The sequence below is a fragment of the Salvia hispanica genome, chromosome 2 (assembly GCF_023119035.1).
Source record: "Salvia hispanica cultivar TCC Black 2014 chromosome 2, UniMelb_Shisp_WGS_1.0, whole genome shotgun sequence".
NCBI classification, from domain to species: Eukaryota; Viridiplantae; Streptophyta; class Magnoliopsida; order Lamiales; family Lamiaceae; genus Salvia; species Salvia hispanica.
The window spans coordinates 14374479-14445457 of NC_062966.1; the positions used below are offsets into that span (position 1 = coordinate 14374479).

The 70979-nt window shown below is 35.4% G+C and overlaps 9 protein-coding genes across 10 annotated transcripts in view; 5 read left to right on the top strand and 4 right to left on the bottom strand.

The window, feature by feature from the left end:
* Nucleotides 1-1909: 1909 nt before the first annotated feature.
* On the top strand, nucleotides 1910-2635 carry LOC125208003. The gene has a single exon (XM_048107542.1). The coding sequence runs from the start codon at nucleotides 1964-1966 to the stop codon at nucleotides 2438-2440; it is 477 nt and encodes a 158-aa protein (XP_047963499.1). The 5' UTR covers nucleotides 1910-1963; the 3' UTR covers nucleotides 2441-2635.
* Nucleotides 2636-12895: 10260 nt separating this feature from the next.
* Nucleotides 12896-14208, top strand: LOC125204213. Its single transcript, XM_048102806.1, has one exon. It carries the CDS (start codon nucleotides 13028-13030, stop codon nucleotides 14069-14071), a length of 1044 nt encoding a protein of 347 aa, XP_047958763.1. The 5' UTR covers nucleotides 12896-13027; the 3' UTR covers nucleotides 14072-14208.
* Nucleotides 14209-22464: 8256 nt separating this feature from the next.
* Nucleotides 22465-23953, bottom strand: LOC125204758 (myb-related protein P-like). Its single transcript, XM_048103486.1, has 4 exons — nucleotides 23798-23953; nucleotides 23583-23729; nucleotides 23381-23510; nucleotides 22465-23073 (listed from the first exon to the last, which is right to left on the bottom strand). Exons 2-4 carry the CDS (start codon nucleotides 23713-23715, stop codon nucleotides 22644-22646), a joined length of 693 nt encoding a protein of 230 aa, XP_047959443.1. The 5' UTR covers nucleotides 23716-23729; nucleotides 23798-23953; the 3' UTR covers nucleotides 22465-22643.
* A 3675-nt stretch (nucleotides 23954-27628) lies between these two features.
* LOC125205924 (lon protease homolog 1, mitochondrial-like) lies at nucleotides 27629-36790 on the bottom strand. The gene is made up of 20 exons (XM_048105136.1): nucleotides 36398-36790; nucleotides 36243-36308; nucleotides 35557-35733; nucleotides 35403-35468; nucleotides 35134-35175; nucleotides 34933-35055; nucleotides 34240-34338; nucleotides 33799-33864; nucleotides 33621-33707; nucleotides 33439-33478; nucleotides 33105-33276; nucleotides 32726-32850; nucleotides 31922-32052; nucleotides 31730-31834; nucleotides 31466-31579; nucleotides 29833-30000; nucleotides 29065-29166; nucleotides 28734-28910; nucleotides 28083-28604; nucleotides 27629-28005 (listed from the first exon to the last, which is right to left on the bottom strand). Exons 1-20 carry the CDS (start codon nucleotides 36686-36688, stop codon nucleotides 27832-27834), a joined length of 2847 nt encoding a protein of 948 aa, XP_047961093.1. The 5' UTR covers nucleotides 36689-36790; the 3' UTR covers nucleotides 27629-27831.
* A 1625-nt stretch (nucleotides 36791-38415) lies between these two features.
* LOC125203312 (pollen receptor-like kinase 4) lies at nucleotides 38416-40748 on the top strand. Its single transcript, XM_048101628.1, has 2 exons — nucleotides 38416-39185; nucleotides 39487-40748. The coding sequence occupies exons 1-2, from the start codon at nucleotides 38504-38506 to the stop codon at nucleotides 40710-40712; spliced, it is 1908 nt and encodes a 635-aa protein (XP_047957585.1). The 5' UTR covers nucleotides 38416-38503; the 3' UTR covers nucleotides 40713-40748.
* A 3847-nt stretch (nucleotides 40749-44595) lies between these two features.
* On the top strand, nucleotides 44596-45219 carry LOC125206333. The gene has a single exon (XM_048105602.1). It carries the CDS (start codon nucleotides 44596-44598, stop codon nucleotides 45217-45219), a length of 624 nt encoding a protein of 207 aa, XP_047961559.1.
* Nucleotides 45220-48087: 2868 nt separating this feature from the next.
* On the top strand, nucleotides 48088-51228 carry LOC125203248 (phospholipase A1 PLIP2, chloroplastic-like). The gene is made up of 5 exons (XM_048101558.1): nucleotides 48088-48684; nucleotides 48978-49499; nucleotides 49604-49663; nucleotides 49839-50255; nucleotides 50337-51228. The coding sequence occupies exons 1-5, from the start codon at nucleotides 48172-48174 to the stop codon at nucleotides 50889-50891; spliced, it is 2067 nt and encodes a 688-aa protein (XP_047957515.1). The 5' UTR covers nucleotides 48088-48171; the 3' UTR covers nucleotides 50892-51228.
* Nucleotides 51229-56514: 5286 nt separating this feature from the next.
* On the bottom strand, nucleotides 56515-58954 carry LOC125207123. Its single transcript, XM_048106343.1, has 3 exons — nucleotides 58607-58954; nucleotides 58136-58539; nucleotides 56515-57919 (listed from the first exon to the last, which is right to left on the bottom strand). Exons 1-3 carry the CDS (start codon nucleotides 58676-58678, stop codon nucleotides 56797-56799), a joined length of 1599 nt encoding a protein of 532 aa, XP_047962300.1. The 5' UTR covers nucleotides 58679-58954; the 3' UTR covers nucleotides 56515-56796.
* Nucleotides 58955-69962: 11008 nt separating this feature from the next.
* LOC125203485 (probable beta-D-xylosidase 2) overlaps nucleotides 69963-70979 on the bottom strand; it is a 3991-nt gene continuing 2974 nt past the window's right edge. For both annotated transcript variants that reach the window (XM_048101836.1, XM_048101837.1), the window contains exons 5-6: nucleotides 70823-70979; nucleotides 69963-70753 (exon numbers count right to left, since the gene is read on the bottom strand). The exon at nucleotides 70823-70979 is cut by the window's right edge and continues 257 nt beyond it. In XM_048101836.1, coding sequence (XP_047957793.1) covers nucleotides 70170-70753; nucleotides 70823-70979 — 741 coding nt within the window. In that variant the 3' untranslated portion in view covers nucleotides 69963-70169. The remainder of the gene's footprint in view (nucleotides 70754-70822) is intronic.

Genomic DNA, 70979 nt, shown 5'->3' on the forward strand with positions numbered 1-70979 from the left:
TTGTGGATGGCCTTATAAAATAAACTAATCAAACCATAACTTATAACTAAAATTTTGATTAAATTTCTCAATCTCATAACTTATATATTATGGTGGTGTATATCAAGATGATTAGAAGTGTTATGCAATGTGTGAAGATATGATGATGAAAACTATAAAAATCACAATAAAGCTCATCAAAACTTTAATTAAATTGAGAAATATAAAAAAATATAATTTAATTGACTGATTTTATATGTTACGAGATTTATGAAAGTTATGATTTAAAAGATAATTTTTCTTTATTAGTATTTCATTCTAGCAAATAAATGATGATCTGATTTGAGTTCATGATTTTAATATGCAAATAATTTTATAAAAAGCGAAATGGTGCGCAGCATTTTCTGCAGAAGATCCAAGCCATTCATTTAATCAGGGACATTTTATTAAATTCTACTAGTATATAAAGTGTACAAATATTGGCAGTTGTTAGGTTTAAATTTAAATAGTTGACTGTTGTCAGGCAGGCAATGTTTCAACTTTCTACAATATTTTTATATGAACATAATAACTTGAGTTCTTATTTTTCGGGTTTATTCGCGGCGATAATTATTAATAATTCTTAAATACCGTGTGAAACCCTGCTATTTTCAAATCTAGGATGCAATTATATGATTCCATAATTCTGTTTCTGTGTGGAAGTTTTCAAACACATTATTAATGATAAGAGAGAAAATTGACATTACTCCTACTTATTCATCCCCAACAGTCCTACAATTACATCACAACTCATCCAATAATAAATATTTCTTCCTTATTAATTTTTCGGTTGTTGCAATTCGAGAGTAAGTGGTGATTTGATTGGAGTGCAGTAATACGAGTACATAAAATATCTTAATTAAACAATCGAATGTGATTCAAACCTCCGATCATCTCATATAATGTCATATATTTTGATTATTAATAAATGTTTAATGTTATTTATTTTGCTCAATATATTGAATAATGAAGCGGTCGTGCTAGAACTATAGTTTATAGCAGTTACTATTAATCTATTAAAACCAAATTAAATGCTCTATAATATTTTTGTCTCTTCAAAATGCAGTCAGTGAGCGCTCATGGCATTCATGTATCAGAATTGTAAAATTCAGTTTTGGATCATTTGTTCCACATTTATAAGTATATAAGTATTCTGCGTCAAATTTAATTTTAATTTTAATTTTTCAGTTGATGATTTTTAAACCATAGTGTATACGTGATAGGAACCAATGTAGAATACAGGTAAGCCTTACAAATTATGCTTAGCTGGATTATTGCATTTTTCCTCTTCTTACCTGGATTAGCCACTGATTTTTACCTGCATCCAAAGCTGCCCTTCTATAAAATTAATTAATCGGTTTTCTGTTCATAATTCTCTAATTTATTAATTATTTTTATCGTTGTAAGAAAGTAGATATAGTATTATTAATTTTGTTGTTCAAGCAAACTAATTAGCCATAGCATAATACCTAAAATTGCAACGAATTCAAAGTTTGGCACTATATATTGAGTAAATTTAAAATATTTGTGAGTACAGGTGCAATTAAATTCGACTTTTCGAATACTATATAACTATTTTATTATATTTTATAGTCAATTGTTGCTTAATTTCCATAATAAGCTACTGAAGCCAGGGGCAATTTAGGGAGAAGATAACATGGTATGGCCGCGTATAGACGCGTCGACAACCAGATTTCGCGCCGCCCATTTTACTTAATCACACTATTTTCCACACAACACATCACAATTCACAACCACCCTTAAATTTCAAATATATAAAACAAAATATAAATAAAATTCCAACGCTGAGACCGCGTAACGTTAACTAAATCCCAATCACATCTTCTCTATAAATAACACCACATTTTGCCATCACATGACATCTATCACAAAACAATCACTAGCTCTTAATTTTCACACACACACAAATCTACTAAAAAGAGGAATGTCAAGAAAGAATTCAATGAGAAGCCGGAGGGCATGGGACGTGCTCCGGCTAGCTCTGCTGTGGGCCCGGAGGGGCGGCGCATTCAGAAACCGGATGGCGATAAACATGCGGCTGCTGCAGAAGGGGATCAGGAAGCTCCGCCACTCTCACCACCACGGGACGCCGCCGGGGGCGCTCGTGTACGGCGAGCGTGAGCTGTCGTTCGACGACACTCCGGTGATACACGTGAAGATGCACCGCCCTGCCTCGCTCCGATTCATGATTCCATGCATCAAGCCCCAAGTGGACTTCGACTACGATTTCGACTTTGACGATGACCAGATTTATGCCGAGGAGGAAGAGAAGGTGATCGAAGAATGTGACGACGAAGTTGATTTGAAGGCGGAGGAATTTATAGCTAATTTTTATAAGCAGATGAAGCTTCAGAGGCAGATATCGTATTTGCAGTATCATGAAAAAAGATCCACGAATTGATCTATTGACCATTGGAGTTGTGCTGGATTTTGTTTTGCCAATTTTTTGGATTCTTTTGTGGTATTTTTGTAGATAGATATACGTTTTGCAGGAAATTGAGTACTGGAAACCTTTTGTTGTTTTTCTCATAAGCTTTCTGTATAGCAGCAGCCAGCAAATCAGCATATATTATGAAATTCAATATTTGTAATAGTATATGTTTTGAAATAAAATATTTGTGCTCATTTTGTTACATATAATTAAGTTATCACGTGGCTAAATTAATCTCGCTTATGATTTGTTATTTCAAATATTACTATACATCTAGGACTTTATATGACATGACTACCATATTATTGGTGGTAAAATAAAACCAGTTTCTAAGACCATCCACAATGTTAGTCTCATAAGAGATAGTATCTTGCGACTAGAGGTCACCACGATTCATGAACCGCCTGTTCAGGTTCGTAAAAAATCTGAACCTGAACCGGCCCGCCTAGGTTCCGGTTCATGAACCGGTTCATCTACGGTTCAAAGCCGGTTCAAGACCGGCGGTTTCCAGACGGTTCCGGGCCGGTTCCGATTTGGACCGCCGGTTCCAAGTCATTTTTTTTTTTTTTTAAAAAAATTATTGAAATTACACTTTGTAGAGTTGTAGTTGTAGTTGTACTATCGAATAAATAAATAAAACGAGAATGACAATTGACAAATGGAGTAGAAGTCGACATTGGAGTTGGAACAATTGGAATTTTATTGATACAATTATACAAATTTGAACGATATGTGAATGTCAATATTACAAATACAAATGTTGAAAATTGAAATTACAAAAGAGTCTTTTGACTTAATACATAATAACATAATATATGCTTGTTAGCTTGTATAACAATTTAAATAAAAAAACTTGAAGTAAAAAACAATAAATTATAAATGTAAATAGATAGTATATATATATACTCTTAGTCGGCGAAGGAGATGTTTCTAGATAACTAAATTGAGGATACCTTTAGCAATTCAACATTAATTGTTGAGTTTAATTTAACCATCAACAATCATGGTAGAATTGTCAAAAGTCTCCCGGATTTAGTCTTATAGAGAAGTCTTCTTCACCGATTAGAGTATATACAAATACAATTATATAATTGTATTTGTATATTTTAAAGTTGAAACAATTGAAAAAAAAAAGAAATAAAGGAAAAGGACTTGAGCCCAACTTAAATTTAAAATTTAAGTTGGGTTGCCTACGTATCCTTAATGCTCAATTACATTAAGGAATCAAAGTCCACGTAGTTCTCTTACCTTACTTACCTATTTGGCAATCGGCGGTAGCCGGTAGACCTCCCACTCCACCTCATTGTTGTTGTTCTTCTTCGTCGGGGTAGTAGTCTTGGTCGGTTTGTACTTGGGTGTTCCAATCTAGCTCTTGGTCTCTAATGTCAGCCGAACACCAATCGTCAAGTAACATGGTGGCTTCCATATTTTGGCCGGATAGTCTACTTCTTCTATCGTCCAAGACGTTGCCTCCAACACTAAAAGCGGACTCGACGGCGACAGTGGAAGCCGGAATTGAAAAAATCTCCTTGGCCATTGATGCAATTATGGGAAAATCTTTCTCATGTGTTCCCCACCAATTGAGGACGTCGATTTGGTTGGGAACGGGACCTTCATCTTCATTCAAAGAAAAACGTGAGTCAAAATATAAATCTAACTCACTTACCGTATTCCTTGCCGACGAACTGCCGCTGGTGGTGTAACCGTATAGGTCGGCCAATTGGGATTGTGCGTCGAGGTCATCAACTTGAAAGAACCCAAAATTGTATTGTTGATGAGGAGTGGGTCGTTGTCTCACTTGGTGAGTACTGTTATACTTGGCTTCGTATTCGACAAATAGAGTTTGCAACTCAAACTCAAATACATGTTTGATGACGGAGAGATTGGGGAGGTTTATCTGGAATGTTTCGGACAAACGTATGTTGTTGTCCTCATTGTTGTCCGATTGCAAACGCCGAAGTGGTTCAAGATCAATAGAACTCAAATTGTTGTAATAAAATTCTAAAATCTTCAAGGTACCGACTAATTTCCATTTCGGATCCAAAACCTGTGCAATCAAAAACACCGTTGGAATCTCACTGAAATACTTAAGCCATTTGTCAATCATATAATATAAAACACACATCAACTCAGGATTTGAGACGGAATTTTTCATAGCCGTCTTAAAACCAAGTGATATATACATGCAATGCTCTAAAACACGAACAAATGTGCAATAATAAACACCCGATAACTCAACAGTCGCATTTTTGAAACCTTTGAACAATTTAAACAAACTCATGCTTTGCTCCCAACATGCATGCGATAGATATAAATCAGGAACGGGATAAGTCCTAAAAAAATCAATCAAATAATCTATATGCTCCAAAGTAGAGTTCAAACAATCATATGTGGAGTTCTATCTAGTAGACACATCAATTGTAAAATTTGTGTACCTGATCTTCTTTTGATGACAATATTTCTTCCAAGCCTTACCAATGTGAGGCTTCCAATGGATCAAATTTACGGCAGTTCTAATAGGATCAACATGTTTTTGCCACAAAGAAAGAGCATCTTGTACACATAAATTTAAAATATGACAAATGCATCTTTGATGAAAGTACTTACCATTTATAACCGGGGCACAAGCCGCAATTAAGTCGGCAATACTTGCAGTGTTAGCGGTTGCATTATCAAAACCAACAGAAAAGACCTTATTGCACAATCTATATTCATTCAAAACTTGAATAATTAAAGCAGCAATTGCGGGTGCGGTGTGTGGTGTAGGAAATTGTCTAAAACCAAGCAAACGCTTGTGCAACGTCCAACTATTGTCCAAAAAATGACATGTAATGCCCATATAAAAATTTCTTTGAAAAGTATCAGTCCACACATCAGAGCAAATGTTTACTTTGTGACCCAAGGTGGACAAAAAACGTGTTACTTCATTTTGCTTCTCAAAAAATTGTCTGTTGTTAGATCTTTGATGTGAAGTTGCGGGTATTCTTTTAGCACCGACATTAAAAGCGGTTTGCATAGTAACTTCATATTTTTTGTCATCAAAAAAATTGAAAGACAAATGCTTCATTGCAGCCCATCTAACCATAGCATCTTGAGCGACTTTATGATCATATTTAAAAAGAGGCGTACCTGTTGTTTCAAACGCATCAGACGAGAAGTTTAGTTGGGTTTGGGATTTGGCGGTCTCATATTCGATCGGATGCTTTGCCTTTAAATGACGATGGAGAGTACCATAGCCCCCACCGGCAAAAAAGGGGTAGGATTTATCGCAATAGTTACAATATGCGACAAATTCATTGGTCTCTTTTTGAGTGGTTGCATCTAGTACCGGGACTTTTTTATAATGTTTAACAAAAATATCCGATTTCAAGGCCTTCTTATTAGCCTTACCCCGCTCGGTTTGAGTTTCAGGAGGAGGAACCGCTTCATCATTTTCAACAACTTGTCCGGCGCTCGTCGGAGGATATTGTGCAGATCCTCCACCATTACCATCATCGTCGTCGGATGATAAATTCACGTTGCCATAAGAGTGATAAGACTCGTAACCTTCGCTGCTGCTCATGTTGCTAAGTACCATGGCAGCCCTATGATCTTCTTCGGCCTACAAATATTATATATAAAGATAAACGGTATAAATAATGTATAGTACCAAAAACAAGAATTTGTAAAATTAATATTCGAACAACTTACTTGCAAACGCATAGCGGTTTGTCGGGAAACCTCATCCATAACCTCATGACGACTAGGGCGCCTTGATTTCCGACGACCACTTTGATCTTGGTCTTGGGCAATTCCCTTTTGGTGACCTCTACTTGCGACCCTCTATCCCTTGTTCATCTCATCATTTCACTACATGGTCCCACTATTATTTTGATACTAAAATTGATAATATTATTAAAAAAAAAAAACACAAAAATAACATAATTGAAAAATACGAAAAATAAATAATTGAGATCCTAATATTACAATTTCTTAAAATTCTAGAATATTGAAATCCTAATATAACAAGTTATTAAAATTCTAGAATCACAATTTATTGAAATTCGAAAAGTAAAGGGCTCGTAGAGAAATAGCTTAACTAGGAGTATCTCTTTTATCTTGCCGGCCCAATTAAAACTAACGTACACAGAAAAAGTTGGGCTTCGTATCAAGTTTCAAGCTATTTAGTGGGCTTCTAGTGAAGTGTAAAGCTATTTACTTTCTCATAATGGTGAACTATGAGATGTATTTGAGGATTGCTTCTGTACCCCCATTGTGGCACTCTCAATTAGTGATCTCGTTAATACTTCCTCTGTCCCGCTTAAGATGATACGTTTTCCTTTTTAATTTGTCCCAACTAAGATGACACATTTTCTTTTATGGTAACTTTCTCTCCAATTAATACACTCAACCACTTTTTCTCACTCCTATTAAAATATCCATCTTTCTTTATCTCTCTACTTTAATACTTACATCCACCTTCTCTCTCTCTAATTAAATACTTTAACCAATAACTCCTAAAATCTCGTGCCGGCTAAGTAATGTGTCATCTTAGCCGGGACGGAGGGAGTATAAATTTTAGTTAAACGCCTTGGTTATTCCATTGATTTTAGATGTTGGATTTTAGTCTATTTTCTTTGTTTAAAATAATTTTTTGAAATAAAATATTTAAATAACCTTACATATCACAATTTCGGAAAAATATGATTTTTAAAGAAAAAATTGCAAAACAATGAAAGGTAGATTGAGAAGCGAGAAGTGCGGATGGGCCTTGAAAATTGTGTGTGTTGCAGTCTGTGTTGCGAATAAAATCACGTGCTCTTTACCTATCGTGGGATCCACAACCTTGTCTAATGAAAACGATTCTCATTTTATTAATTTTCGTCTTAACTGAATTTTCATTTTTTTCCAATATTATACTCCCTCCGTCCCATAAAATTATACATTCATTCATTTTTAATCCGTCCCATAAGAATATGCACTTTCTAATTTTGGTAACTATTTTCTTTCTAATCAGGTGAGACTCATTTTCCAATAACAATACTTTAATTACATTTTCTTTCTATCGCACTCTTACTTTACCAATTTTGCATTAAAATTCGTGCTAAACCCAAAGTGCATATTATTTGGGGACGGAAGAAGTATTATACTACACTTTCTGTTCATAAAAAAATAATCTTATTTGTAGACAGCGCGAGTTTTAATAAAAAAAAATTGATAATGTAAGAAGGAGAGAAAAAAATACCTAAAATATGAAAGAAAAGGAGAAAAAAGTAAAAGAGAAAGAGAAAAAAAAAATGCATAAAATACAAGAGAAAGCTTCCATTTTAGAAAAGAAACTTTTTTTTCTAGACGAATGGAGTATTTACGGTACACAACATTGTATCTTCTTCATATTCCACAATTGTAGTCTATCTTTCCTAAATAGGTAAAGCATATACCCAAATCCATTTGTTCTATTATAAGTAATAGTACGATTTTTTAACCATGAAATTCAAGAAAATAATATTTAGAATGTTAAATTAAAAATGAATAAAATATGATAAAAGATAAAGTAAAGAAACAAAAAGAGATCAATGAAATAACAAAATAAAAAAAAGTAAATGTGTTATGTTTAGTTAGGTCGAAAAATACTCGATACTAGAAACCCAAATGGACAACCATACACATACTTACATTGTGTACACACACGACACATGACACACAATTTAAACTTAAATACAAATTGTACGCACATGCAATACACGCATTGAGCATAATACGCACACAGCACACAATGCATACACACATAAGGGCATCCACAATGGGACAGAGGATAGCCCATCTTAAGTCCCGCCCTGTGTTCCGCCACATCAGCATTCTATCCTCCGTCCCTTACACCTGCAGTGGGGCGCACTATAGCCCACCTTATAGTTCACCATTAGCATTTTATTTATTATTTGAATATTTAAACACTATAAAATTTGGAAAAAACAACTTCATTTCATTAAAAATTCAAATTACATTACGAAATAAAAAAAACTACAAATTCTCAATGGCCATTACGCTTCCAAACTTCTTCAATCACGTCGTTCATGAGCTGAGCATGGTCTTGTTGGCTGCACATTGAGGTCTGTCTCTCTAGAACCTCACTGAAGCCCATCGGTAATCCTCGAGCGACGGGCGGGGTCGTCGTGCTGGAGCTAGATCCACCTTCATCATCGGCCCAATCGATGACATGTCCAGCTTCTTGTTCGACTATCATGTTATGCAAGATGATGCACGCATGCATGACATCGGCGATGACTTTCTTGAGGACGTTGATGTCGTTGTTAGACCCAGCAACACCAAAGTATGCATGCCAGATCCAGAGCCGATGGCCAGCGACGGCTTCGAGGATCATCGTCGGGTGGCTGCCCTTGTATCCACTGGTAAATTGGCCTCTTCACGCCGCTGGGCAGTTCTTTCACTGCCAGTACATACAGTCGATGCTCCGTAGCAGTCCAGGGAAGCCGTGCACCGTCTCGTGCATCCTCATCAGGCTCTGGCAATCCTCAGCAGTCGGCCTTCGCAAATATGTACTCGCTATAAGCCTCCACAATTCCCCTACAAAAATTCTTCAGGCAATCGCGGCCAGTTGTCTCCCCGACGTGAAGGTACTCGTCGATATCTGTCGTGGTGCCGTAGGCCAACTGCTGCTGGGGTTTGGAACCCCTTGCACAGCGGAAGACTTGTACAAAACAAATAAATCAAATACGGATCTATTTGACCGATTATGCGATTAATCAATTCACATGTTAAACAGATAATTGCATGCTAGAACGCAAATAATTCATGCTTAAAGAATATAAATCCTAAAACATTATTTCTACGGTTTAGAGTTACCGATTTTGATTCTCCAAAGAATCGTCGATTGCTCGCGCCTTCTCCATGACGATCTTCAATACTAGACCACAAATCTTCTGACTGGTTTCTGAACTGTATCTCGATATCAGGGTGGGCTGATCTTATCAAAATATTATGACTCGAATAAAGAAGACAGAAAATTCCTCACGGAGGGGGAACTGAAATTCTCACGGAAGAGAAAATAAAAAAAAAATTGTTTCCTTATGTAGAGAGAATGAAACGAAGATTTCATAATGAATTAATTAAATATTCTGTCTCCTTTATTCTCCTATTTATATTAAGTTCTTTTTGGGCCCAGACAGAGATCTATGGAAGGTTTTGGATATGAGCTCCCCAATTAGCTTTTTACTAATTAAATTGAACCCATAATTTAATACAAGCTTGTATTGGAATATTACGAGCAACCACTACAGAAGTAATATTGACATTCTCATCCAAATCCGAAATTACAAGTAATCCGGGTTTCCGTTGTTTATATTATTTATTCCTGCGCTTAAGATATAAATGTCCATTAATTAATTAATGTCTGCTATGGACTTAATTAATTAATATCTTATTAATTCCAAGAGTGGACTTAGCAAGAAACACTTATTTATTATTCATAGAGTAATAAAACTCTAACTGGCCAGTTTTCCGAATAATAAAACATTGTTCGAGCTCCTCTTGAGGACATTATCAAACGAGACTCACCTCGCGCACGATTCAACATAATAGCAATTCTAGCACCGCTAGATATTAATCACCACAACCCATACAATATATCGGGATTATTGGGTTGCGAAAAAAGCGCACCATTTGATAAGTCGAGTAGTGCATAATCAATACTTGTATGCTCAATGCTAACATATGTAGTTTAAGAAATAGTATTTTATCAAGACCTAGTCTTTCAGTGGATAGCATAAAGACCCGTCTTGCTGATAGATCCGTTCAGTGCTATACCACCCCAATGCCATCTTATTTCAAGTAAGGCTTAGAAATATGCGGATGACATTGCAACCTTCCACGATAGATAGCCAAAGCCTATCTTGGTTGTGAAATTCTTCTTTTTTCTTTTGCAAAGCATTACATAGATCTGACTGTATTACCTTAAAGTGGACGACGCCCACAACCGGTCTACTAAGCAAAAGACTAAGACTTTGTTTGCTTCTTATACATTTAAATATTTATAAAACATCTTATAAATGCACAAGCAAACACAATGTAATAATATAATGATTCTATTCATACGAAACTGTTCGAATAATACTGAATCGGGTTAAAAGTGGATTGTAGAGTTTTTGCATTCAAAAGCAAGATTCTATTCTGTCGAACTTGCTTGAAACATGCTTTTCAATATACCAACCATAACAACTGCCGGATCGCAACCGTGCACTTCTGCAACGGCGGACACCGGGTCTGCCGATGCCGTCTTCCTGATACTGAAAGTATTCATCACGTCCCTCCAACGTCCGGACAGTGCGGAGAAAAAGATCTCGCCGCATTCTAAATCGGCGGTGAAAAACCTTCGGGCCCCACCGTGGTTGCTCGCAAAATAGTTTGCAAACAGACGTTGGTGAGCTACATCGTGCTTGCGGGGGACAAACGTCCGACGTCGAATTGGCCGAGGGATCTGCGTCGCCGCCTGCTCCGCCGCTTCATGCTCGCGCTCCATTTCTGTCAAGCATTCTGCCGCAGCATCATTAACGCAATCGAATAAGGCCCGAGTAATACCTTCCGATGTACTCCATTCGTCGCCGCCGGGATTTATTTTTTTAGTGAGAAAGTTGGAAAGTAAGAGGTGAGAGAGATGAGAGAGAAAAATTGAGAGATGGGAATTGGGTGTTTAAATAGAAAAACAAAACCGCGTTCTATCGTCCGCGAGCCCAGAGTGGCGGACGAAGGGGCGAAGGATGCATCGTCCGTCACATCCTCCACCCCATTGTGGATGGCCTAATGAAGGCGCCATGGTATTGACGAGGAGGGCTCAGAGCATGAGCAGCGCAGCTCGTCGCCGTCCCTATCTCGTCCCGCTGAGACGAGACCGCGTTGCAAACACCATCTCGTCCCGAAGGGACGAGCTAGCTCGTCGCGTGTTTCGCGCGGAAGGGCATCGGCACGCGACGTGGCGTGCTCCGGTTCGTGCGTGACACCCACTCGCCGGCCCGCGAGTGGGCATCGTTTATATTCATTTAAAATATTTTTTTTGTTTTTTTTAAAAAAAATCAGGAAAATTCAAAAATAACATAAATAAAAATATTGTAATTTTTAAATTTTTGTATTTTTCAATATTGTAATAAAAATTAAAAAATTAAAATTAAAATTAAAATTAAAAATACTCCATAGGATTTCAATTATGTATTTTTCGTGTTTTTGGATGTTGTAATTTTTGTGGTTTTTAATGATTTAATGAATTATTAGTATTAATTTAATATTTCAATGAAATATTAATTGAATTTGTTGGAAATAAAAATAAAAAATGAAATTTAATAAATAGTTAAGAGATGAGATGATTAAGAGATGAAGGGATGCAGATGTTGTTTCTTAGTTAAAAGATGGACTGAAAAATACAGTGGGATCATGAATAATTAAGGGATAAGATAGTTAAGGGATGAATAAGAGATAACGTCGTGGATGACTCAAACTGTGTTTGTAGTTCTGACAATATCGAAATAACGATTGCGTGTCGTTATAACTGTTGTTAGTACTCGTCCTTGACAATTAAGTATAGTAACAATGGATCCATTATTTAATCATCATCCTTCTTTTTCTATTTATCCATGATCCTTCTTACTATTTTTCGAAATATTACAAATTTATTTTAATAATTTATGTACGTATCTTTAGTTATAAAACTTCACAATAAAATTTAATATAGAGATAAAGAATGAGTAAAACTAGATTACTTTTTATTCTTCAAAGAATATGAATAATTTTTTTCAGTGATCCTTGAAAAATATGAATATTCTAATTTTGAAAGCTATTTTTTTCTAATATGATGAAATCCATTATATATTAATAATATTTTAATTACTCCTCCTATTAACTTTTACTTTACCAAGTATTTACCAAGTATGTATTGAAATCCCGAATCGTATAACACAGTGCATGTATATACATTTCGTACACACAATCCAGAACATTTGCATCACACCATACATCACACATGTATTGCACATATTGCATACTGCATACCTTGCATAAACACACATAACAATTTGCAGCACAAAATACACACTGCATTGACAGTATTATTGAATACTTACACAATTACATAAATAAAAAGTTACTAAAATTAATGTCAAATTTTGATTGAATTTTGACATTAAAAATACTCCTAAAAATTGAATACGAGTATATATGTATATCAGTTGCATAATTTATAAATCTGTATCAATGTTGTTTGAACAGTAATTTTCGTTATAAAATGTAGTCGTACTAGTACACTAGTAAAATTTATCCGATAATAATGACCGCAGTTTGTCTTTCATGTTTGTTTGTTTTAGTTATGGGAAGGTAAATTAAAAAAAAAGTAAAAAAACAATGGGTGGTGATTGATTTTTATAAATGAAAGGAAAAGAACAGAAACACAGCAGCATCGTCAGGGCTCACACTGCATCTCCCTCGTTCTTCTGACCGCACTCTGCTTTTCTGCTTCACAATAATTACGTCTCCAACAAGATTCCGTTCAATACTCTCTCTCTCTCTGCAACAACAATGCCTCCGCCGCCCATTCCCGCCGCCGACCCGCCGCGCTACAGCGAAGACATCGACAGCACCTGCTCCACCCCCTTCGTCAGCGCCCCCTCCAGCCCCGGCCACGGCCCCTCCGGCTACTTCTACAGCGCCCCTGCCAGCCCCATGCATTTCATTCTCACCAACACCAGATCCAAATCTCCCTCCTCGCCTGATTACGACACGCTCTTCCTTCCCTCTGATTCCGGATCCTTCGAGTTCGAGTTCTCCTCCAGGTTTTCCCCCAACGGATACGGCGGACTCACCTCCATGACCTCGGCCGATGAGCTCTTCTTCAACGGTCAGATCCGGCCGATGAAACTGTCCTCGCACCTAGCCACGCCACAGGATGGTTTTCCTCCGCCGTCGTTGGATCTCGCCGGTGCATCGAGCCCTAGAGGCAGAGATCCGAGGCTCCGCAGCGCGAAGCTCGCGAATCGCCGAGCCAGATCCATGTCGCCGCTCCGTTTCGATCAGTGGCGCGGCGGAGGAGGATTTGATTCGCAATGTGCCTCCAGCGCCGCCGCCGCCGTGGAGGAGAGAGGAAATGAAGATGTAGAAGGTGTATCCGGCGAGACGACGCCGTCGTGCTCGGCGTCGTCGTCGCGGTCGTCTTCCTCGGGTAGGAACTCGAAGAAGTGGATATTCCTGAAGGATCTTCTGAATCGGAGCAAAAGCGAGGGACGAGCGCACAGCAAGGAGAGGTTCTGGTCGGCGATTTCGTTCTCGGCGGCGAAGGAGAAGAAGACGACGCCGCCGTCGTCCTCGCGCGACGAGAAGGCCGGAGCTGAGAGGAAAAAAACACCGGCGTCTCGGAAACCGGCGAACGGCGTGTGGAGGAGGCGGGCGGCGCCGTCGGCTCACGAGCTGCACTACACGGCGAGCCGAGCGCAGGCGGCGGAAATGAAGAGAAAGACGTTTTTGCCGTACCGGCCGGGGCTCCTTGGGTGCTTGGGTTTCAGCTCAAAGAGTTACGGCGCTTTCAGCGGATTTACTAGAAATCTCAACCCCATTTCATCTCGCTGAAATCGCACAGCACTAGTAAATTTATGTATAGTTTGGTGCAGTGATGATTTATTTTAGCGATTTCGATCTCCAGCTAGTTCGTGTTCATGTTGATGTTCGTCTCTTTTTCTTCTGTTAATTAATTTTGATTTTAGAAAGCTTCTGTTTTGATGGAGTAGGTTTTCTGGCAGATCACCTGTTTGGTGCTTTGATTGTGGATAGATTTTCAACCTGCTTGCTTCATCTTAGAGCATCCGAGGAGTAATATAGTACTGTCTTCAATCCCATTAAACATGAAATATTTTTCATTTTAAGTTATTTCATTAAAAAAAAAATATTTTATAAAATAGAAATAATTTTATTTTTACTTTTTCTTCTATCTTGCTTTACTCTTTTTTTTTTAACTCACAAAATAATACTATGTCCGTCCATCAAAATTTGTCCCATTTTTTCATTTCCGTTCGTCACCCAAAATTTGTCTCATTTCATTTTTATCATTTTTGGCAGTGGACCCATATTCGACTAACTCATTCCTACTCACATTTTATTATAAAACTAATATATAAAAGTAGGACACACAATCCACTAACTTTTTTAATTCACTTTCCATTATATTTTTTAAAACCCGTGCCGGGTTGATAAGGCTAATTTTTTGTATCGATTATGTGATGAAAAGTCACCATTTACTGGGTCTAACACAAATTTTAAGCCAGGTGTGTGAAGGAATTCGCTAGGTTCAGGAAGTACTGAAGGCAGCGAACCAGCGAAGGAGAGAGACGGAAAGTGAGCAGAATCAAGGAAGAAAATGGCTAGACGAAGGAAGTCCAAAGCGGAGGGCAAAGAAGACTATTCACGCGAAAGAGCCCCTGCTGGACCCACTTCCACGCCTATATAAAGAGGAGCATGCAACACACGAGATATAGATGATTTAGCTCTCAGCTCACACACACACTCACACACTTGGGAGAATGAGGATTCTGGGGTAGTTCAGTGGTTCATCTTTGGAAAATTCTGTTGCAACACCGTCCTCAAGGAGGGCGAAGATACAATTATTACCTTTCAGTTTTTGTTGCGTTTTGATTTCCGTTGAACTTCACCGTTTTGGAAGTCGACTTCTCGTTGCTACTTATCGTATTTCTATGAAGTTGATTTTATGTCATGATTGGTGTTGATTTACGTTGATTTTATGTTCTGAGGAGTTTTATTTCGGAGGTTGATGTTATTTTCTGTTTTGGATGTTTCTGTGCTTGATCTGGGAAATTTGTTGTTGATCTGTGGCTGTTGTTGTTGATCTGTGGTGATTCGGCAAATCTGTAGTTATGGAGATGGTTTTTATCGGACTTTGGTTCGGATGCTTGGATCCGGAGTGGATTTAGCATCCGAAGTGTGGATCTGAACAGGGGAAACTGAGCTGTGCATGGATTTTGATTTTATGCTTTAGTTTTCATGTTGCTTCGTCTAGTAGCGTAGATCTGCCTTAGTTTTAACTGTTCTTCGTTTTTATTGCTTTTAATTCAGTCTGCTTCGTTTCAATTTACGTTCTCACTCTGTTTTTACTGGTTGTTTCATGTCAAAATGTTGGAGAAAATGATGTCGCTGTTAGTTAGTCCCTTAGTTAGTTATTTTGCAGCTTTTTAACCATACTCTACCTTTTTCAGAAAATGGTCCCCACCTTCAGTTGTTTTCCTAGGTCTATGTAGTTTAGGGAATAGTTTTCTTAGATCTAGTAATTATCTCGCTTGTTCCAGTTTATATGCATGTTTCCTGTTTCTGCCTAGGTCTAGTTGTTAGCATAGCAAATTTCAATTACCAAGTCTAGTTTAAATTCCTTAACCCCAAGTTGCGTGGCAGCAGCCATACCACCCAAAACCCCTTTAAATGCGTACTTTCGCATCTGTCCTCGTGGGATCGATCCCTACTTCCCTATACTAATTTAGTATACGTGGTTGAGGGTTTTGAAGAGATATTCTGTGTGTCCAACGACCGATATTTTTCAGCGTTCCGTGAGTTCCTAGACCCTGTGATCTAGTGGATTCTCTGGACCCAGGAAGCTTGACATTCCTTATTGTGCACGCAATTTAAAAATATCCGAGTATCATGGGTCAAGTGAGATAAATTTTGGTGGACGAAGGTAGTATGTTATTAGGATGGAGGGAGTATTGATTAGAGTGATGATAAACAACCAAATTTTGTACAACCAAAATAAGGTAATACTATTAATAATTTGATGTATTATTTTATATATTAAAATCATAAATATAGTAAGTGGATAAGTTAAAAAGACTTATTAGCCTTTAACCTCATTTTTTATTTTTATATTTAATTTTTTTTCCTATTATTTTTAAAATTTAAATTAAAGCATGCACTAAATAAAATTAGTGGTTTCAAAAATTAAAAAATTATACATATATCATAAATATATGACCACAATATTACACACTTTCCATGTACTAGACATGTATTCATATATTTTAATTAAATGTATAAATAAACTTATTTTTTTTTAAAATAAATTAATTTTTAGTTATATGATCACAAGATTCGTTGTATTGATTATCATGCAAAAAGTACTCCTAGTAAGAAAGAAAAACAATATTTCGAATTTGGAGTATATATTGATTTGATGGTTCTTGACTTTGGGGTGTGAAATGAGAATTGGATTTGGGTTGTTTTGGTGTGGGGATGGGTTGATGGATGTTAATGTTTCATCACTTATAGTTTATGATATGACTAATACGAGCTGTGTGCATTGATTTTATAATCTACCCCCATGTGGCTGTGATGTCATTCTATACCGCAGTAGAATGTGAAAATGTACGAATACATAATTATGAATTACTAGTAGTACTACTGCGAGTTTTCTTTATAAATTATTTTACATTGTTGAAAAAATTATGAATTTTAATTACGTCATACTTTATACTCTATTCCACAATTTTAAAGTTAAGTCAGAAAATCATGAAGTTAGGACTTCTCGCATTTATCCACAATGAAAAAAAAATGTTGGCATGTTTAAGTATAGAATTATTGATGTTTTTCAAATTAAATAATTTTTGTATATTTTAGATTATAAATGTGAGTTCGGCCACAAACTAATATTAATAAATTAAGCTAAAATACATAAGCTAAGTTACGTGTTTTGGACGTCAACGACTCACACTCGAGGGGCAAGTGATTTGTCAATGCATTCTACTCGATTGAGTAGAATGTTCTAGAGTGGTTGCAATGGATTACTTCACTGTATAACTCGTCAGTGTTGAGTGACATGTTCTGAAAAAGTTTCATATATCATGTGAACCGCGTGATGTGTGATATCAATAACCAATTTATCAACCACTCAATCAAGTAGCTTGTTTTGGCTTTTTTTTTCTTTCAACTTCGTTATTGTCATTTTTCTTAGAGCCTCCTAAGCCTACGAGAATGAACGAACACCCAATTTCATTTTACATAAATTATGTATTTTTAAGAATAAATTATATCGTTTATTTCATTAGCAGTAACATTCATATATGATTTAATGATTGCTATATCTAATAACTTTTTACTAATTTTTTTTGTTTAGAAGTAATTTTGTAATTTTTATAGTTACGAAATTGACTGTAATTTGACTAAATTTTATAAGTTTTTTTAATAGTGGCGTATAAATTATTAGAGGAAAACAAAATATCATTTGTATATGCAATGATTTGAGTGGTTTGTATGTTACAGGGATATAAAAAGAGTATATATCTACTCTATGTGGAGATGAGTTATTATATGATTGATTATTGATAGCGAGACAAGGAGTTGCAGAATCACATGGGTAAAGATTAGATTTGCATTTGATACTGAAAACTCAACTATTAAAAAGGAAAAGCAATGAATGAATGTCCTTTTTGGATCTTCTCTCTTTAACCTTTTCTTTTCTCTCTATAAAATCTCCATTCTATGGTGTATCTTTCATTTTGCTGCTACTTCAATCGATTTGATCTCTTTATTTCTAAAGTTACCATGTATACTTCAACCACCAATTCCTTTTCCATTTCCATCGAACATTTGCGAAGTACTCCATGTGCTTAGCTTAATTCCTAAATTCATAAAAAAATTTATTACTATTATTTTGTATGAGTATATAATCATCACCTTTTCGATCGCAAACCATTTCGTCACCGTGTGTTTGGTGGCACTATTATTTATTGCCTACATGACATCCAAGTCATCGCCAATGGTACATCTGATTCATCAACTAAAATAATAAAAAGAGTGAACTACAAAAATGGTCCTTGGACTATGGGCGAGATAAACCCATAGTCCAGGGACTACTGACGATATTTTTAAAAAGTCCAAGGACTATGAGCGAAATAAACCTATAGTCCATGGACCATTTTTGTAGTTCACTCTAATAAAAAAAAATGAGATAATTACGCAATTCATACAAAAATTTCACTATTATTTCATGTTTGTACAGAACCATTCAATTTGATAATAGAACCATTCAATTTGATATCGATACAACATGTTTCACCGGATTTCATTGCTACCCGTCACCAGCATTCGAGAATGTCAAATTTTTGTCTATGTGACATCCGAGTTATCAGTTTAATTAGCCAAAAAAAATTTGCCTATGTGATTTTTGTTTTCAATTCCATACTTTTATTTTATTTCAATTATGTAATTTACTTTTCTTGCAATTGTGCAATCTTTTTAGGTAAGTAATTATGATTTGAATTATGTAATTTTTTTATAAAATAGATTTTAATTAATCCTGATTGGTTCAGTCACAAAATTTAATTACAAATATATTTACATACGACGAAGAGGATAAAAGTTTAAGAAATAGGCAAAAAATGAAACGCAATTGCTGGGAAGATCACCTAAAAATTAAAATCGTGTTAATTTGGAGGTAAAATCTCTAACTCTTAAATCGGAAGTCAAGAGAATAAAGTTATGATAACACATTTTTGTCATTTAAGTTTATTTTTGGATTTCACATATGCAAAAATTAATACTGTAGAATATCTGGTGACATAATCTGAACATGATTTTTGTAAGGAGTCCTAAATATTTTAGGCCCGAAATATAATGTACTACCCTTATTTTTCCAAAATGGTTTGATTAATATATGTGCTGAGCCTGTTGCGTAGAAAAACCTTGTGACCAGCCCAGCCCAGCCCAATGTCTGGTGCTAATTTTTGGATGGAAACATGAGCAAAATTTCACATGATAATGTGACGTGGTATATCCCACTAATAATACTTTGACAAATTAATTTGTAGATGTCTAACTAAATATTTTCATCATTTTCTAAAAATGGACATTATTATAAAATTTGAAAGGTCCAAAAATTAATACTACCTATATAATGAATACATGTATAACACATTTATATATTTTGTGACCAAATTAGTTGTCAATAAGAATGCAGACGAGTATTTAATATACAAAATTAAGGTCGTTTGCCACCTTTATGTTTAATAGTATAATTATTTATATACGTGCAAATAATATAAAAATAAAATTATATAATTATTTCTAATTAGGTATAGTTAATGTAATGCTACTGAATTTTATTTATAATTTAATTTATAGTTACATTTTTTATTTGTGATTTTATATGTATGCAAAAAAATTACAAATGATTACCATAACCTTAAACTAAATCATAAACAAAATTTGTTAGCATTATATTAAACGTATGTAAATTTGATTGATTATATAGTTTCATTTTTATACTTATTTTACCATTGTTAAAGACTATATGAATAATTATATTAAATAGTATATAAGTAGCTAATAATGAGAAAATGACATAAAAATTAATTTATTATATTAAATTATCATATTAAATTATCATTGACATACCATAAAAAACTCTAAAAATCAAAATATAATAAGATAATTACTACATATATTTTGTTTATTAAATTATTCTTAGAATTAGAAATATAAAAGGATGAAACAATTTTTACTAGTTCATAGTGGAAGTATTTTGGTCAAATATAAATGCATTCATTGTATTAAATATAAGTACTCTTAATTTTTGGATAGTTTCCAAATTCTATAATAATGCCCATTTTTAGAAAAGGATGAAAGTATTTAGTTGGATTTCTATAAATTCATTTGTCAAAGTATTATTCGTGGGACATACCACATCACATTGCCATGTGGTATGCCTTGACCACTAAAATTTTGCTCTGGAAACATGATATTTCGAATTTCGATGGTTAAGAAATTCATTTCAAATAGGGATGATAGCCATTTAAATCATTGGTTTGGTCATATGTTTCATGAACTTTGAAATACAAAATAGAAATATTAAATTACAAAGTTTAAATTTTTTTCAATTAATATCTTTTTTATAATGTTAAAAATAATAATATTTGTATAAAATAAGAAAGAGAAGTGAGAAAATAAAAGATTATTATAGAGAAAAATAATGAAACATGTCGTTTTGAATATCATTAAAAAACAACATTTTGTGCATTTGAGAAAAATTAAAATTTTATAATTTAATATTTCAAAGTTAAAGAATACTATGATTTGATTAAATTTTGCTACCTCCATCCATAATAAGTGTCACATTTTGCCATTTTGATCCATTCCACAATAAGAATCACGTTTCACTTTTACCATAAGTGGTAAGTAGACCCTACATTCCATCAATCAATTCTACTCACATTTTATTATAAAACTAATATAATTAAGTGAGACTCATAATTCAATAATTAATTCAATGCACTTTTCTTAATAAAATTCATGTTCATACTAAATGTGGTACTACTTAATATGGAGCGGAGGTAGTATAGTTTAAATAGCCATTGACCATTTCAAAAAGAGTGATTTATATTATTAGTAGTGAAGTTCAATTTTTAAAATAAAAAAATCATACTAAACGTAAAAAAGAAAATAATATATACTCCCTCCGTCCCAGATAATTCGGGTCACTTTGACTGGGCATGGGTTTTAAGAATTGTAATGAAAAGTGTGTTGAAAAAGTTAGTAGAATGTGAGTCCTACCTTTATATATTAGTTTTATAATAAAATGTGAATAGGAATATATTAGTGGAATATGCAGTCCACTATAAAAAATAGTAAAAATGAAGTGGGACAAATTATATGGAACGGACTGAAATGGAAAATTGGGACGAATTATCTTGGGATGGAGGGAGTAATTTTCAGTGTAACATCTGGACAACTATATATCATCATACCTATTTCAGTGGACCCCAAATTTTGTACCTCAACCGTCCCGTTTTGAAAAAACGCCAACTGTCATAACTTATAACTAAACTTCAATAGATCTGCCCCACTTTTAAATATGCAGTAAATCACAATATTGCGACATGCCCTGTTTTCTCTTTCAAACTATTCAATATTGTACATAATGAGATAGTCTCTGCTATATTAAAAAATCACACTTTTATACTCTCTCCGTTCTAGAAAGATTGTCCCAGTTCATTTTTTTACATTCGTTTTATAAAAATAATAATAAATAGATAAAGTTGAAAGATAGTAAAATAAGAGAAAGAATAATGTATGTAAGATTATTCTCTACATTATTCTCTCTTTTACTTTACTCTCTCTCTACTTTAACTATTTATTAGGAGTATTATTTTTGCAAAACAAGTGTGAAAAAGGAAACGGGACAATCTTTCTGGGACGGAGGGAGTATTGGTGTTCCGTTTCGTTTAAGGGATTAAAAAATACACACACTTTCTTATGGTTTTAGTCATTAAGACAAACATATAAATTTTCTTGTTTATAAATGTAATGTAACCTATTATTATTATTATTATTATTATTATTTTTTATGTTTTTTCAAGCAATCAGATAAAAGAGATCGATAAACAGATATAATTTTACACACATGCTCTAATAATTTGAAAAATGCACTAGGAAAATTTAACTAACCATATTGGGGCGGAGATTAATCGTCGTAATAATGCTTGAATTCAATTTGAAGCTTTTCAACATCGACGCAATATGACAAATGTATTTTGATCAAATAATCTAAAGGGGAAGTTGCATAATGTGCTCATTTGACAATTTCATTGGAGGTGACTTATTTTCTTTTTAAAATATGTGACTTATTTTCTTTTTAAAATATGGAACACACTCACAGTGTCTCAATAACTAGTGTAGGCTGCCAAACTAAGAAATGTTAAAGTTTGGGGCCAACACAGGCTTACACTAAGGGTAAAGTTAACAACATTAATATTGATAGTACAATATTAAAATTATTCCTTTTGCTCTTATCGAAACGAATTGATAGCATCCCTTATTAAACATTTAACTTTTGTAGACAATATGTTAAATGCATTTATATATGTTGAATAAATTATATTAGCATGGCAACTTGTTATGTTGTAGTATAGCGCAAAAGGGCCCTCAAAAAAACAAAAATTAATTACTTGCAGACAAATTCTTCTTCAATCTAGATTGCAATATGAACTTTGAAATATCATTTCCAATACTCTCGAGCGACATTTCTACACAAAGTTACCACTTCATTCACCCATCAAACATATATACATTATAAATCCATGGCATTCATTTCATCATTTAAAAATCAAAATTAATGAAAAACTATCCATAAAGTTAAGTACAAGTACAACTACATCAACCATGAAAGCATCGCATCCTCCAACTCTATGTCGTTGTAATCATCCCATATCCACGAAAATGTAGTTTCATAAATTTCGGAGCCCCCGAGGCCCGACTCATGGAATTCTGATGAGTTACTCTGTGGACCCGAACCCTGTGTTCCGGGCTCAAATTCATCGGCCCGTGATATTTCCTTATCCACGGTTTCCGGGCCGCTGAAATCCTCCGCAGTGGATCTGCCGCTGGTGGGCGTATTCGGCATGAGAACGTGTTTTCGGGCGCCTCTTGGGTTAATGGTGTTGGTCTTGGGTGGTGGTGGTGGGATGAAGTTGGGATTGGGGCGGCGGAAACCGTGGAATTTTCTGCTTAAATGGGAGTTCCAATAGTTTTTAATTTCGTTGTCTGTTCTACCCGGCAAGTGCGCGGCTATTACAGACCACCTGCAATTGCAAATTCTTTTCATTTTCAAATTTGCTTCTTTGCTTCTCATATCCAATTTAGTTATTTCACAATATAATTATAACCCCACGTGTCACCTTTATCAATGTGGTCGTAATCTTTGTGAGCAATAAATATAGACGGATGGACTGTAGGTTGTATTTATTGAATGGAGTATATAATAGACTAGTGAATAGCTGAAGCCCACTTTTAATTTTGTGTTGGAGATTTGTGGATAGAGTTTACAGAAATGGTTTTTCTTTTTGAGATACAAAAATGACGATTAAAAAGAAAGGAATAGAGAAAAACCTGTTGCCCTTAGATGCATGGAGATTGAAGATGATTTCTTCTTCTTGAGCAGATATATTTCCTCTCTTCACATCAGACCTTAAATAATTGATCCATCTCAGTCTGCAACTCTTCCCACATCTAAGTAAGCCTGCAAAAAGTAAAATAGGAAGATTGTAAAAAAGGTATACTCCTGTTATAGTATTTACGTGAATAAATTTACCTGCATTCTTTGGCAATGATCTCCATGAGCCTTCACCATTCTCCTCAATATATTTTGCAAGTTTTTCATCTTCTTCTGCAGTCCATCTCCCTCTCTTCAACCCAACTTTCGCACAGCACGGCGCTCTTACCATGTCTCTCACACTAGCTAGACAACAAATTAAAAGAAGTTATAATTTATATTGAGACAAACAAGTACTCCTACGTGTTTGCCACCTTAAATAGGAGTAGTACTAATATAGTAAATCATTCCCGAGTGTGTAAAAAATATGAGTGCATTATTCTCGTGCTTTCATTAGTTGTTTGCGTTTAACTATTATTGCGCGCGCGCACACACACTTTTGGTTAAAACTGAAGTAGTAGAAGAGAGAGGCAACGGCAACAAAAGGGGTGCGAGTTTATATACAGAGATAGAGGCATAGAGCAGTGAGTGTTGAAATTTAGAGATTTTGCGGTGAGTGAAATGGCCACGTAGGCTAGTGAGGAGTAGACGTTGTCGTGGCGACTTCACCGTCAATCGCCTCCATCCCCCCACGTTGCCACCCTCCCTCCATCATCCCAACATTTTCTAACCACATTAACTCTTTAATAACAATAATTGAACCTTAAATTGGGATTTCAAATTGTCCAATCATGTTGACACCCAGTGATACAAATCCATACATATCTTCCTTAAAATCAATTGGTGTGAAAATTATTAGACTTATTCAACGACAATAAATCTATGTGACCAAATTTTGTACAATCAAATTCTTATTTATTTGACAAAAAAATAGGTTTATTTATGAATTTAATTAAAATATTAGATACACATATAGTACATGGAAAGTACATAATATTGTGGTTATATATTTATGATTTTTTATTTTTTTTTTATTTTTTTAGAATTATATATGTAATTAGTGCCTACTTTAATTCAAATTTTAAAAATAATAGAAAGAAAATTCAAATATAAATATAAAAAATGAGGTTAAAGGCTAATAAGTCTTTTTAACTTATCCACTTACTATATTTATAATTTTAATATATAATTAATACATCAAATTATTAATATAACTTTATTTTGGTTGTACAAAATTTGGTTGTTTATCATTACTTACTATTAACAATGGTTTTTGCACTGTTTTAAATTCCTAATTTCAATTGATCAGTTGTCACCTAGAATTGGACACTTACTAAACCAGACATGCGTCTCACTCACACAAACTTATAAGACCTGATATGACTCTCCATCATTTTTATTTAATTTGCCAAAGTCTCAAACCATCGTATTTTTACTGTTTTCAATACACAGTATTATTTATCGAATATCACCATTATTATGTACTTTAATTAGCGGAATGAGACTCTAAATATAACAGTTAAATATTAATTAGAAACTGGAGACAAACACATAATCACAATCACCATTTGAAATACCATGTTGGGCGTGTCATGTCTAATAGCGACACCCTAATAATTCAGTTGTTTTATGCTTTTTTGAAAATATTAACTTAGACTCGATCACACCTTGATTACATATATCCGTAATTTGCAGCTAAAATAATCAAATACTCGGTAGAAAATGATTTATTGCACAACTTTTGTTAAGTAGTTAAAGTCAAAACACAGAATTATATTATTTCGCAAATATATTTATATCAGTTGACATAACAAAATATTAAATCCTAACTGATATGTTTTGTGACGCCGACTGATATCAATATTGTTATAATTTTCAGTTCTCGATGTTTCCATTAAGAAAAATAGTACAATCGCCCCTCCCCTAATCGAATATAGTATCTGTAATCAAATAGCTATCAAATAGCTATTTATACGAATGGCAGCAAAATTAAATAATGAATGCGGTAATAATAATACCCAAAATGAAAAGGTTTTCAAATAGAGGTGTCAATGTTTTAATCTAATAGAATCAATCCAAAATAACACACAGTGAAACATTAGTTCATAACGCCAGACAAAACAGTGCAATTTCTGTAAAAGAATAAATGCAATATAATATTGTATTAAATCATAGGCCATGAATGCTCATCTACCTCTCTTACGTCGAATTTAAAGTGGCGGTGTAGTAGTGGTCTCTATTTTGCTCAGAGACAGCTAATTAGCTCAACTCTCTCTCATAAAATATAGACAATCTTCACAATATAAATGGTTTTAATTTTAATCACATTTTGTGTAAGTACAGTTTGTTCTAGAAGATATTATTAGGGATTATATTGTCATTTTCAGTCTCACTTTCGAGTTTGAAACATTGTCATTGCGGTCCTCTTCATAGTAGTTACTGCATTGTTTGCGTGGAGGGTTCAAGATCATTTATTTATGAGTATGTCAGGACTTCATACAACTTATATATAGTTATAAAAATAGAAACTATTTCCATTTTGAGCAGTCACTTAAATATAGAAATTTTTAAAAATTTTCACTTTAGGATATCGTTGACTCAAAATTCACGAATACTACTTCCACTATTTTTCTCTTCATCTCTATTGCTTTATATATTTTTCTTTTCATCTCTCTTACTTTACTAATTGTGCATTAAAACTCGTATTGTTTAAAAAATTCCTATTTTTCAAGGACGTAGGTAGTATTATTAAAGGGTTAATCACTAGAAAATCCATGGGCCTTGTTTGTTTGACAGGGGATTGTACTCTGGAAAAATAATATGATTCCCAATAGGTAGTATTATTAAAGGGTTAATCACTAGAAAATCCATGGGCCTTGTTTGTTTGACAGGGGATTGTACTCTGGAAAAATAATATGATTCCCAATTGTTAAATTCATGTGTTTGAAGAAAACATGGAATGTTATCCGATTCCAAATTACTCTCTCTGTCTCCTAAAAATGAGAATTTTTGAAACGACATGGATTTTAATACAAAATTGATAAAGTAAGAAAAAAATAGAAAGAAAAGTTTTTTTAAAAAAAAGTGTTTTAGTTAAAAAAGTGGATAAAATATAAAAGAGAAACTTTTCATTTTTAGAAATAAGACTATTTTTTGTGGATATCCTAAAATAGCAAAATATAACTATTTTTTTTGAAAGGATGGAATAGTATTTAATGAGCTAGGCTTAATTGTCGAGCTTATTTGTCTTAATGGGCGTTAATTTTATTTATTGTTTGGTTTAGTGTCCTAATAAAATTCATTAATGGGTTGAAATTATCAGAATTATATGTTAAGTGAATTTATTTTGAATTTTATTTTTAAAATTCATTACATCAAAAATTTCAACAAAGCGAAAAATATTTTAACGATAATTTATTCAGACTTGTAGCACGTCAATATGTATTTAATACGTGTCGTGGATTTTAATATTTTATTGGTTGATTCGATCAATTACATCTACTATGCTACCTTTATTCTGCCAATTTTGATAGTATTTGATATTTGAGTTTTGAAATATTCTACTATATCATTAGTTGGTATACTATGAATATCGCAGCTACTCTACGGAGTATTTATTTACGTACCATCTTCACAATCAAATTTCTCAACCAATTAAATTGATTGATGCGTTATTTTCTTTGTAGTATTATTTACATTAGGGGCATCATCATTATTATATTTATTACTCCATATAGGAGTATTTTATTTACAATCTTTGTAATTAATATCACGGGTATATTCTATAGAGAGAATTGTAATAAGATCATAAGAGATCATTCGGCGAAATACCTAATCCTATCAATTCGATTCTCCCCCAAATCAAGAAAACAAAATTTATACTAACATTGAATCTTAGATCTGCTTAAAAATTTGGCAAATTAAGCATATATTTGGTTTTGGACGTTAGGCATTAAAACTCGTGTCATTTATAATATTGTCTATTTTTTTGGACAAAGATAGCATATAACAAGCAATTGCTTTCTTATTTGGTATAGTTATATGCAATAATTACATATTCTTATAGAATTATACACCCTATCTAGAAAGTAGTAGATTAATTTTGTACAATGCATTTGCTTTGCATTTTGAAAATAAACTACTATTTCATTACGAGCCCTAATAGCATGACGTACACCAAATTATATAAAAATTGAGATTTGGAGTGGAACCACTAAACATGGGCATTTTTCATTACTCGGACTTCAAAAACCGAGATTCCAATTTCTTATATTACAACATCCGCCTAAACTGAATGTCTCGGAAAATTGGATGACAGTGGCATGGATCTGTTTTGGAAAATTTATTGGTTGTTACATGCCTAAGATTATCAATCAATGAATGATAGTATAGACTAACAAAATGCTTATTATTGTGACTCGTCGAAAGCCAAAGCATATATTTGGGAGTAGTCATCAACAAAATGCACGTCCAGGCCTTCCTTCACGTTAGCTGCTAGCTCGTCGAAATCCCTCCTGTTCGCTGAAGGAAACACGATGGTCTTCACTTCGCTCCGCCTTGCAGCAATCGTCTTTTCCTTCACCTGACATCAAACATAACGAATGTGAGCAAACAAAGATGAACAACCTTCTCTTGGAATATTCCCGGAAATGGACATACCCCGCCAATAGGAAGAATTTTTCTCGTCAACGTGACTTCTCCAGTCATTGCAAGGTCCTTCTTAACAGGTTTATTCATGGCAAGAGATAGCATGGAGGTAATCATGGTGCAACCGGCACTTGGACCGTCCTTGGGCGTAGCTCCTGCTGGCACGTGAAGGTGGATCTTAGTGTTGGCAAAGAACTGGTTCTCGGGATCCTTCTCGAGCAATATAGCTCTGGCGACAGTGTGAGCAATCTGAGCGCTTTCCTTCATGACATCTCCAAGTTGTCCGGTGAGGTTAAGGGATCCTTTACCTTCACCTTGCTCGACGTGACTAGTCTCTATGTACAGTGTGGACCCACCCATTGCGGTCCAAGCAAGACCCATCACGACTCCTACTGGAGTGTGCTCATATATGCGATCAGCATGGAAAACAGGCTTGCCAACAAAGTCCACAAGGTTTGATGAGTCAACTAAAACCTTTTCAACTTTTTTAGCAGCTTCGCTGGTCTCATCCTTCTCAGCTTCTAGAGTATCATCCTGCTCGGATGACATCCAAGTAATGAATCAAGTTATTATTCTAGGCAATATGAAGCTGAAACTAAACAAAGAAATAAAATGGTACAAATCGAAACAATCATATATGCATGCACTGCTGAAACTTTGTACCTGATTAGCTGCGGAATCAACAATTTCAGCTTCCTGAGCATTTTCAGATGCTTCAGCTCCAACCACGGATTCATTGGACGAAGAACCAGAATCTACCTTATCCTCTTCGAGTTGGACCTGAGGTCCAACATTTGCAGGTTCCAGATTTCTTCCTTGTCGTACAAGTTGCAGAGCAATCTGAGCAGTGACACGCATAATCAAACAACAAAATTAGTAACGCAGAGAACACATACATTGTAAAGTATATCATCTATTAAAGGCAGCTATCACTAATGAACCATACAGAAACTCTGTTTGGTACACAGTCGTGAATCGCAAATCACAGTCAAACCTTTCGGTATATTTTCTCAATCTGCTTCTGAAGATTCCTAACTCCTGCTTCTCTGCAATAATTTTCAATCAGAGCAAGAAGAGCTGAATCTGTGACCTCAACCTGGACCAAAAACCATCATGAATGAGTAACAATTTCCAAACAGAGACAGCAGTTCGTTAAATATTAGTGTTACTATATTAAAAATATGCATCACTTCACAATTCAAGATTTAGCAGTTGAAGTTTAACTACATTTTGAGGTCCAAAAGCAACTAAACAAAGAAAAGAACTGAAGAGCACCATATTATATTACTTAGATTGTGCACAAGAGTTGAGATTCAGCTGACAACAGGCCACCAATGCATGAATTCAATAGAAATCAACCATTTTATTTCTGTTAGACAGCGAAAAATCATTTGATTTGATTGTTACTTTTATTTTTTGTACTATGTTTCTTTTTCCTCCACCTTCCTTGTAAAAAATTTGCACTTTATATTTCCTTCTCCCATGCTCTTTTTTGGAAAAAAAAACACATCTTTCAAACGTAAATAATTAAAACCATAGCATGTGATTCCACGAGAAATGAGAGACTTAATTGGGTGCAATGTTATTAAAAGGAATCTCGACTCTGAAAATTGCTACCTGTTCAAATTACAAAAAGATGATTGACAGTTGTGTGTTATTTGCCCGGACACAAGTGCATGAATTATAGAGACTAATCATCTTAATGAGTGTATGTGATACATATAACTGCATGCCTACAGAGACCAGTAAGGTAGGAGCTTACTTGTTCAGGCTTGATTCCACATGTGTCTCTAGTTGCTTTCTCCAAGTAATCTCTAGCAATGTGCATTTTCTCGTCTGTAATGTACCCAGCAATGGATATCACCTCCATTCTATCTAAAAGGGGGTTTGGAATATTTTCAATGACATTTGCTGTACAGACAAACAAAACCTGCAGCAACCAAGCATACAAAAAATAATTCGTTATGCAGGGGAGAAGTGAGAATCTGCTGAGATAATCTGAATTGTAGCACAAAACATGAATAAAATTCAAGGATTAAGTCTTACAGCCTTACAAAGGCTATTGGAAAACCCTGGCTAAACAAATATGGATCAACACTTGATGCCTCACGCATAACATAGATTGTGTATGGATCATAAAAAAGCAGGAATTTGTCACATAGAAATAACATCTAAGCACACAGGAAGCTCCTACAACTTTTCCACCTTTCACAATGATGATGTCCTCGAGATACAAATGTCGAGGCAATTTCTCGGAGAACCTTATAAAAGTTGGTATTCCTGCGGAATCTACACATGGTTTGGAAAAATTTAAAGTACATATTCTACAGTGCAGGGCTGTAAACTAGCTGAATATCGGGCAGCTTGAGCTCAGCTCATTTAACATACGCGGGTCGCTCGACTCGAGCTTCATTCTTGCTTCACCATGGCTCACAATCTAATTACCTAGCTCGAGTTGGGTTCTTGTGATACTTGATAAGCTGATATTTGAGCTCAAGCTCAAGCTCGACTCGTTTAATGTTCGTATAAGTGTTGTTCGAGCTCGAAATCATTAAAAGCACATGGAAAGTGTCATACGATTTTATCAAAATGTGCTTGATAGGGAACGTTCCATGCTATGTTCCCTACAGTAGATTTATTAGTTTCTGTTATTATTTAGTTGTTTATTACTTGAAGGAGTCTAGTTAGTAGTTTTGTAGGAGATAGTTTTTATTTCTTAGAATTAGAGTTGGTTTAGGAGGAGGAAACACAGTCTAGATGTATTTATCCTATGCTTTTTAACTGTTACTCAAAAGTAGTATGTAGAGAAAATGAGATAAGATGACATATAGACACTCATACACTTGTTTCAAGCTCCAGAAAGGTCAAAACTTACCTGAAGTTTTTCAATAAAATAGTCTGGAAAAAGGAAGTTGGAGAATTTGCAACTACATCCCACTAGGCAATGAGAGGGATGATAGGGTGTGCAGAAAGAGAAATAAGTCACTATTGACACATTTCCTCAGAAATTTCCGAGTTCGGCAAAGCCCCCCCACCCCCCACCCCACCCACCCACACATGGATAGATCTCCCTATTCAACAATATCCAAGGAGTTGCAAAATACAGCTCCATAATTCACATTAAACACATGAACTAAACTGCTCTGTTCGCTTCAAGAAAGTTGATTAACAACTTTCCTTTCATACTAAAGAATACAGAAGCAAGATAAATCTTTCTAAGAAAGGGGGTCACGAATATGCAACAGAGTATAATTAGAATATATATATATATATATACTGTCAATTGAAATAAAGTAGACTGTTCACTAGGAGAACATGCCACCACAGTGACCACACAAATGTCACAATAAAAATCTTATACATCAATATGAATTTGCTAGACAGTAGACACTGACCTTGGACAAATCAATTGGAACGTCAAGATAGTGGTCTAGAAAATTTGCATTCTGCTCTGGATCAAGGAGTTCCAGCATTGCACTTGCAGGATCACCTGCATGGCCCCTTCCCAACTGCCAGAAGATGCATTTATATGAGAGTTTCGCAAAATATACTTAACAATAACTAGTTAAGAGTAAATTTCATCATATCTACAAAAATAAAAGTACAACCACAGAATAAATATGGTCACCAATAGAATCACCCATATATAGCATGAATACCTTGTCAATCTCATCAATCAGAACAAGAGGGTTAGCCGTTCCCACACTTTTCAGACACTGAACCATCTTCCCAGGCATGGCACCAATATAGGTTCGGCGATGCCCCTGATATTTATCTCAGTGTTACAGGCTTATACGATAATTGGTAAAGCTTAAACATTACCCAAATAAATAATAAAATCCTATGCTCACTTTGATTTCAGCAACATCAGAAAGACCTCCAACTGAAAACCTGTAAAATTTACGGTTCAACGCCCGAGCAATGGAACGCCCAATACTAGTTTTTCCCACTCCAGGTGGACCAGAGAGGCATACAATTTTACCTGTAAAAAGTTTAACAAACAAGCTAGTGATAAGGTCCCTATATTGCAGGAAGTGCATCACAAGCTTATCTTGGAAAACACATCGGATGCTGGTTTGCACAGGAAACAACATTTAGGTCTAACCAAAAGTTTGTTCAAAATTCTACAAAAATTATGATCTATCAATTAAGTGTGCGGCCAGCGTAATGATCATTTTGTTTCGCTCTCCAGTCTCAATTTTCCCATCACATAGACTTTTCACTATTATCAATTTATCATAATTATAAAGAGAACAAAATTAAATGACTGCTTGCTTAACAGATAATCTAGAGGAGGCTGAGTTCGATAGAAGGATAAGGAAGATTTGGACTCTTAAAATCTTCAGGTTTTTATCCTGTATATATTTCACTGATCATTTCCATGGCAACAATTCAATTTCAGATTATCCTTTTTGTCAAACCGAGCTGGAAAGAGGAAATAATCAATGGAAGTTCAAGTTTTCTTCAATCCAATAATCAAGTTGCTCTTCTGTGTGACTTCACATGCAAATCGTATTATTCCTTCAAATGACAATTGCAAAAAGGAGATTATCATACCACCATAATCTATTCAACTGGAGTAACATAATTCAAGAATGCCAACATTATTCTAACAAAACAGACAAGATGATGCAAAGTTTAAAAAACTGCCTGACCTTGTGAGATTCCTCTCAGTTTCCCGACCGCTATAAACTCCAATATCCTTTCCTTAACATCCGTTAACCCATAATGGTCTTCGTCTAAAATTTCTTGAGCACGAAGCACATCAAAGTTCTCATCACTGATCAGAAAATTAAAGAGAAGCATCAGGAAAAAAACTAATGTAGGTTAATTTATTCATCTTAGAGAAAAAACTATAACTTAAGATATTACTATTTTATTTTGTAATGGAGGCATATTTTATGAAAAAGAAATAGTTTTCAGCATGGAAAATTTCAGAGCTTTCACTTTAGATAGTGGTCAACAAACTACTTAAGGATAGTGTAATTTGGACAGAATTGAACAATAGTAACAGAAGATGATAATTGCCCACACCTGTATTCTCCCCAAGGCAATGCAGTCAACCAATCAAGATAATTCCTGGTTACATTAAATTCACTAGAGCTAGCTTCTAATAATTGTAACTTTGTCAGTTCTTCTTCTATGACTTGCAAAACATGAGCTGGGATTTTCTCTTTCTTTGGATCGAGCCTTTCTCTGAACTTTCCTGTTTGAAAATAAGTAGAGTATCAATAGTCACAATTTTCATAATTTGTCACGAGCTAGTAACATCTAAGTAAAATATTTATTTACACTTGCATCAAGCAAAAGGTAAACGGGTTTTTTAAAAACAACTTAAGTGAAAGAAAGTTGTTGCAAGATATCAAACCAGATAGAGCAGTTTTGTCATCTGTCTCCAATCCCAGCTCCTGAACAATATATAATTTTATAATTATTCAAATCAGATAACATCTTTCTGTCCAAGTGGAGTTTGCATTAGAAGTGCTACATGAAATTAACTAGTATACAATAAACCACACGGCAGACAGATATTTTTACTTATTGCATTACCTTCTTTATAGCTTTAAGCTGTTCATTAAGCAGATAGCGTCTTTGCTCCCCACTTATCTTCTCTTCAATGGCCTTTGCTATTGATTCCTGAGTACAACCAATAAGCATGGCAAAGTAATTATCAAATACAGGAGAATACAAATCACAGAAATTTAAGAAATAGTGCTGAGTGTGATACCTGTATCTTGCTAATCTCCATTTCTTTCTTCACCAACTCCAAGGTGAGTTTTAGACGTTTATGCACCTAAATGTAGAGTCGGAGAACTGAAGTTACAAATTTGTGTAATAACAAAAGTAAACTCCAAAGAGCTCATCCATGTAAGGCCAGAGGCATTGAGTGAAATAGTTATCCTTTGGGGCAAAGTTTCTTCCTGCTAGCACCTTGAGCAACCACATCAAGATCAAGAACAAGTGTTTCTACTGTTTCAGTTGAAATTGTTGGTCCAAATATCTTAATTTATTAGTTATGCAAGATATTCATAGGGACAAGAACGCATGGTTGGCCCTCAATAAACCAATTAGAAGCTCTGGGAAGCGTTCAACTTCCAAGACACCACATGAAACCAATTTAAGCTAAGATTGGAAGATTTTCTATTGCTAGTATTGGTAAACTACTTACATCAAGTTCTTCAAGCACTTGTTGGCATTGCTGCTTATTTGCACCAGATATTGCTGCTCCAAAATCTGCCACTCTAGGATACGTAAAATCCCCAACATGCTGTAGGAAATTCAGAATGGAAAAGAACTGGTCATAAAACAGATAAATGGAAACTTCTATACACAGTTAGATACACAATATTCATCACTCCAATTTGAAATTATGCTGTAATATGATGATTTCTGATATGCATTGCAAGGAAAGGAAAATGCTAGGTTAATGTCTTCCAGTTCCTGAGGTATAAGAGGTTAAGTCTCTAGGAAACATTAATTTTTTTTTTAAATAAGTGAACTAATTACATCTAAAATAGTCAAATGTATTATGGATAAGAATTTTCCTGGTGAAAGTCAGGGTCCTCAGGGAGTAAACTAGTTCATAGAGTATTATTTAAGATGTGATCAATGTGAGGAATGCGCATGAGAACTTCCCCTTTTTCAGGAGCTAAAGAGTTAAGCTACTACAGTAATAGAGCTAATATACATTGGGCCCCTAAAGCCTGCAAGTTTTTTTTTCACAAGATTCTCAAATAGCAGTAGCACATACAAAGAACTAGATGCAACAAATCACAAGCCATTCTTTTTTTTTTTTAAAGAATGAGGTAACTTCTTTTCTTTTGAGGGGTTTGGGGGGGGGGGGGGTAGTGGGTGGACAGACCTGAATATAAGTCTGCGCATGATCTCGCCAAAGCGGGCTTGTTTTCAAAACATCTCTAAGGGTTGATATAACTTCAAAAGAAGTAGCCTTGAGAATGTCATCATCCTTATCATATGGTATTTCCTGAAACAGGAATCAATAGATAAACTGAACTTCTCTTCTATAGAATAGTCAGGCACTCAGATGGTATATGATCAATACCTTAAGATGATCGACTTTGACCGTCAGAGGATCTTCACTGACCTGCATAAGACAGGTTCACAAGAAGCACGCGCCCAAAGAGATATTAGGATGCATGTTTGTGAGTGCATATAAGCCAACAATCAACTTGTCTAAGTAATACTATTTCAGCTCAATAATATTACACCTATATGTAATTAACATGCGTGAGAAATTAAGTAATAGGGTGGTAAATATTCCATCTTCAAACAGAATAATAATAAAATCAAAATCGATAGAGTTGCGCCTACCATCTCTGAGATTCGAAGTCGCCTGTGACCAATGAGAACAACCTGATCCCCTTGTATGCTTGTAATCTGTCATCAAACCAACTTGGTCAATCCAAAGTCATCTGTTATATGGATATGAAATCATGACATAGCTCAGCAGAAAGTGTGAAATTACCTGAGCTAGTGTGCCAACTTCATGAAGGCGGTTGAATAGATCTTTTCCTTTAAGATCATAGATACTTTTTTCTGAATCTGAACCCTCAGTCCCTTCGTCATCTTTAACAAGGAAGGCACCAGCATAAGGGGCTTGCCTTTTTCTACTCTCTGTTAATGCTGCTAATAACTTTGGATCCTGTGAAGGCAATCAAATTCCACTATCTCACAACCAACAAAATGAGGAAGATCCACATGCCAGATTATATATTTTTCAGGAACATCTTCCACAGAATCCGTGTATATGATGCGTACCACACTATCACATAGAAATTCTGACCGCATTGTGTAATTGGAATAGGTAGCAATTAAGCACTGAATGGGAGAAAGCCCAGGGTATATACAAGACACACAAAGGGCAACAACAAACATTCAGAATTCAAGTCATAACGGTTTGGTTGCCCTTCGTTTCTGGTACTAATTACAACATGTTTAAAAAAGTGAACACAAAAGAAACAAAACAAATTGTTAACTAAAACACACTGCTTGCCATTAAACTCATAAGAAAATGATACTATAACATATGTATTAAAATACAAAATGAAGACAAGTCAGAACTCAAAAGAATGTGCATCGGCATATAGAAGCAACGACACACATATTAACTTAAGCTATAACACAATACTAGAATCAAGAGATAAATCACACCTTTACGTACACTGGCATGTAGAATCCCGGAAATAATGGCCTATGCGAGAGGGGCAAGGCTACAACCTGCATAAGTAAAAAAGAACAGAAGAAGAAAATTGTTATTGATAAGTTGCGAGGAGAAATATGGAAGCTAAGATCGGAGAGCAACTAACTGTTAAACAATCTTCAGGTCTAACAAGTGTAGGCACAATAGCGGACGAAGACTTGGATTCCGCAGCTTCATCGCCATCGCCCCCCGACTTGACCCGCACTGTTGCGTCGTCTGGATCGGAGCCATCGGTGGAATCAGAGCAAAACCTCCGAATTATATACAGGCCTCTCTTATTCTGTCCGATAATGCGGCGGAGCAACGGAGATGCAGGCTCTCCGACGGGCACATAGCGGCGGGCGTGAGCCCCAAACGCGACGTGCGAGCTGCACCTGGCGGTAAGAGTCTTCAACATCGATAATTAGTTGTAATGAATTAGGGTTTGAAGCTGATTGGAATTAAAGGGTGGGAACCGCCATTAAAGAGTAGTGAGAAGCTTGGGGAAGAAGTCGATGTATTCTTCTTTAGCCTTGTGCTTATTTTCCAGTTAAAACCTTACATTCATAAACCCTCTGGTTTTTTGAATTGACCGAACTACCCTTCAATTGCCGGATCTCAATTGGGTTGGTTATCGCATTTGAGGTCAGATCGAAAATTTTCATACTAGTTTTATAACTAAAACATTTCCATGTGACCTTTCCTATTTAGATTATTTTTAGACAAAATACATTTTTAGGTCCTTATACTTTAGTTAAAATGTTCATTAAGTTCTTATACATTTTTTTCATTTTAATAGGTCCTTATACTTTTTACAATATTTTTATCAGATTCTCGTGCAATTTTTCATTTTAGTAGGTCCTTATACTTTTATCATAACTTTTATTAGGTCTTTGTACTATCTTTTATTTTAGGGACTTTTTTACATTTATCTTGGATAGTAATCTAAATTTAATTAAACTTAATGAACTTTTTAATATTCCATTATTTAACTTAGCATAGTCTATTATCATCTTGTTATCCAATAATCTCCATAAGTTGTAGAGAATAATAAAAGATTAACCGTGATGATTGAAGATTAAAATCGAAGTTTCTTTTTAGAATAACTATCTGAATTTTCAATTGATTATTTATATTTATATTGAAAGATACGTTTCCCTGAATATTTATAATCATAAGATAAATTAAATAATAAAATTAAAAGGTTCATTAAATTTAATTAAATATAAATTATTATCTAAGATAAAAGTAAAAGAATATTTTAAAATAAAAAATTGTATAAAAACCTAATAAAAGTTATAATCAAAGTATAAGGACCTACTAAACCGAAAAAATTGTACGAGAATATGATGAAATTTATGAAAAAGGTATAAGGACCTATTAAAACGAAAAAATTGTATGAGGACCAAATGAACATTTTAATTAAAGTATAAGGATCTAAGAATGTGTTTTGTCTTATCTTTATTATCCATGTGATATACTATAGTTGTTTAAAGTTCATGGAACTAGGTGACTTATTAATTCATTATATTTAAAATCTAATAATCGATAACTATTATATGATTCAAATTAAAATATGTAAGTTATAACTAATACTCCCTCCGTTACATAGTAATAGAGTTATTTTGTCATTTTGGTACGTTCCATAGTAATAGAGTTATTTCCCTTTTTAGTAGTAAAAGTGAACACATTTTTCCACACCTGCTTTACTCTTTCTTACTTTTTTTCTCTCATCATCTCTCATCTTTTTTTATTTTTCACTTTATTCTCCATTTACTTAACTCACCTAACACAATTTTTTTTAATTTCTGTGCAGAAAAGAAATGCCTCCATTACTATGGAACGGAAGGAGTACGTAGTAACACATTTCTTTTTACCACCTACCATGAATGTAGTTTATGTCTATCTTTTAAATCATTTAATTTCTTATACTTAATGAGTAAAACACAATCAATCAACTAATAAAAAATAATTACGTTAAATAGGTCGTTGAATTAATTTATGCCTAATTATAGTAAAGAACAATAATGGTAAACCTACAGTATCTCCCTAAACTTCGAGTCTCACTTATCAGATCTGACTTCACCTCCTGTATTGGCACTGCCACCTATCTTCATTGCTTCTTCTTCACTTGTCTCTCTCATTTCTTTTCATCTTCCTAGACACAAACCAATCCATGACCATCTATTCTACAGGCTGAAGTATACGTTACTCTCAAACACACAGCAAAACCATGAATAATGCCCAATACGGGCGTTGCATACTATGGATGCGAGGACACGTTATAAGCATGGTTGCGGTAACGATGGCGGCGTTGGTGGTGGTGTCGGGGCAAGAAAACGCAGCAGCGGATCTCTTGAGATTCAAAACGGCCCTAGTGAACGCGGATCCGGCTCTGGCGGACTGGAACCCATCCACGGAGCCGTGCACGGGCAACACTGGCAACTGGGCGGGTGTGTTGTGCTACAACGGCTACGTCTGGGGGTTGCAGCTCGACAACATGGGCTTGCAGGGCCAGATTGATGTCGACGCTCTCGCTGGCCTCCAATCCTTGCGGACGATCAGCCTCACTGATAACAACTTCCAAGGGCCCATGCCCGACTGGCGGAAGGTCCCCGCGCTCACCTCATTGTATCTCTCTGGAAACCAGTTCTCCGGTCGGATCCCCGATGATGCTTTCAACGGCATGGACTTTTTGAAGAAGGTCTATCTTTCCAACAACAAATTCAGTGGCCCCATCCCTTCTTCCCTGGCCTCGCCTAGGATGGTGGAGGTCGGCCTCGACAACAACCAGTTCTCAGGCGGTATACCGCCTTTTAGCGCTGATAATATCAGAGTCTTTGATGTCTCTGGAAATCAGCTGCAGGGCCCCATTCCACCATCTTTGCGCAAGCTAGATCCCTCCTCATTCCAAGGTATGTAGGGTGTTAGAGGCCCCCAAGTCAGAATGTGTGTTATTTACTGAGGGAGTGGTGCCCTTGAAAACTTTGTTAAAATACAGTAATATTAGCTGGCATCACAAAACATATCAGTTCGTCATATTGAGTATGAACTGATATTCATGAATCAAACAAACAGATATTGAGTGAAAAACTGATATGTTTTGTGATATTAATATATTTGTGAACTGATCTGATTTTGTGTTCTAACTATAAGAAGAGTTTTTTGAAAAACCATCTCCTATAGATATATGATGGACTGTTTTTTTTTTTACAGGCAACTCAGCGTTGTGCGAGGGACCAACGTGTGAGCCCCCGCCAGACATGGAGCCGAATATTCATCCTCTAACTCCAACCAACGCTTTCCCATCTAAGCGTAAAGGATTATCTCCAGCGACAATAGCCATAATTATACTCAGCAGTCTGTTGGCTTTGTTTCTGCTCCTATTGCTTCTCCTATTATGTTGCCGGTGGTGGAACCTGGACGATGACGTGGAGTCACCACGACAGATGATGATGACGAGATCAGAGATGGTATCGCCCTATAGCGAGAGGAGAAGCCCTATGACAGTAGGAGCCTCGCCCCAGCAAGCAACAAAGCTATCATTCGTGAAGAACGACAGACAGAAGTTCGACCTGCAGGATTTGATGAGAGCCTCTGCGGAAGTGCTGGGGTCCGGGAGCTTCGGGGCGTCATACAAAGCGGTACTGGTGGATGGGGAGGCATTGGTCGTCAAGAGATTCAAGCAGATGACCAATTTGACCAAGGATGACTTCCACGACCACATGAGGAGACTCGGCAGCCTCAAACACCCCAATCTGCTACCCTTGGTAGCCTACCTCTACCGCAAGGAAGAAAAGCTCTTGGTCTTCGACTTCGTCACCAACAACAGCCTAGGGAAGCACCTCCACGTTGACGGGAAACGACCCGAGGAGTGGCCGAAGCCGCTCAACTGGCCATGCCGGTTGAAAGCGATCAAAGGGACGGTGAGGGGGCTAGCTTACCTCCACGCCGAGCTGCCCGCCCTAGACGCCCCCCACGGCCACTTGAAATCGTCCAACGTCCTGCTCGATACCAACTACAACGCCCTGCTCATGGACTACGCCCTCAGCCCGGTGGTGAACCCAGCGCAGGTGAGTCAAGCCCTGGTGGCGTATAAGTGCCCCGAGTATGCCATGAGCGGGCAGACGTCGAGGAAATCAGACGTGTGGTGCTTGGGGATTTTGATCCTGGAGACGCTCACGGGGAAGGCCGTGGACAAGCACCTCGGGCAGGGGTGCCAGTATGGTGCAGAGTTAGCCCGGTGGGTGAAAGGTATCGTTGAGGAAGCGAATGCCAAAGGGGCGGTGGGGGTGTTCGACAAAGATATGGAGGCAAGCGCGGAGGCAGAGACGGAGATGGAAAAGCTTTTGCAGATTGGAATACGGTGCTGCCAAGAGGAGTTGGACAAGAGGTTAGATATGGCTGAGGCACTTAGAAGGATTGAGCAGCTCCAGGAGTGATATGCAATAGGTGTTTTTGAATACTAAAACCATCAACTTCAATTGTTTTGTATTTGGAGACAATTAAGTTATATAATCAAAAATCACTTATAAGCTATCACACACCACCATCAATATATTAGTACATCTATCCATCAATTACCAATTATTAATATATAATACCACAGTTTTTATAGATCCATTTTGCCGCGAAACTTCATAAAATTTCTTGCTAATCATATTACATAATTTCTGTGACATATATTATCAAATCTAGTTCCAGAAGTTGAAGTTTATGTCAACATAGATAGCGTTAGATCACATGAGAACTTTCAGTTTGATAATTTTAAGGCAAAAAATAAATATTCACCGGTTCTCTAACACCAAACAAATAAATATCCACCAATTATCTCGCTTGGTTAGAATAACATGAAATAGATATTGTATATTTCACATTCTTTTATCCGTGTAAAATAGGATATCTTCTTCAACTTTTGCCTTTACCCGTTCAAGAATGATTCACTGAAGTCACTACAAATCGTACAGGAAAACCAAGTGAAGGAGTGGAGTACCAATAATGAGCAAGCAAACATTCTCATACAATCAAAGTGTCCAATGGCAAAAAGAAAAAACTTAAATTTTACACATTGGTTAATGAATAATAACAATTTGCAAAGATACTAACTTTTAATCATATTAAAAAAGTGAAAATTGAGTAAAGATGAAATTACCCAGCTCCAAAAGGGCATTTTTGGTGAAAAAAATGCAAAAGTACTAATTTTGAAATAAATCCTTAGTCTAGGGACTACTGTAAATATTTTTAAAGTCCAGGAACTATTGACAAGTTAAACCCATAGTTCAGAAATCATTTTTGTTGTTCACTCTAAAGATAATTATTTAATTTGTTCAGTAATATATATTGTATTATAGGTATTTTACATTTTTGTAATCTAATATTTGTACGAATAAATGCAGGTGAAGGAGCATAACTTTGACTATACGAGGATCTAAAAATAAAAAGTCTAGGATTTCAGGTTATGAAATCTATTTTAATAATTGTGTCTTATAGGATTTCAGGAGATGGCGAGGATTAATCTTTATCAAACTGAATGTTGGAAAAATTAACAAAAAGGGCTCTTGATGAATATGACTATACGAGGATCTAAAAATAAAAAGTCTAGAGGATATAACTCTGCTTAGAGGTTTTTTAAAGTAACTTACAAATTTACGTTCTTCTGATTGCATTTTAGATAAAAGAAAATATTATGTAATTAAATTTGTTGATGCATGCACACAACAAGAAAATTACTGAATTTGTGGAGAAGTAGAGACAATTCTTCCTCACTAAGAAAAATAGTACTATTATTTATCATTAATGATATGTGGCGAAAAAGTAAATTAAATAGAAGATAAGTACGGCAACAGATGCCTTAAACAGAATTACGATGCAATTTAAAGGTGTTCTTAATTTAAAAGCATTTTGCAAAAATAACATTTAAGAAGTAGAGAGAAATTGGAAGAAGACGGAGAATTTGAGAGATCAATTAGAGTATCCACAGTGAATGCCAGATCTCGCGCCCGATCGCCCGAGATCGGGCTCCGGCTCGGGCGTCCTCGGGCATCCATTGCAGGCGCCCGAGAGAGACGACCGAAAGATCGGTCATCTCCATCGGGCGCCCATTACAACGCCAGCCCGATCTCGTCCGAGCCTGATGATAAGACTAATTTCATGCATTGGTTATGGGATAAATTCTGTGATTTCCTGGGTCTAACAAAGCTTTATAAGCCAGGTGTGTAGAGAAAATGTCAGCCCCAGGGAGAAAGAGAAGATTACCTGGAGGAAGAAGCTGGCGGGAAAAGTGAGCAGAAAAAGGGAAGAGTTTACTAAACGAAGGAGCATCCGCAAGGAGGGCAAAATGGGAAACACCAGGAAGAGTCTAGAAGCTCCGCCCCCTATAAATAAGAGCACGCATTCAACATGAAGGGAGTCCTCCTTCTGCATCATCAGCTCTTAGCTTAGCTTTTCCATTTCTCTTCATACACACTTTTAGGGGAATCATCTTAGGGGTTCACGTTTCAATTCCATTGTGGTATAACACCGTCTCCAAGGGAGGCGAAGATACAATCATTTATTTGCTTTTGTTTGTGTTTCGGATTTCCCGAGTCTTCGTTGTTCGAAACTCGGTCGTGTTTTGCTACTTTCTCGTTGGATATTGCGTATTTTGCTATGGAATTTGCTACTATGGTTTTGGTTATGTAATTGTTGCATTATCTGGTTGTTTTTGGTGGATATTTTCGATTGACCTGAGGTGGATTTTGAATTGCATGGAGATCTGTAGTTGATCGGTTGAATGAGGTTGAACTTGCGAAGATCGGAGATGGAAATTGTGTTGGATTGTTGTCGATGGCTTGGATCCGGAGTGGATGAAGCATCCAGCGTGTAGATCTGTTCGTGTTTGCATGGTTGTGATATTTAAATTATGTTTACTTGTTTACCTCGTCTAGTAATCGTAGATCTGCTTTAGTTTCAGTAGTTCTTTGTGTTAATCGGTTTAATTTCATTTGCCTTGTTTCGATCCTTACTTTGCTCTGTTTTTCATCTGTTATTTCGTGATAAAAGTTAGAGAAGATGATGTCGTTGTTAGTTAGTCCTTTAGTTGGTTAATCTGCAGCTTTTTCCCTCGTACTATGCCGTTTAGGGAAATGGTCCCCACATGCTACGCTTTCATGTGTCTAGGTTAGTTTAGGAAGCCGTTTACCCCGTCTAGTAGTAATTTCAAGCTCATTTGGTCAGCATTATGCATGTTCTGTTATCTCTGGCTAGATCTAGATGTTAGGATAGGACATTTCATTTCCAGAGTCTAGGAATTAAATCTCAACCCCAAGAAAATTGCGTGGCAGCAGCCAAAAATAGTTTCCAAGTCTTTCAGCATGTTTACTTACACATCTGTCTCTGTGGATTCGATCCCTGCTTCCCTGTACTAATCTTTTTAGCATAGCGGGTTGAGGGTTTTGAAAGGAGAACAAGTAACCTGAGGATTCTCTGAGTTCCTAGACCCAGTGTCTAGTGGATTCTCTGGATCGGGGAAGTTCTATTTTATATAACAACGCAGCACTCACACCTTCGCTCTTCACCTGACTACGCGTTTTCCTTTTTTTTCCTATCTATAAATATACCTTATTTTCACTCATTTCTCACACATCTCTCAACCCTCACACAACATCTCTCCATTACAATCTCTCTCTTTCACTCACTTTTCCAAAATGTTTTCCGGGGAAGATATAAGTCGGGCTATGGAACGCGCAATGTTTGCTTTTGGGAACCAGATTCTCGCAGGTATTCGTGCAATACAAGGGCAAGAGCAGGTCTCGAGGCCCATCCGTCCGTCGAGAGCATTGTCTAGCTCATCAACGTATGTTTGAGGATTACTTCGCCGATGAGCCCCGGTGGGGACCGACGGTTTTTCGCCAACGGTTTAGGATGCGGCGAAAACTATTTCTCCGCATTGTTCACGCGATGGAGGCGAGCGACGGGTACTTCCAGCAGCGGCAAGATGCGGCCCACAAAATCGGTCTATCCTCGTTCACGAAGTGCCCGGTTGCGCTTCGTCAGTTGGCATACGGCACCACGGTGGACATGTTCGACGAGTATCTTCACGTCGGGGATACAACTGACCAGGAGTGTCTGGTAAAATTTTGTGAGGGCGTGATTGACACCTTCGGCTCCACATATTTGCGCAAGTCGAATGCCGAAGTTTGCTAGTTTCTGATGAGGATGCACGATAGTGTGCACGGATTTCCTGGAATGTTAGGGAACATTGATTGTATGCACTGGAAGTGGAAGAATTGTCCGGCAGCATGAAGAGGCCAATTCACCAGTGGGCATAAGAGTACCCACCCGACGATGATCCTTGAAGCCATCGTTGACCACCGTCTTTGGATTTGGCATGCTCACTTTGGCGTGGCGGGGTCAAACAATGACATCAGCGTGCTGAACACGTCGAGTCTCTTCACCGAGCAATGCAATGGCAACGGTCCGGTTATCCAGTTCACTGCCAACGGACAACAGCATCATATGGGGTACTGCTTAACCGATGGCATATACCCGAGATGGCCAGTTTTCTTGAAGACGATCTCCTGCCCAACGGATGCGAAGAGAGCCCTTTATGCACAGCGGCAAGAGTCTGCATGGAAGGACGTGGAACGAGGATTCGGTGTGCTTCAAGCACGTGGGCCAATAGTAAAAGCCTTGGCTCATTCCTGGTATAGACATCATATTGCCAATGTCATGTACGCGTGCATCATCTTGCACATCATGATTATTCACGATGAAGGTGCAAGAGTTGGCGATTGGACCAACGATGAAGCTGAATCGAGCGCAGGTCATGCAACCCCGCTGGTCATTCGAGGTTTACCCTATGGAGTCAGTGAGAGATTACAAGCTCAGGAGAACATGCGCAACCGACAAGCTCATCTTCAACTCATGAACGACATGGTTGAAGAAGTTTGGACACGCAGTGGTCGTTGAAATTGTACCTCTTTTTAAGTATTTTCGTTGATTTTTTTTTAAAATTAAGTAATGTATGTTTTTGCTAGTTCTTTAATTTAGAGTCTAATTTTGCTATTTATTATGTGTAAACATAAAAAAAGTAATATTAAAATTGAAATAAAAAATAGATAATTGATAGGGCACCCACTAGGGCCAAATCATTGAAAAAAAAGGGGTATGCTGATGTGGCATCCATTGGGGCGCCCACTAGGACATCAATTGTGGATGCTCTTATGGACGGTTGGAGTGCTATGGCTTGTGATAATAGTATAATGAGATACCATTAATACTAGACTTAGAGTTTCAAATTTCTGGTTTCCTAGTCAATATATAGTATGATGTCTATTTAAGATGTTACTACAAGAAAATGTATACAAATCTAGGTCGCAAAATCATTAGCTAGAGATGGCACGGGCTAATAATTTTCACATGACTATGCGTAGAAAAAGTGCGATTCTACCTCATAGCTACACTACTTACTTAGGCACTTAGCCTTGTAAAAATTACTATAAATTTCTAGTTTCGATTTTGAATTAAGACTATCTAATAAATTGATAAAATAAACCCCCAGCCCCTCCCCCTTAATTTCCAAATGCAGTTTTTTTAACTTTTCTGTGTCATATTAATAAATAAATCCACTTTGCTTTGAATTCAATTCTACTTTCTTCAGTGCACTTATATGTTTTCAGTGTTAAAATGTTAATGGTAAAGATAAAGAGCACGTAATCCTTCCTTTTTGAACTTTGCAAGCTTTTTTCAGAGATGAAACCAATAGATATGCAATTGTAGGATATTAATAGATAGGCAACTTGTAGGATATTAAGGAGTATTTGTTTATACATTTTCACAATCAATTACTCTCTCCGTCCACGAAAATTCGTCCCGATTTGACCGGACACGAGTTTTAAGAAATGTAATGGAAAGTGAGTTGAAAAAGTTGGTGGGATGTGGGTTCTACTTTTAGAGTATTAGTTTTATAATAAAATGTGAGTATGAATGAGTTTGTGGAATATGGAGTCCACTACCAAATATGGTAAAAGTAAAATGGGACAAATTTTGGGGGACGGACGAAAATAGAAAAATGGGACAAATTTTCGTGGACGGAGGGAGTATTTTATATTGTTAAATACATATAGAATACGAACGAAAAAGAAAGACTTTACCTACGCTACGACTATCTATTTGCAGCCGGGAGGGGTCCCTTCCCGTCCACAAAAACTGATTAATATCTTCTCACATGTATGCCAAAATTGACTTACATATTTAATATAACTTCTTTTTTGAATTACATAGTTAAATAATTCGATGTAAATAATTAATTAAGTAATCAAACTTCATCACATAAACTCGTAAATCGTGTGAGCTGAGCTGTTGTAGGATTAATTAGACAATGACTTAATTTGTTAAAATAGTAAATAATTAAAAAAGAAATAAAAATAATTAATATTAACAAATAATCTGAAATCCAACACCGAAATTATTTTATTTTTCTTTGATCGACACAATAATATTGACACTAATATATTAATGCCACATATGTTCGTGTAAAAAATTACTCCCTTCGGCATTCAATTAATTGTTCATTTTTACCATTTTTCTATTAATTGTCCGGTTATCATACATGGTAAGGAGATCATACATTCTATTATAACTTATTTCACTCTAATTTTATCTATAAAACTGATATATAAAAGTGCGATATATATTCCACTAACTTTTTCAATTCACTTTCCATTATATTTCTTAACACGTGTGCTAAAATTAAAGCTGACAATTATTAAGCAACGGAGGAAGTATCAAGTTTACTCTATTAGTCAATCGGCGGTTTTTAGTTGGAGTAATGAAATTTGACCATTATAAATAGAATCCTCTAGAAGGCATTCAATATTCACGAATGGTGAGCAAATTTTATAATATTTGTTTCATCTAATCTATTTTAATAGTAATTTTGATTTTAATGTTGATTATGTATCAATAATCAATATAAAATCAAAGAGTGATTCGTTATTTTTAAATGAAAAAGAAAAAAAATGCACCTTCGATAACAATTTACCTTCGAAAAAAAATGAGGCACGGAGATTAAGAAAAATTATGTTAGGTGAGTTAAGTAAATGGAGAATAAAGTGGAAAATAAAAAATGTAGAGAGATGAAGAGAGAAAAAAGTAAGAGAGAGTAAAGTAAATATGAAAAAATGTGTTGACTTTTATTTAAAAGAGAAATGACTCTATTATTATGAAACGTATCAAAATAATAAAATGACTCTATTATTGTGAAACGGTGGGAGTAGAACTTAGAAGCAGAAAATATAGTAGTGGTAGAAGCTGTATTTAAAAAACAAAAATATCAAGTATTTTAATAAAAAATAATAAAAAAATATCCCACTTGTAGAATCGTAGTTCATCTGGAAAAAGATATGACGTGGCATTCATGCAATATCCACTCTGTACCAAGCGTTTTGGAAGTCCACCCGACAAAAACGAGTCACCCGCATTAGATATACAGCAAACATATCTTCACACATCTATTATCTCATTTTTCATTTTTGTTGTTTCGACCCAAATTCAATCACATTTAACGGCATTATATTTTGAACAAAATAAAGTATAATTTCAAGTTAGTAGGTGAACTACAAATTTGAACATCATTCTGCACGTATAAAAGCTGGGTGAAATTTAACAATAATTAATTATAACTGCAAATATCTCAAGAATGAGATCAAATATATTAATTTGATAAAAAATAGACGAAGAACTAAAAAAATCAGGAGAGTCATGGCCAATTAATAGATAGACTAGAGTACAAAATTTTAAAACATTTATTGAGATTTTAACAACGCCCTTCGTCTATACCTATATAAACATTGACACACTGAAAATTGAAAACATACATTTATATTTGTATATAATCATTAATCATATTCGGTTCTCGGCATGGATGCTTTCTGTTTGAAGGCAGGGATTCACGGAATCACGGCACCGCCGATTGAAGCTGCCGGGAATGCGGATTTCCGGCTGAGTGCGGCGGCGGATAGGCCGTATGTTTCGTCGAAGAATTTCCCTTGGGGATTCACTTTCCGGTTGCCGCCACTGAGATCGCTATGGTCGGGGACCAAAATCAGGTGGGAGCCGGCTATTGCAGTGGACGACGCGGTTTTGGCTGAAAAGGATGAGAATTGGGTTTCCAAGGTTTTGCATTTCTATTCGTTGAGAAAAGGGGCGGAAACGAGGGTGAAATTGGAAGAAAATAGGGGAAATTATGTTGAGGAGGAGATTTGCTGTGTTGAGAATGAAGAATGTGATGTGTGCGATGTTGACGATGACAAGATTGAATTCGACAGGGAATCGTTTTCGAAGCTGCTTCGAAAAGTTTCTCTGGCGGAATCCAGATTATATGCTCAGTTATCTTATTTGGGAAGCTTGGCTTATTGCATTCCTCAAATCAAGGTATGGTTTTCTTCAATTTTCAATTTGGTTCACTGCATTTAGGCATTTTTCAATTTGGCAATGTTGTTCGAATTTCTAGCTCATAGTATATTTGTGTGGATTTCATGAATTGCAATCGATCTTGAAACACACATTTTTTTGTTGGAAAATTGTTCGAGTAAAGACAATGAGATAGGAAGAAACAAACGAAAAGAACACTAATCGAACTGCATTCCTGGTAGATTTTAGATCATATTATGATGTTATATTTTTTTTATCTAATTGGCTAATTGCTATGTGAAATGATGCTACAGCCTGGGAATCTTCTGAGATACCATGGATTAAAGCTGGTGACTTCATCCATAGAGAAGAAAGAGTTGGCATTGAAGATTGAGAAAGAGAAGGAATCAGCTGAAAACCTACAAAAACCTGCAGCTCAAGCTGCAGATGCCGAGAGGGATGAAACCAGAGAAGCAGAAGGCGTTGAGGCGGAGGCTGAAAGAAATCGCGTTTCTTCTGCAGCTTATCAGATTGCTGCTTCGGCTGCTTCTTATTTCCATTCTCATACCAAGGTCGTTCTTAGCTTGAGATCCTCCAAATCGAAGCAGAGTGAGAATTGCGAGGTAGATACAAGTGGATGTGATGCAGGTGTCAATATGATGAATCATGATATGGCCTCATTTATGGCAACTACTGATTCCATGGCAGCAGTTGTTGCTGCGGAGGAGGAGGTAAAGCAGGCTGTGGCTGATGATCTAAAGTCGACCCTCACATGCCCCTGTGAGTGGTTCATTTGCGATGATGATCAAACTGCAACAAGATTCTTTGTTATACAGGTGGAACAATTATGCCTATAAGGATATGATCATATATGTTTTGCTCTCCTACATTTTCTTTGACAAATATTTAAGTTGCTAAAACATCAATAAATTTCTTTCAGGGATCTGAGTCACTGGCTTCATGGAAGGCCAATCTACTTTTCGAGCCGATGCAGTTTGAGGTAGTTATCTAGCCTGCTTTAAAGCTTGTAAAAAAAATCATATTTTGAAGTTAAATATTTATGTGGTAATAGTGTGTGATGCATTAGATGAATCATTTTTGCCAAATTTATATTTGTTGGTTGATGACTTGGTGTAGATTTTACAGTAATTTGATCTATCCCTCTTTCTGTTTAGGGATTCAACGTTCTTGTGCACAGAGGTATCTATGAGGCTGCAAAAGGGATCTACGAGCATATGTTGCCTGCAATTCATTCACACCTCGAGACTCATGGTGATCGTGCCAAACTCCGTTTCACGGGGCATTCTCTTGGTGGTAGTTTGTCAGTGCTTGTGAATCTCATGCTGCTGATCAGAGGTGGAGCGCCTCGTTCTTCATTGCTTCCAGTCATAACTTATGGAGCACCATCGATCATGTGTGGGGGGGATCGTCTACTTCACGACCTTGGGCTGCCACAGAATCATGTGAGGTCGATCACAATGCATCGAGACATTGTTCCTCGAGCATTCTCTTGCAATTACCCGAACCACGTTGCTGAATTTCTCAAGGCTGTAAATGGGAATTTCCGCAACCATCCCTGCCTTGATAAACAGGTAGCTAGTTAGTTAACCTACTATCTGAAATTTGCCACATTTCAACTGATAACATCACTCGCTTGTGCACTATGTAAACAGAAGCTTTTATACACTCCAATGGGCGAGCTTCTGATTCTCCAACCAGACGACAAATTCTCTCCCAACCACGACCTCCTTCCTCCGGGCAGCGGTCTGTATATCCTGACATGCTCAGCTTCAGACATGGCCGAGGCAGAGAAGCAGGTCCGCGCTGCACAAGTCGTGTTCCTGAACTCACCGCACCCTCTCGAGATACTGAGTGACCGGTCTTCATATGGGTCCGAAGGCAGCATTCAGAGAGACCACGACATGCTCTCGTATCTCAAGTCTGTGAGAAACGTGATTGGCCATGAACTCAACCGTGTGAGGAGAGCTAGGAGGGAAGAGCGTCGGAAAGTTTGGTGGCCGGCTGTGGCGCCAAGTGGTGGTGTGATTGTGAGGCGGCCGGTTATGCAAGGGCAATGGCAGGGGCAGTTCAATTTCTCGGGCATGGTCCGGACGGGACGGGTGTCACTGAAACGGTTCAGCACGTTGGTAGCGTCGCAGCATATGCATCTGTTTGTTGTGCTCATGTTCCCTGCTCTGGGAAATTGTGGGTCCATGAACATTAGTTAGAGAAGGAGAAGCAACAGTAACACGATTCTTTATGCTTATGCATATCAGAAACCAATAGTATATACTAGTAGTACTATAGTATTGGATGATCATGAATGAAATTCTTGGTTAATGGATATGACAAAAAACCATGTTGTCTGTATGATGAAGCTTTGTTTAGGCCGAGACGAGCTTAAGTTATGGGATAGAAAATGAGATACGAATGTGTGGCTTCATGTGTGTTTTTAATTAGTTCAGATTCTAGAATGAAATGTGGTCTAATTTGATGTAGCAATGTGGTCAATATGCTTTAAGCCAAAAAAATGTAAAGCTGAGCTATATTTGCAAGTTGCAAATTCGGCCCAAAATAAAACAACAATAGTGTATTGGTTATAGTTATCCATCCAACAAGGCAGGCAGACAACCTTTCCCTTCTACATGTGGGCTCAATAATTGTTGAATATTTTTATCTTATCTTAAGTTCTTAAGATCATTTTTTTTTTTTCTGTTTTAGCATCCAACAAAATTAATCTATATCCCATTTTTCAACTTTTTTTCCACAATAAGCAATTACTTATAATATGGGCCACATTACCGTCCCCGAAATCTCTATTTAGGGACTGAGAATAATTAAAATAAGATGTTAAAAGCGATATCTAGGTTTGTTGATAGTAGGCTAATGATTTCAATAATCTTTTTACAGTTGATAAGAAAGCCCTGAATTTAGGCAATCCTAAATTTCTAATGATAATGTATGAAGAATCACATTCTAGTCAAAATTCTCTCTCTTTTTCTAGTCAAAATTCACTGTCTTGCCTTAGGTGATAAAATAACAGTCGATTATTTAATTTGTCAAATAAATAACAATCAATCGAATATAAGGGCTATATACACAGTATCAATAAAATGTAATGTTAAGACAATTAAATGCGCAGGACAAATAAAGTACGCAGAAAATACAGAGTAATATCCCCAAGAATATATTCTCTTTGTTTCACAATAGGAGTCACATTTGGTTTGGTGTGTGAATTTTAAGAAAAAGTAAAGAATAGTAAGTTGAAAAAGTTGTGGAATATGATTTCACTTTTTTATACAACTTTTATAATAAAATGTGAGTGATGTGAGTTAATGAAACATGAGACTTCCTTACCATTTTGTAAAAGTGAAATGTGATTCTTATTCTGGGACGGATAGAAATGACAAAATATGATTCTTATTGTTGGATATAGGAAGTATGGACGTGTTCGCTTTGTCAGAAATGCCAAGAAATGACTCCAATTCTGTCCATTTACAGCGTTCGGTTTACAATATATAATTCATGCGAGCCCTTCAAATTAGATGACTTCTTCCTTGGGCGGCACGAGAATTTATGCAACTTTATTTTATGTGTGAAGTGAAAAGAGTAAAGTAAGATAGAGTGACTAAAGTAGAGAGAAATGTGTTTTATTTTTAGTAAGAGCATCTCCAATGGTCGGCTAGCGACCGGCTAGCCGATTCGTCGCGCTGGCCGATCGGCTAGCCGAACCATTGGAGTCGGCCAGCGCTAAATCGGCCAAAATATCGGCGTCCGCTGGCCGATCGACCGGCGCTAGCCGATGCGCTGGCCGCCATTGTGGCGTGCCGATCGGCCAGCAATAAACGCGATTTTCAATCTCTCTAAATTTCTGTGCAACAGCAACATCTAACGATGGACAGCAACAATTAGGCCCAATACAAAATTAAGAACTAAAACTATAACAAATTCAAGGACCCACAATTTATTCTTGCTAATTGAACACGGAGGATGCTTACTATAACAGATATGTTTGCTTATTCTTGCTAATTTATTCTTGCTAATTTATTCTTACTATAACAGATATCTGTACTATAGTATTGGACGATGCTTACTAGTAGCAAGGATATGTTCCGATGAAAATTTATTCTTGCTAATTGATATGTTTGCAAATATAAAAAATAAATATTGTAGTGTTTAAATATTCAAATAAAAAAAAATTACTTAGGGCAGAGCTTAGGGCGAGCTATAGTCCGCCCCATCGCAGGTGGAAGGGACGGAGGATAAAATGCTGATGTGGCAGCGCATAGGGTGGGGCTTAGGGCGTCGCATCCTCCGCCCCATTGTAGATGCCCTAAGAGACAGCACCTGCATCCCTTCATTTCTTAACCATCTCATCCCTTAACTATTCATTAAATTTTATTTTTTATTTTTATTTCCAACAAATTCAATTAATATTTCATTGAAATATTAAATTAATACTAATAATTCATTAAATCATTAAAAACCACGAAAATTACAACATGCGAAAATATGAAAAATACATAATTGAAATCCTATGGAGTATTTTTATTTTTTAATTTTTGATTTTTATTACAATATTGAAAAATACAAAAAAAAAACATTTTAAACGGATATAAACTACGCCCACTCACGGGCCAGCGAGTGGGAGTCACGCACGAACCATAGCACGCCACGTCGCCAAGGCGCGTGGCGAGCTGTCTCGCAAGACGCCTCTCCCGGAAGAGCCAAGGGACGAGATGGAGACGGGATGGGAGCTGCATCGCTATCTCGATGCGGTCTCATCTCTTAGAGACGAGATCGAGACTGCAGAGAGATGCGTTGTAGATGCCCTAAAGACTACAAATCTCAACCCAAAGATTGAAATATGTAATTAATTCTTAAAGAACATTACTTCTTATAAGTTAAGGGAAATAAATTATAGACCATTCTTAATTGATACTTCAATAAGGATGTGTTTTGTTACTCTAAGGTGTCAATCTGTTACCATGACTAATTATATTATGATAATCTATTTAGAATTGAATTGTGAGATTTTTTTTATGGGAGACAAAGGCTAAGACTAATTATCACATGATTATCCATTTAGAATTAAATATGAGATTCAATCTTATAAACCAAAAACAATATATATTTAATCTTGAGATATAATCTTGCAAACCAAATAATCTCTAAATATATTAAAAATAATATCAGAATTGCAAAATTATAGCTATATGAACACTTAAATAAATCTGAAAATATGCTAACTACTTCAAACTCCACACACCATGTGGAACGCGTGCAATGTTGCATTGAACCGCTTAGAATGTATCTTGACTTCGTTTCTCGCCTCTTACTTTACTCAGATTCTACTTTTACCTTAATTCTCGACCTACGAGTGAAATATAGTACCCTCATTCCATAATAATAGGGTCATTTCATTTTTTAGTAAAAAAGTAACACATTCCCATTCTTACTTTTTTCACCATATCCTACTTTATTCTCTCTACTTTTTCCTACTTTTATCCTTTTATTTAATACAAATTTATTTTAATCTTCGGGCCCCAAAAAATGCCTCAACTATTATGGAACGGAGAGAGGCAGTATATATTTATGAATCTAGAAACATGATGGAATATTTAATTCACCTCAAATTACGAAAAAACATTTTTTACCTAGGCAATATTAGTTAAGATCTCAAATCATTTATGTGCCAACTTGTTGCAAAAATTATGATTATAAATGGATTTTATACTACTTTAGAATGATTAGCACTCTGTTAATGAACCGTGTAAACTTCTTGGTTGTTGGATAAATCAACTAGGTTCTTAATTTTTAATTACTAGTATAAGAATTGTGCTCCTTTTCACCTTGATTTACGGTGCTTCCGATCCACACTCAAATATAATCATCAACCGAATAATAGTAAAATAAATCCAAAACCATGAGGCAGCTTACTTACCACACAAATTGTAGCTTTAACTAAATTAGATCTCTTATTCAATATCCACTTTTTATTACCCCATAAACTACTTGCTTTGCTTGTAGTTGGGACACTCGTTTACACTTTTTTAAATCAAATTAAGGTCGAATATTAACATTCAAGCTTATATTTAATAGCATATTTATATTTTGATAGTGTATATATTCGAATTTGGATAATGAGAGTCTCTAATTATAAAATTTTTATTAATTTTTTAGTGATCTTCTAGTGGATTCGAATAATATTATGTTCGTTGATGGCCCAAGTTTGAAGAAAAATAGCATATGATTGTCAGTATTGAATAAATTATGAAATGATGATGTAGTGTCAATTCTAATTATAGAACTCAAAGAATGATTACACTAATTCATTACTTGGTAAATAATAATCGACGAAGATATCTATATCTAAATAATGAAAAATCCACGAGCTCTCTAAAAGGGCAATGGCTTAATTTAAGCATATCTGTATATGTAAAACAAATGCAGTTATGATAATTTTGTTTCAATTGGTTCATGAACTTAGTTAGTGGCGATAACACTAAAAAAAAAAACTAATCTTTTAAGTACGTAAAAATAGATCAGACGCAACTAGTTGCATTAAATTCTTTTTTTTATAAAAATTATAACCGCAACTTAGGACGTAAAATAAAGTGTTTTTAAATTGATGACAAATTATCTTAAGCTTTTGTTTGGCTAAGATGCTTTCATTTATGTTCCCTAATTTTAGTTGAGATACTTAGAATTAATGGTTTTTGAATAGTTGGTAATATACTTAGAGCATAAATTAACGTCTTTATTTGCAACTAAGAAAAAGTCCTTATTAACCTTTTTTTAGCGTAAGAATCTAGCTACATTGGTGGTTCAAATTTAATTAATGCAGGTTTCCCACTTCAACATGTACTGTCATTACGCATTTAATTCTTCTTTCAAATTTCAATAGGAAAACCAAAATCACTCCATTTATGAAGGTCTCAAGATTATTGAGATTTCACATTCTCGTTTTTTAAATCGAGCTATCTACTTCAATTACTATCTAATTAATGATTGTGAGCAGATAAAAAGACAAGATTAAAATGTTACAAACAGTTTTAGGCGATTCACCCTTAATAGTTTTGTGATCAAATAATGATGAAATATATTACTAGAAGACTAGAAGATGTTGCGGAAAAATGTGTAATTAATGACCAAATGGTGACTTGCTTTGCTGAAAACATACCTAACAATAACATTGGCTTTTCTAACGATCTAGTGGACAACCAAAAACTAAGAAATGGTTATATACTTATAATAATAAAATTCCAGAGAAAAATCTAGTTGCAATTTAATTTGTACACATGCATACTTATTAGTTTGACTTTGGTTATAGAGATTTTTACTAGTTCACTTTAAAAAAGCGAAAAGCATTTTTATGAAGGTGGTTGCCTAGCTTGAATATGGACAATATAATTAGCTTGTCACAACAAGAAAGTCCAAAAAATAATTTTGTGTAATTATCGAGCAGTTTTCCGTAATTTTAACTCTGATTTTAGAACTAAGTAAGCAAATTAGATTTCATATGAATATATGATTGAAGTACTTAGTAATTTATGTTACACTAACACTAAAATCATTATTGGGAAACATTTGAGACACCAAAATTTGAAGCATTTGGCAATTTGTTGATGAAATTTTATTTGAGGAGATATTGTTAGTAATAAATAAAAGCTGTGATGCAAAACCAGTGATGATTGTGTAGTCTGGCATTTGGCAACAGTAATAATGACTCACCCATCCCCTACTCCTTTCATTAATTCCCCACCTCCCATTTTTTGAGGTTTATAAAATTGCGTGTCATATTCAGTGACAACGACACGCAACTAATTTGAGACCTAAACAACATATTCATCTCATCTCACCTTACCTCTATCATCATTCACATAATAACATCTGTACATACACCAAAACATATTGTTACGCAAACACAAAATGTAATAAATAAATGATCTAACCACATAGTACAAGCTAGTAGCAAAACTTCCCCCCTGAATGAGATCACCTAGCATAGTCTGTTGAGATCACCTAGCATAGCATACTCATTTGCTTCCGAATAAAAATCCAGTGGTCCGAACACATTGGCACGTAGTTTCTGTTTTGGCTGTGCTCACTTCATTCATCAATGCACGTTAATTAACAACTGAGTGCCTCGTATTTGACCGGGATACAATTACTGAACCCGGTTTGCGAAAGTAGATTCCCAACTGTCGCCAAATCCCGGCAAAACACACCTTGAAACGCTGTCGTCGCTACCATATTATTCCCGCCACAAACTTCCCCCCCTATAGCTGGTTCCGCTGCCTTCTTCCGTTGCGCCTCGTCCTCCAAAATCGTAGCCACTACACTAGTATAACCCCTCTGAATCATTCTGTATAGCAGCAATCCCGACATTTTCGCCCCATCTCTCACGGAATCCACATCTTTGTCATCTGCGAATTCGCATTTCTCCATGAAATTACATGATTTCTCCGGCTTGTGTCTCAGCATCAGCAGCAAATGAGCTCTTTCCAATTCCGATCTCGAGCAACCTCTCCTCAATCCCATCAACGCGTAATAATCCACGTTTCCGCTCTCTCCTCCGGCTAGCCTCTGCTTCAGCTGCTGGATTTTAGCAGCCAACGAGCACAATCGCCCCGGAATTTCTCTGTACTGAACCTTCTGCCGCTTCCAAGCCGGCCCTGGCAATTTCCGGTCACGCAAAATCGAATTGTACAATAATTTCAAATGCTCCAGATCGTGGAGGCTATCCGGCAAGCACCTTATCGATTCGAACAATGCTGCTCTAATCGCCAGCGCCTCGATGCAAGACGTGTCCAGCGCTAGGGCTCTGTTGCAATCGGCGATGGCCTCTGCGATTCGTCCGGCCGATCGGAAGGCCGAGGCGCGGTGGACGTAGCACTCCGACAGAAACCCCTGCGGCGCGCCTCGGCGGCCGTCGAGGATTTTCGTGAAGTGCCTAACGGCTTCGGAGTAGAGTCCTGCGTCGAGGGCGGCGATCGCGGCCGTCTTGCGGCGGATGAGGAGCTTGATGTGGCAGAGGAGGTGCGAGATGCTCTCGAATTCGGTCTTCGGAGGCCTTTCCGGCTGGTGATTCTCGCCGGAGAGGGGGTGTTTGATGGAGGAGAAGATGTCGTCGGAAAGAGAAATGCTCTCGCGGCGGAACGCGGCGGTGGCGAGGCGTTTTCCGGTTTGGAGGAGCACCAATGCGTCCTCCATTAAACCTAGGTGGCAGCATGCCTGGCCTAACACCGAGTACCTGTTCGATGAAATGCATCAAAAATTGAGTCAAGCTGTAACTCGTTTTTGATTAATGCATCTGATCACTGTGATTTGGTGAGATTTCATTAATGGTGGCCAGTGGTTTCGCGTGATCTGGAAGCTAGTATTACTGTATCAACCTTTGATAACAGAGTAGTATTATTTTATATTATCGATTCATAAAAAAATAGAAAATGCAGTTATGAATTGATACCTCCATTGGCCAGCTTCCTCCACGTTCTTAAACAAACCGGAAATAACTTTCTTCTTCAAATCGGAGACGGAGAAGCACGTACACGCCGGCTCGGAGGCGCCGCCGGAGGAAAGGAGCGTGACTCGTTCCCTCGACAGCTGAGTCGACGAGTTATCGGACGAACCGGTGGTGGATGCGTCTTCGGAGATGACCATTTTGAGGCTAGGAATGTAGTCCTGGAGCATGTCCGCCACCTCCTTAAAGCGGCGGAGGCAGAGCAGGCTCCGCGCCTTGAGCTCGAGCGCAACCTCCATGCGCGGCGCCACCGCAAGCGCCGCATCGAGGAGGCGGAGCGCCGCCGCGATCTCGCTCTGCTCCTGCGTGGCGATCAGCATCCTTGCCTCCCTCACGTATCTCTCCACCATCTGCATTAGTATTTCCAAAATCAAATCAATGTAACCGAGGAGAAATTGATTGATGTAATGTGTATACCTTTCGATTGGTGAGCCACCAGTGCTTCTTCTCGGCAGCGGCGGTGGCGGGAGATGGAGATGCAACAGCCATTTGTGAATTAACTTGGGTGTGAGTGTGGGTGGGTTATTCTTATATATGGGTGAAAAAGTAGTCGCATTTTAATGAGGATTTACCCTCATATGGAGAGGGAGGAAGTTGAGGAAATGCAAATCTGAGAGAAGAGAAATGAGATGAAATGAAGAAGAGAGAGAAGAGGAGGATAGGAGCTTTAAACAACAAATGTCAGCTACACAGAAACCTTTCATCCTTCTACTTCATCGCTGGCATCAGATTCTCTCTCTCTCTCTTTTAAATAAATTGGAGAGAGAGAGAGAAAGAAAGTAATTACTAATTAGCTACTCTACGGCCTACGAATAATATTAATAACCACTGAAAATTCCTAACCTATATAAAATCGATTTGTATATTTAATTATTCGTATTTAGTTCTATGTTTGGAAATTATAGAATGAGAATATACATCTAGTAGTATTAATTTGAAGTTAGGCCACTGTGTATGATTTTGACTCAACAATGTTAATCTGTTTCGGAAATCACATGGAATGGTGGAATTGTAGATTTATTAAATTTCATCACCATGCAGTGTTGTTAATTTTCATAAAATTTACCAGACATTTCAAACTCTGCCTCATACTATATATAGAAAAGATAAATTTTGACATTATCACATTACTATATATACCACCTTGTGTTATTTACTCATTGGATATTTCTCCATGCCTTATGGACTCTTGTGTAAACAAATACGAGTATTACGAAGGAGTATATTTTAGGAGTAGTTTTCTTCAAATAAAACAGAGATTATCATTGTGGTAATAATCTCTGGATATGTTGTCCTTTTTTATATTAGAATTGAATAATGAATTAGAAACTTAGAATAGCTCAACTCAACACAATATTACTACTAGTATATTCAATAGCAACTTTTGGGTACAATTGTGTTATTCTAACATATGTTTCTAATTAACTTCAGATATTCTTACTAGATTAGTTAGTTCTAGGAGTATTAGATTTGGCTTCTATTCTTGTTTTACATTTCTCCTCAATTTTGAGATTTTGTACGATATAAATATATCCATTCGGTACTGATCATTGGAGTTAATAAACACGATTAGGGTTATTTGTTATAGGAATAGTAAGAAAAACAAGAAAATAAAATAGAACCCCACATGCCTGATTTATATACTAGTACGTACGTATTTGGGTTAATTGTTGTAAATTATCTCATCTTTCACTCAGTATTTACAAATTTATGCCGTCTTGTATTAAATAATTAAATCAATGTTTAGTTATTTGCGGATTAATCCCCAACAATTAACCCCCTGATCTTGCGGATTAACAGACAATTATTAATTGAATTGCCAGCACACTGCCACAAATTTCAGAATTCAATAATTAGTTCTATAATTATGCCTGATTCTTAATCAATTTTCAACTTCAACTTCTAACCACATTAAAAGATCCAAAAAAATCCACATCGAAATGTAGATAGAAAGAAAGAAAGAATGTCGAATTATTGTACCATTGATTTATTATGCGATCATACGGCCACGCATTAATTTATTAGCTTATAGTAGCTCTGTTTTTTTTTTTTTTTTTTTTTTTTTTTTTTGCCCTTCTTGATAATGTAGTAATAAATAAATGAATCATTTGGATTCCGTAGGTAAAAGAATTGATTATTATATGGTGCAAGTTAATGTATTGTATCAATTATTATTACCTTTCAAGAATTAGGACCCGCCCATTATTTATGTATGTGCGCAAATTTTAATGCTTGGGTGTAGCATAATATAATTATATTGGCAGTGTGTATATCATGCATTCATATTATGTGGTTAATGGTATACTTTTATAAGGGTATATTTTGGGGAGTAAAGTATGGGGTAAATTAGAAAATTATTTGATTGGAATCTGAATTGCTCAAGTTATGATTTTGATCACGGGAGGACCTAGAATAATATTTTGAGAGAAACCAAAATCGAAAGTTTTGGACAACATGAAGATGCTAAAATAGAAAAAATAAACACTAAATGTTCAAAATAGTATCCACAGTCGATCGTCACGATCCACCATATATAGTGATTCATTTCTTATTTCAAATTTGAAGCAATGGATTATACTAGTATATTTTAGAACATCCACGAGATGATTATACTATGTCGTTTAAAAGTGAACACAAAAAAAGACTTGGAGAGATTTTGGTTTAATTCGCACGGTTGTTACAATGGAATATTCATAAATATCTAGTGTATTTTCATGAATAATTAATGTTCATAAATATCTAGTTAGAGATATATAATACTATATAGGGGTTGTGTACTAGGTTTTCAAGGTCGATTTAGAATACATTGTCTTCTAGGAGTATTAATTTATGAATATTTTAACTTTTATTGGAAAAGTTGAGTAGATATTAATTTTCTACGTGCATATAACACAAAGAATTTTATGGGTATAATTTATGGGTATTAGACCATTTCCAACAGTACTGCAAAACCTAAAATATAGCAGAATAATACCTTCAACAGTACTGCAAAACCAATCCCATTATAGGTTTTTGAAGAAAAAATACTTATCTTTAGGTTTGCACTAAAAGTATACCAAAACCACTTTTCATAGTTTGAGTTATTGCATTCAAGTTCAAATCATTTCATATATATCAAAATAGAAGAAAAGGAAGAGATGAAAAACTTCCAGGAAGAAACAGCGGCGTGGAGAAGATGTGAAAATTAACCTAATTTAACTCTATTAATATTTAATTAATTATTAAATAATGGGCTGGCCCAATTATCTGTTATATTTACTAAATAAAGAGCGTCATTTTTATTTCAAAATACAGATCCAATTTTATTAGTAGATTAATAAATAATAGTATACGTTGTAATATTAGATAGATTAATAATCACACTATACAGAATCCAATTTGATTAATAAATATTGTTTACAAAACAATATGGTATTTTTAAATGGTTTTAGTTTTAAGTTTTAGTTATTTTATGTGTATGTTGTAATATTTTTTATGGCATTTTTATTGTGTTTAAATTTTCTAAATTATGTAATTTATTATTTAATAAATAATAATAGATTTCATATTTAGTTATATTAATTAATAAATCTTACGGAGTATTATATTATTAATTGAATTTAAGATATTGACAAAGTGTGTTATGGGATTAGTGTGTAATTTAGATAAAATATATAGGTATGATTGAAAAGTATAAAAAGTTAGTGGGTGAGGAATGTTCTTTCGAGTTTGAGTTTAGTGTAAATGGTTGGAGCAAAATCAATTTTTAGTGTGACATTTATACTAAAATGAGTTTGAGTTTAGTGTAACGGTGGGACCCGAACTCAGATCAATTGCTTTGGGTATTCGATTACCATATTCAAAATATTCAGTCCCAAAAATCAAGTACTTGAAATATACAATCCTGTAAAATTCAAAAATAATTTTAAAATCGAGTGCTCAATAGGGATGACGCTAATTAAATTACACTATAAATATTAGTTGTAATATTAATCATGTTTTACTAATGTTAATATTTCGTTTTTGTGAGTTGCAAGATTCATTCTTTAATGATCTTCTAAGTCAGCTGTGCTTTTATTGGATTAACAGGTGCACATTAACTTTTGGATGCATATATTCGAATTGACCGTTGCCCTAAAACTAACTTTTTCTCTTATGGAATATTTTTACGTCGAAATCAAATTTTGCAATATAATACTGTTTCTTACCAGATTCATGATTTTTGGGATGTACTAGAAAGTAAGAGTTCTAAGGTTATGCTTTAGTCTCCAACAAATCTCCATAAAAGAAAAACAACCAGCGACAAATTGATATCTCACATGCAGACAAAAAATCAACGACAAACTGACAACTCACAAGTTAAAATACAACGATAAAATGACCTCTCAGAAGTTATGTTTGTCATCCCAAAGTTAAGTTTGTCATCCACAATGAAAACAATAACAATGCGATGGACAACACAACAACAATAACCAACATGAGACTAGACGAACAATAAAAAGGTGGTGCAAAAAATAATAATCACCCACGTTGTGAGCTGGATCGTCACTTTTGTGGAAGCATTGAGCTCACGCAAACCCTGATGGCGTAGAAATTTTTATTCAATGTCATGATAAAAAAGAAATTCTGAGGACCAACTTCTCATCCACATTATGAGACGGCGAAAATGTCGCTTTTTCCGAACTCCCAATTGGGATTTTGTAGGTATTGAATACATACCTTACTATGGATGTCCCTTTGTTGATTGAGAAGACATATGGAGATGTTTCTATCATTCTCTTGAACTTAGAAAAAAAGATTGTTCAATAGTTTTCGTTTTCTCCCTTACATATAACAACATAACACACATTGATCATCACTAATTCTGGTGACTCAAATTTTTAGTACAACATATCTTTAGTGTCGAGTCTATCTTGGAGAATAAACTATATACTCCATGAAGCGGTATTTCTCAAAAGAAATCCTCTTCTTAGATAAACAGTTTTGTCCTCTATTTAAACATGCAACTCCAAATATCATTTCACAATTCCATATTCTTAATAAGATCATCTTTCAACCTTGATAACTCGAATAGATTTGGAAACAATCTAGCTAGACGCTCCATCCAAATAAGATCATCTTTGTGTAGAGGTTATTTTTTATTCCATATATTCTTTTCACTTTTGTTATTCCATATTAATACAGAAATTTAAACGAAGTAAAACCCTCCATTGAGAAATGATCGCTTATATATACTCATATTTTGGTTGCAGCTTTCTTATTATCACATTCCTCAATGCAACCTTCCACGTGGCACTCAATCATTGGTGACCCCACTTCCGAATTAAAGTACAATTATTCGTCCTACACTTCGAAATTGGAATAAAGTTCCACCAATTTTAATATAGGAAAATTTAGTACTCATCCACCCATTAGTCCATCGACTTTATTAATCTTATTCTTCACAATGGTAAAATCACAAAATATCGAAGGTGATCATTGATGTTAAATCAGATTGACATGGAGTAGATAATATACATTAAAAATAACTAAAGACAATTTTAATTCAATTAATGATACTAATTTATATTTCTAATTATATCATCAACCCTTCAAATAATATTTTTATTTTTTTGTCTCAATTTAAATTATAAAGTACAAATGAAAACATTCTAGAAAAATAATAAATTATTACTATAATTTGTCAACTGTGTCATTATTTTTGTGTTCTTATGTGGTGTTTGATTTCCAAGATAAAATAATAGCAGGATACAATCTAGGATTGAGTTGTTAGACTATTTTAGTCATAGAGGGTTAGCTATGACTAATTATCTCATGATTATCCATCTAGGATTGAATTGTGAGATTAAATCTCATGAACCAAACACACTACAAATTTAATCCTAGATACAATCTTGCAAGCCAAACAGCCCCTAAAGTATTTGTTAATGCACACATTCCTTATATATTGAAAAAGGAGTCTGCAAGTTCTAATACGACGCCAACCTCTTTAATTTCTATAGTAGTATTATTAAAATACTAATGTTTTATGAAAAATAATTAAACAGGTATTCTTTATAGAGTTTTAAAACTAAAACAAACGAATTAGTAGGCGAGTGTTTTGCTTCAATGGAAGTCTGGCGTATGTTAGTGATTGGAGTTTACAAGTAGTACAAGCGTTGATAATATTTTTAAATTCTACTTATAGTTACTTAAATTCCAACGAAAATAGGTATGGAGTTCGATTAAAAAAGATTAATTTTCTAAGCTCAATATTTTAATTTTATAAGTAAGTTAATTTATTATATATGCGATCTAGACTTTTATATAAAAGAAAAAAAGTAGATGGTGATGCATACATTCAAATCCTTTTATATTGAAAAAGGAGTCAAGATCTAAGGTCAAGCTGATAGACGAATAGTGAAGGGCATAATTATAGTGTGAGCTGTATGTTTTTATTGAAAAATTAGAAAATTTAAAATAAAATAATTTTCAGCTAGTCTCAATGTATTTTCAGATGTATACTCTGTCAGTTTACATGATAAAAGGAATTTAAACAATCGATATACATTCAATTGTGGAATCATCAAAAAAGACAATTTCTTTTCATCAAGTGCGTTTAGGTACGAAATAAAAACACATGCCTTGTCTCACCACGTTTATTAAGTGTGATTCATTCATGAGAACAAACCAATGATCGCATTTCAAATATTTGGGTTGTTATAGAAAAGTTATCATTTGGAGTAGTACTTTTTTACTCAAAACTACTGTGTATTAACTAATTATGGGTTACTCAACATGGAAAAGTTCACTTTATTTGGGAAATTATAATATCTAGTCAAATAAAAGTTTGGTGTGCACGTCCACAATTATATTTAAAGAAATTAATTAATTAATAATTAGGAGTAATCTTCTACAATTTCATTTAAGGGTTTATTAATTTGAATTCTAATTATCTATCATAATCAAGATTTAATTATAATGGTGTTCTAAAAAATGTTCAACTCAGAATACAACGTGTATTCGAATCCACAAATGTTTGCATAATTTACAGTTATAGTATTTCTATACAGCCGTTACTTATGAGAAAATATAATTAATTCCATTATGTTTTCAATTTATTCCAACAATCAATTCATGTCTATGGAGTGAATGAATTAGGTGGATTGGCCTAAATCCTAGTAGTACTAGTAGTAGATTGCTACGCGACCCGTTGTTACTTCACTCTATTTTCTTGAAGAGTTATGTATTGAATGACAAATAAAATTTAGATGGATTATGAAAAAGTATGAATATGCATTTATTTTCAGCCAGAGGTGTAGGTGATATTCACACTTTTGCATTTTTAGTTAATTAATTCAAAAAGTCGGCCACATTAATACTTAATTAATAAAACCGCATAACAGTTATTATGCTAAAGTTGAGTTAAGACCAATAATATGCAGACAGCTGGACATAACATTTATTTTGAAGTCATTATTTAAAGAGACATATATCTTATGGAATTTTAATATACTTTGTAGTTTACTTAGAAAGTTTAATTAATTACAATGAGGGATAGTAGTTTTGAGATGATAGGTAGTGCCTCTTATATCGAGTATATTATTATTATTATTATTATTATTATTATTATTATTATTATTATTATTATTATTGTTATTGTTATTGTTATTGTTATTGTTATTGTTACCTTTTAAGTGATCTTGTTAACTCTATTTTAAAAAATAAACCAAAAAAATACATTTTTTAAAATCCTTCTATATACATTAGACCATCCTCAAACATTTACACCAAACTCAAATTCATTTTTAAGTATACGTCATACCAAAAAATAGTTTTACTCCAACCATTTACACCAAATTCAAAATTTACACCATTTTTAAGTTTTTGTCTCACAAAACTTTTGCAGTAACATCATATTTGGTGTTGTTTAACAAAAAACACTAAAAATGAGTTTGAGTTTGGTGTATGGTTGGAAAAAATTTGTACACCAAAACTCATTTTTGGAGTATGGTTGGAGATGGTGTTATAAATGCATATTATTCAGCAGCAAAAACATAGACGTTTCAATTAGGTATTGACAGTTAAAAAATTATGAATAATGATCCGATTTGGAGTTCCCCAAACTGCGTAGTTATATAGTACAGATCGACCTCTCTTTTAAAGAATTATTTAATGAAATTATGCTAAAACTGCACATGCACTCATCAATTCCCCATCCGCTGGGAATAAATTCTCTTCAATAAATAGGGATTATATACAAATAAAAAACAGCAATATATCTATTAATTGGAGTTTTGAAATTGTTAATTAACATGTTAAAGTTATCCACCAACTAATACTCTTATGACAAGATCCTTATTTAGGGGAGAACCGAGATCACACCATTTTAAAATTGTAATATTATATGAAAATTCCCATAACAAGATACATAAATACAATAAAATTTAATATAACAACAGAAATTATTATAAAGTAATGGGAAGCCCCTATTCTCTAGACATGTTGGTGCACAAGGAGGCAATTGAGTATGTAAACTACTAAAGATTCCCATTTTCTTAAAGATAAGCTTCTCAATTTTTTATCCTTTGCTACTTATCATTCAAATGCATGCAGTACTATGCAGTAGTGAAGTTAACTATAAGAAACTAAGAATGGATAAACATGTTAATGTTTTGATTTTAAGTACTAATTAAAATGAAATTAATTACATTGGGAGTTTTACTTATGTTTTTTTATTCCAAAGAAACTTTAGCGAAAAAGAAATCAAATTATCTTCTTAGTGTAAATGTGAAATGTCCACAGCTCTGTCACTGAATTGACTATTTTTCTTTTGAGCATTGACAATGCACAATTGGTGGATGAGTTATCGATAAATTAACGTCACTAAAGCTTGACTCTCCCTTGAGATACTCAACCAAAAAAATACTACTAACCAAGAAGATATGGATAAAATTGATGAGATAAGTTAGATCTGTGAATGAGGCAATCTAACTAACATAGAATTCCATCACAACCTAACTAATCCTCTGATCAAAGTCTGAGGTATTTTCAGTTGCAGAAAGGAGCGCACGTGCCTTCTGCCTAAAACTTCACGTGCCCATGTTCTCAATATCGTGCAAGCCACAAACTCACTATTATCAACAATGCCAGCCTCATTCGGGTTGGGTAAAATCAAATTATATTTCACTCAATAATTTGTGTAGTACAAGCTTATATTGTGAATGAGTCCAAGTTTTTATTCCCAATGGTCACTAAATATAAATAGTAGAAACATAGTGCAATTCAATTTGTTCTTGTCTTAAAAAAATTAATCTTTGAATTCGATCTTCAGTTAATCTTTTTTTTTTCCGTCAATTATAATATGATCCAACTTGGTCGATGGAGATGCGGTTTTATATTCTATTTGAGTATCTTGCTATTGCTCAATAGTTAATAATCCCCACTTCCATCTTCTCTCCGTACTTCCACAATTAATTATGATTATTTTTGGGTTATTATTTATCAACACTCAACTCTATATATAACAGGATCCAAATAAGATAAGGTCAAACTCATATAATAGTATGGCATTAATTCCCTTGAATTATCAAATGAAAATATTCTACTCGTACGAATGATGAAGAATGCACATTATTTTCCTTTATTTTCTTTATTGACACAATTTTTAGTTTCCTTTTTTTTTTGTTGCGTATGTGTGGGAGAATCCAGGTTAGCTTAATTTGGTGGTAAAACTACTTCATGCACATTAATTTGCAATAAGCCACATTTTTTCTGGTTGTGCACATAATATTAATTTGTATTTCTGCATCGGACATTCATGATTTAGCAGCCCATTATTAGTGACAAAATACATGTATAATTGACTTAGTGGAACTGAACCTACATTTCACTCAAACTACTAATTAATGACACAAGTACATCTGTAAATGACCAATTAAGTGGGAAAAAGCTAGCATTCGAGGACCATAAAATTAGAATTGTATAAGCATTTTCTAAATTTGGAGGGAGTGTATAGATTTATTAATAATTGATGAGTAGGGACTAGGAGAAACTTTGGTGGGAAGGAATGGATGAGTAGATGGACAGCAAAGTCAAATAATATTTTTGGAATTATCTCACAAAAATCAACAACACTGTTTTATGGGATGAATTGAATTATTTGAGTCCCTTTGACTGCAAGCTAAGCGTCACGAATATAGACATACGTAGGCCTCAAATTAAAAAACTAATTTAATAGGTTTGTAACATTACAAAAAAAATTGTGTCATTGAGTACCAATCAACAACCATAGTTAGTGATGCAGATTAGCGAACACAGATTAAATTCACAGTGAATTTGGTAGAGTTGAAAAGGCGCAAGTGTAAACATGTAGAGTTTGGCTCAATTAAAGCTTAAAAGTTAATAAAAATATTGAGGGAGAGTAATAGTTGTTCAATTAAGAATATTTTTATTGAGCCCCAAACCTAAATTTGCAAGTCGACTTTTACACTCATTGATATGGAAATTGTAGTATACTCATAATTTAGAAGTGCAGTTTAAGTTAATTACTCCAGTTTTAGAAAAGTTACAGTGGGAATTGGGATGGCCTCGCAACTCGTAGAAGTTGCCCACAATTTCACATTTCCTATTATTGCCTAATTATTAGCTAGGAGATATTTTAAATCAATTACCTCAATATTTTTAGCTGGGATAGTCAATCACAAAATTGTTGATTAAATTATACTCTCTCCATTTTTTAAAAAACAAAATTGTTAAAATAAGAAATAGACTAAAGAAAAAGTATGTTAGTGGAAAATGAGTCTCATCTTGTAGAGAGAAAGAACTTTTTTAAAATGGAGTGTTTCTATATTTTGGAAACAGAGAGTATATTATACTACCTCCATCTCTGAAAATTTGTCCCATTTTTCCATTTCCGTTCGTCCCTCAAAATTTGTCTCATTTCACTTTTACCATTTTTGGTAGTGGACCTTATATTCCACTAATTCATTCATACTCACATTTTATTATAAAACTAATATATAAAAGTATGACTCACAATCCACTAACTTTTTCAACTCACTTTCTATTACATTTCTTAAAACCCGTGCCGAGTCAAAGTGGGACAAATTTTGGGGGACGAAAGTAGTATAGTGTATAACTGTACTACTCCCTCCGTCCGCCATTAGGAGTCCCGGCTGCTTTTGCCAACTCATTTTGTGAAAATGGTAATAAAAAGTTAAAGTGGAGAATTGGTAAAGTAGGAGAGAGAATAATGATAAGAAGTCTCTTGTTATATTCTCTCTTACTTAACAATTTATCCACTTTAACTATTTATTACTATCATTTTTATAAAATGAGTGTTCAAAAGTGACCGGAACTTCTAATGACGGACGGAGAGAATATTTGTTAACTAGAAAACTTAGTTTTGACTTTTCACATACAAAATGGCGCGATGAGTTGGTAATGAATTTCCCTATAATTTGTATTTTAAATACGGACATACCTTTATGCCTTTGGGTGATGTTTATATTTGGAAACGTGGGCCTGCCTCGTTTTAGTATAAGACGGCCCAAAATCCTAACATACAACTCTTTTTAAAATATCACTCCCAAATATGACCTGTTATTTATATAGAAAAATGAAACATTCAACTGCATTTTATGTGTTACCATTAATTAATGAAATATTGTTTCTTATAATAATTCGATACAATATGTCAGTCACTTTCAAGACCATGTAAATCCATTTACCAATGACTGAAAATCAATACCAATAGATGTAGAACAAGCCTGAAAAAACACCAGCTAGCTAGTTCAAATTTGCGAGACCGAAAGATAGAAATAAATGGATCTTGAAGATTCACGCCTTCCAAATATTGTTACATTGAACTATACTACTACTATTGATTCAGATTTTAACATGTCAAATCTTTGATTTCACAAAATAATAAAAATATTGAGCAGTTAAAATAGAGCGGATTTAGATGCCAAACATTAATCCTAGGTTAATAAATAAAATGATAATCACGATTTGATCAATCCTAGATTCTACGAGGCTGAAGAGACACAGTATGTGTAGCATCGCCAATATAAAGTCCATGCTCTCCCATGGGAATCCGGCGGACGCCTCCACTATCCACCACGCTAAGATGTTTACAAATTCCGACACTCATAACAACTCGTTGCTTCCCTCCACTAGGAATGCCCATTGTTTGGAAACCAACAAGTTGCTTTTGGGGTGCCCAATCATCTCCTGGTGGAGATGCAAACATGAGCAATGTGTGGGTCCCATCTCTGGACCCCACATTCTCCACTTCCACATGGACCTTGAGTGTGAGGCTCTTGCAACTGGCATGAGCCACTCGGACTAACTTATCCGAAAACGTGGAGTTGGCTCGATGGCCGCCTCCCATTGGGACCGAGAACACTTTTGGTGCCTTGGCAATGGTGTGCTTGAAGCTCGTGTAGCTCAAACCGTGCCCATAAGGATAGACGACTGGTCCTTTGTAGAATCGATAAGTCCTTCCCGGATAGTTTTTCGAAGGGTTAGCCCTCATGTCCATTGTTGTCATAGGCAAGTTGTTGAGGTACTCTTGAGGGTACCATGTCATCGGAAGCCTCCCACCTACGAGCATTCTTTTAGATATAAAACTATACGTCTTGCCCCAAAATTAAAAAAATTATTAATATATACCCGGATTGTGCGCCCCAAAAATAACATCAGCAATCGCGGCACCTCCAGCCTGCCCTGGATAGCCAGCCCATAGAATTGCCCCAATCCGTGCATCATTTTGGGCAAATGAAACATCCACGGGCCCGCCACTCAGCAACACCAAAATGGTGGGACCCTT

What these genes read in the sequence shown, in the direction of transcription:
- LOC125203312 (XM_048101628.1), top strand. Translation starts at nt 38,504, where the DNA reads ATGAATAATGCCCAATACGGGCGTTGCATACTATGGATGCGAGGACAC. An exon ending in AGATCCCTCCTCATTCCAAG is followed by an intron (nt 39,186 to 39,486) that starts GTATGTAGGGTG and finishes TTTTTTTTACAG; the next exon opens with GCAACTCAGCGTTGTGCGAG.
- LOC125205924 (XM_048105136.1), bottom strand. Translation starts at nt 36,688, where the DNA reads ATGTTGAAGACTCTTACCGCCAGGTGCAGCTCGCACGTCGCGTTTGGG. An exon ending in ACTGAGAGGAATCTCACAAG is followed by an intron (nt 32,053 to 32,725) that starts GTCAGGCAGTTT and finishes AACTTTTTACAG; the next exon opens with GTAAAATTGTATGCCTCTCT. An exon ending in TTGATTCCGCAGCTAATCAG is followed by an intron (nt 28,605 to 28,733) that starts GTACAAAGTTTC and finishes TCATCCGAGCAG; the next exon opens with GATGATACTCTAGAAGCTGA.
- LOC125206333 (XM_048105602.1), top strand. Translation starts at nt 44,596, where the DNA reads ATGATCCTTGAAGCCATCGTTGACCACCGTCTTTGGATTTGGCATGCT.
- LOC125208003 (XM_048107542.1), top strand. Translation starts at nt 1,964, where the DNA reads ATGTCAAGAAAGAATTCAATGAGAAGCCGGAGGGCATGGGACGTGCTC.
- LOC125204758 (XM_048103486.1), bottom strand. Translation starts at nt 23,715, where the DNA reads ATGGTAAGAGCGCCGTGCTGTGCGAAAGTTGGGTTGAAGAGAGGGAGA. An exon ending in ATCATTGCCAAAGAATGCAG is followed by an intron (nt 23,511 to 23,582) that starts GTAAATTTATTC and finishes TACTTTTTGCAG; the next exon opens with GCTTACTTAGATGTGGGAAG. An exon ending in CATGCATCTAAGGGCAACAG is followed by an intron (nt 23,074 to 23,380) that starts GTTTTTCTCTAT and finishes TTGCAATTGCAG; the next exon opens with GTGGTCTGTAATAGCCGCGC.
- LOC125204213 (XM_048102806.1), top strand. Translation starts at nt 13,028, where the DNA reads ATGCCTCCGCCGCCCATTCCCGCCGCCGACCCGCCGCGCTACAGCGAA.
- LOC125203248 (XM_048101558.1), top strand. Translation starts at nt 48,172, where the DNA reads ATGGATGCTTTCTGTTTGAAGGCAGGGATTCACGGAATCACGGCACCG. An exon ending in ATTGCATTCCTCAAATCAAG is followed by an intron (nt 48,685 to 48,977) that starts GTATGGTTTTCT and finishes ATGATGCTACAG; the next exon opens with CCTGGGAATCTTCTGAGATA. An exon ending in CAAGATTCTTTGTTATACAG is followed by an intron (nt 49,500 to 49,603) that starts GTGGAACAATTA and finishes AATTTCTTTCAG; the next exon opens with GGATCTGAGTCACTGGCTTC.
- LOC125207123 (XM_048106343.1), bottom strand. Translation starts at nt 58,678, where the DNA reads ATGGCTGTTGCATCTCCATCTCCCGCCACCGCCGCTGCCGAGAAGAAG. An exon ending in GGTGGCTCACCAATCGAAAG is followed by an intron (nt 58,540 to 58,606) that starts GTATACACATTA and finishes ATACTAATGCAG; the next exon opens with ATGGTGGAGAGATACGTGAG. An exon ending in GAGGAAGCTGGCCAATGGAG is followed by an intron (nt 57,920 to 58,135) that starts GTATCAATTCAT and finishes TTCATCGAACAG; the next exon opens with GTACTCGGTGTTAGGCCAGG.